This window comes from Enoplosus armatus, chromosome 24, assembly GCF_043641665.1.
Source record: "Enoplosus armatus isolate fEnoArm2 chromosome 24, fEnoArm2.hap1, whole genome shotgun sequence".
Classification (NCBI taxonomy): domain Eukaryota; kingdom Metazoa; phylum Chordata; class Actinopteri; order Centrarchiformes; family Enoplosidae; genus Enoplosus; species Enoplosus armatus.
Genome location: NC_092203.1, coordinates 7054081 through 7115837, shown reverse-complemented (window position 1 = coordinate 7115837; position 61757 = coordinate 7054081). Strand labels below are relative to the sequence as shown.

Sequence of the window (61757 nt, the reverse complement as noted above, 5' to 3'; positions counted from 1 at the left end):
TATTTTTCCAGGGAAGGCTTGAAATAGAGGGCCTGCCTGGGCAGCCAGTAAAACTTATTTGGGCATGCAGTCTGTGAGCCCTGCCAGCAGCATATAGCAAGAGACATAAAACCCCAAAAACCTGAAGTAGACAAACTGTGTTAAGTGTTCATAAAATATCTCTGGCTAGGGAACTTTTGATGGAGAGATTAAGGAAGAGAGGAGAGCGCCTTTTTGAAATGGAGCACTGCTCTGCTTCTAATGTGATTCCTGTGGTTTACTGCAGTCTCACAAATATCCTTAAATGTGAGCTTAGGAAGTCTGTCACTTTCTACCATTTAATATGAGTTCTAAGTGTAACATTTATGCTCTACAGTGGCCTCAGTAATTCCCACAATGGAAAGTGTTAATAGCATGTACACTATTTTAAATTTAAAATCCCATAATGCAATGCTTAACCTTTGCTCCGTTAATAACAGGTGTGTAAATTACAGTTTTGTGATACTACACCTGTCAGCGGTGAAGCAGAATGATGATGATTCACAAGTGTCTGAACCCTCAGTTTACTACTCACCACTGAGAAGGCCACTCAGTGTTAATCATGGAGGGGATAAAATGAATGATTGATTTCTGTTCTAACAAGAGGGAATGCAGCGTGATCTTATTGGAAGTGAAGAGAACGTGTGACATATTATTACTTTTGCACAAAGAGGAACACGATATTTTAAGAGTGAATATGTGGTCAAGAAATTTTGCACATGCAAGGGCTTTTGCTTCCTGGGCTACTTCTTGGGAAAATACTCAAATAAAACAGCACAAAAACAGAAAAAAAAAATCACTGCTGCTGATGATGGAAATGACTATTGTAATTGTAGTAGTAGTTGTGGGAAGACTCATCTTATTCCACAATGACGCCTCAAGGAGTGATATGGACAGTTACACGAGTACTGCACCCACATTTAGGCGTAGTTCTGGGAAAACAAGGTTTACGGATTAGTTTAGTGTTTATACGGATAAATAACACAGTAAGGGGTCGCAGCATCTTTATAAACATACTGACACCTGGTCATGCAGTACTTTCTGAGCGGTATTATCATGTATTCAACATGTACAACGCCGCCATCTTGTGGATACGCTGGCAAACGACGCTGAGGGCGTGACTATGTGTCAGGCGTCATCATTATGCGTCTGTCGCTCCAGTCACCACTACATGTGAAGAAAACATGGAGAGGCAATTAGTTTGACATTTAACTACTGTTTATCTTAATTCACACAACACTGTATGCTACGTTTGTGAGCGAATGTGTAACTTTAAACCACGTTAGGACTCTGTAAGTAGCTAAAAGTGAAGTAGCCTAAAGTCAGGTTAGCTAGCTTTACTCGCGCGGTCACTTTTCGGTTGTTTTACTAGCTTTTAGCCTGCTAACAGCATGGATAACCCGGAGGGAAATGAAATTGAGCTCCACGGAGATGAGGAAATTATTGAAGTCATCGACCTAAACGAGACGGAGCCTGGTCCCGGTGAGTAGAAAACTGTTATCAAGTCAACGTTTACCTTTTGCCTCACCTGTGACAAACAGTGTCGGCTGTGTTTGGTAGCTGTTATTAGACTTCAGTGATTAACTAAACTGAACTTGTTGGGGCGTTTTCCAGCTGAAAGACCCCTATAATCATCACCTTACCTTTCTTCCTTTCTCCCAGATGACTTGGCTGATGACTTGGAGGACGTTGACTTTGAAGACCCTGGAAACGCAGATGATGAAGGCTGGGAGACTGAGGATGAGATGGAAGCTGAGGCGGAGCAAGATGACAGCGAGCTCACCTTCTCCAAACACACAGGTAGCATGTTGCCTTGGGTTTTTGCACTCATTATCAGGGAGATTCAGTCTGTTTAACTTTTAAATAGCTCTTCCCTCCCCTCTGTCCAGGCTCAGTGTTTTGCGTGAGTTTGGATCCTGCGACAAACAGCTTGGCTGTAACAGGAGGAGAGGATGACAAGGCTTATGTTTGGAGGGTGAGCGACGGAGAAGTTCTGTTGGAGTGCACAGGTGAGTGTTCAATGCAGCATGTTTGAATCCTTTTGTTTACTCTTTCCAGTAGTTACACCTACAGACAATTTGTATACAGTTTTCTTGGTGTTAATCTGTAGCTTTTTACATGACACCACAGCTAAAAATGATCTGTGTGACACTGATATAATTCATAAAAAAATAAAAATGCGGAATCTACTAAAGTAATTTTTGTCCTTTTGTCTCCACAGGCCATAAAGACTCTGTGACGTGTGCCGTGTTCAGCCATGACTCCTCCATGGTGGCTTCAGGTGACATGAGCGGCATGATTAAAGTTTGGAAAGTAGAAACCAAAGAGGAGATCTGGTCCTTCGAAGTGGGTGATCTGGAGGTAAGGGCTTCAACACAGAGACTGTGTGTTTAAGAGTCTGAATCAAAAATACTGCGTCAGCCTGAGTGTGTATTTGTGCATCTGTAAGCACTTGTATACAGTCTTTTATTGCGGCTGAAGGAATTTACGAGGAAATAAGAGAGGGTGACTGCTGAAGCTGAGAATTTGTGGTCTTGTGGAGGAAGTGAACGATCAGACATTCTCCCCTTCCTCAACCGCAACTGCTGAGTTGCCCTTTAGCAAGGCACCCAAACCATGATAATTATAACATCTGTTCATTGGTCACTAGTAGGAGGCTGCAGTGGAAATTAGAGGGTAATAATCTGTGTGTAAAGTAGCTGTTAATGTGTGGTTGTCTGCCCTGCTTCCTTCTCAGTGGTTGGAGTGGCATCCCTGCGCTCCGGTGCTGCTGGCGGGAACAGACGACGGCAACGTGTGGATGTGGAAGATCCCTTCAGGAGACTGTAAAACCTTCCAGAGTTCTGCATGCCAGGCCACCAGCGGCAAAGTCCTCCCTGATGGTGAGAGACGGGATAACAAGACACATAGTCATGTTTTTTCTGGTGTAACTCGTCTACCAGAAGCAGAATTTTTTTTGTTTTATTTTTTTACCTTTTTTCCCCACTTATTGATCTCTATTTACATACTCTTGATTAATACAGCCCCAAAACACACGATAAAACAAACCTCAAAAGTCTTGGAGTAAAATATTAAATTATTGTTCTTTCTGTTTTTCTGCAGGTAAACGGGCTGTGGTGGGTTATGAGGATGGAACGGTACGCGTGTGGGATTTGAAGCAGGGAAACGCCGTCCACGTCATTAAAGGTGAGTCTGGCAGCTCTAAGGTGTCGGAACTTGATAGAGAGATCACGCAAGAGAGAAATGCATTTATAGGAAAACTGAGGAGCAACGATGCAGAGATTTTTTATTTTCAAGATAAGAACATGTCAGAGGAAGTGACTCTGCTGCTCCAACCCCAATAGGAAAGTCATTCTGGCATTTATTGTGATGAGTTAAAAGAGGTTAAATGGTTTCTCCCAACATAGCTACAAAGTTGTATTCAAACAGAAGACAACAATAAATAAAAGACTATAACTGTATCAGACATTAATCAAATACAGAGTTACAGCCCAACAGAACAGGCAAAAGCAGGGATTGACAATCTTTGTTTGAGAAGTGTCTGGAAGATCCACATCACTGTTACATTGATGATTTTGTCTCGTTCAACAGGTCAGGATGGACACAAGGGGGCGCTGACCTGTCTGGCGTATAACAAGGACGGCTCTCTGGTGCTGACGGGTTCAGTGGACGGTTGTGCCAAGCTCATCAACACTGCCACAGGCAAGGTGGGTGTCAGAACGACGTAATAAAAGATAGAAAAGAAAGATGTGAAACATTATCCTGTTGTTATTTGTAAGACTTAAGTGTTCTTTATCAGCTTCCAATCTCCGTGTTTTGTGTGTTTATAGGTGGTCGGGTCGTTCTCTGTGGATGCAGGTAAAGCAAAAGGATCAAAAGACGAGGAAGAATCCAACTCTGTCGAATCTGTGGGATTCTGCAACATGTGAGTTGTGAAGCATTGTAAACTTTGGTGGAAGTCACCAGCTACTTGATGTAATTAGACCTCACATGTCGCTGACTGAAGTAGAGATGAAGTAGACCTCAGACTGCAGAATCCAGGAGCCACTATGTAATCATTTTGAAACCATTAAAACAAAACAAGCAAAAACATTTGCTGCTTAGTGGATACAGCTTTTAAAATTGGAGTATTTTCTGCTAATTCCTGCTTCAGATGATTGTAAATTTAATACCTTTGACAAAATATGCAATGTGTAGCCAGGACTTTGGGCCTCAAGCTTCTAATCAGGTTAATTAACATGGCTTTTGTCTGATCTGAATTAGGAGCCTATTTCTTCACTTCAGTCCTGAAGGGCAGGTGTGTGATAAAGAAGATAAGAAAAGTCTTTTTTTTTTTCTAAGTTGAGCATCAGTAAGGCCTTTTCATCACGCTTTGAAGGATTGGAAGGCCATTTAGTGGCTTTATAAGTTGTTTGTCCCAGTAGCTGAGTCCTTAGCTCTAAGTCATCGTGAGAGGGACTGTGGTTTGTTTATTTTGGAGTACCCTATTAAGAACAATTAACCCGTTGTACTACACATATGAACTGAGCTTCATAAGAGAAAGTATGCTTCTACTCAACAGTTCTTCTACTCAAGGTTTCATATGTCTTATCCTTTCCAGCCTGCCTCTCGTAGCTGTGGCGTACCTGGACGGGACTCTGGCCATATACGACCTCTCAGCACAGGTCCTGAGGCACAGGTGCCAACATGAGGTAACAGGCAGCAGAAAGACGGAGACTTTGGGTGTGTTTAGTTTAGTTTAGTTCTACAAGCATACCGCAAAGGATTCTCACTTGTCTCAACTCTATACTGTAACTCCTAGCAGCCACTTCTGGTCTTATTTACACATCCAGCTGTTACAGAGCAACATTATTATTTATTTGGAGCTGTGTTTCTGGTCACCTGATGAATTTAAGTCCAATATTCACTCTCTTAGCTCTGTTTTTGGTCTCCACCAACTCCTGAGGGAAATATGTTGCTCTTTAGCTACTAAATGCTGCGCTATGTTAACCAGCTGTTAGCAAACCAGATACAATGATTAGCTTCCTAACCAGTTTTAAAATTAGTTGTTCACAGCTTGTCACCTAAACTTCCTGTCTGTGTTCCTCCAGGCTGGCATCGTTCACCTGCGTTGGGAAGAGTCTTCTTCTGTGGTGTCCACTTGCTGCTTAGACGGAGCGCTGCGCTTATGGGACGCTCGCTCTGGCAATATGGTGTCTGAGTACCGCGGCCACACTGCAGAGATCCTCAACTTCACCATCAACAGGTGCAGCAAAGCTCTATCTCTCCTTGTAGAGACTGTTATTTCATTATTTCAACTGTCACAGTTTATGGATATATATAGATATATATTGATGTTGAGGCTGTGGTCCATCTCTTCTGCAGGGAAGCGTCGCTTGCAGTAACCGCTTCAGGAGACAACCAGGCGAAAGTCTTCTGCCTTCAAAGACCTGATCGGTAAAGAGAGCAGGAAGAAGAGGAGAGGAAATATTTCAGGAAAAATAGCAGAGACTTTTGATGATCAGACTTGTTGTTCTCTAATACTGGAGAACATGTTTCCCATCTCCTCAGGATTTTAAAATGTGTGGTCTCAGCATCTTATCTGACCTGCTTCAGTAGGATTGTAGTATTTCAGTTGTGCTTCATTGGCAGATGTTTAAGCTAATTCAAGGACATCTAAACTGAGAGGAAAAAAGCAGTTTTCTAAATTCAAAGAGTGATATATTACAATGTCCTTTGCCTTTGACATCCCTTTTAATGTTCTGTCCAAAATGTTTCAGAGATAAAACAAAAGACAAAAACAAGGAATTTTTCTTTGGTCTTGATCATCATTTTTTCCTTAATGTGAGTTTAGTCCTAGTTCACCCCGTGAGGATGTGTGTGTGGTCTTCCAGCTGTTCAGTCAGGAATTATCTCGGCACATTTGTTGCTGTAAACTCAAGTGTAAATACAGAACAATAAATAATCTACTTTCTTCTGGGTAACCATGAATTCCTTTTCAGCCAAGGACTCGAGTCATTTGTGACTAATGTCCACCCCCACCTCTTAAAACAAGACCTCATCTGCATCTCTCATCTGCAAACTGTTTACACTTGCGTCTATTTTGGTCTGTGTATATCAGTTTAGATAAGATGAAGATGAAACTCATACTTGTGGATGAAAGTGGTAATTTTGTGGGTCATAGTGACATGTGGAGGAGGGCTGAGAAAAAGATGCTGTGAAATCTTTGTGAATTTTAAGTGGGCTCTCTCCTTGTTTAGACTATCATGTGATTCAGCTTTAACTCGGATCCATGTTATTTATTTTATCAGATATGAGTAAAGGGAGGAGTTGAGTCAGGACGATTAAGGAAGTAGATCATGCAGAAACCACCACTTAGGTATGATTAATGATAAAAAAACAACAACTGTAAATGTGAAGGTGATGAGTGCTGTCGAAGCGGCTGGCCTTAATTTAGAAAAGCCCAACTACTTAATGTTTTTATCATTTAATAGATCAGTTCATCTTTAGCCCAAGGTGCCTCCAGCTCTAAAATCATCCACAAGTCATTACTCCTGTTGAGTACCACGTATGTCCTCTTGTCTTCTCACTGCAATGACAAATATCTGTTTCCTTTGTTCTGTGAGACCAACTTTAAATAGATTGATCTTAAATAAGACTAATTCTTTCCTGCCACGTGAAACAGAACTGGCACCAAAGCCACCGGTGGGACTTGACCGACAAGAAACATATTTTTAACATGATCATGTTCCTGTCTGTAAGTTTACTCCACTGTAACACATTGATGTGAATGTTTTTCATGGTATTATTGAGTTTCAGTGCTGCACTACACTACAAACAATGATTAACATGGAGCTCCAAAAGTGACAAAAGGCAGTAAAAAATAAAAGCAAAAATGGCTAAAATAAAAAGTTATAAAATGTTTTATTTTGTGAACTGATTGGAAGCTTTATATTTATTTTTTTTCATTTTTTCAATTTATTTTTCCAATAGTATTATTTATGAATGTAATCAGTTATATTTCTGACTTAAAATGTGCTTTAAGCTTTATAGCAGAACAAACTAGACTTCATCAGTGACAGCGAAGCAAATAAAAACACGGAATCCTCATTTTTCCTCATGATAAGGGTCCAATTTGTATGAATGAAGTAAAACATGAACCCAGCAGATCCACTCAGACTATGTGTAACTCTGTCGAGCAATTATGCTTTCTATGAAACAAGTGGATGTTGTTGACTGCAAAATAGAGCAATCAGGACGCTTTACTGCCCTGACTCATAATTCTTACAATCAGGAAACATTAGCTCACCAGCCACTTTGTTGCTTGTTGCTATGTCCGTGCTTTAATACAGGCCAAGCTGCTGGACGTATTTATGTGTGACTGAGTGTTTGCTGACATATGTATCTGTGTGTGTCAAAGTATGAGAGCCTGTTAAATGAAAAGGTCACAACATTATTGCACTTTATGCTTCTGGTGGAAGGTTACGCAAAGAAACGCCTCAGCAATGGCTCACTGCAACTGTCTGGTGTGTAATCCCTTGTATTAGTGGTAATGAAAATCAGGGGTGAGGAGTCAGTGCTTTGATTGGTCACCCAGACCCTGATAAAGACCAGACCAGACCAGACCAGAGAGGAAACTGCCTTTCCTCTGTTGCACTCCTCCCTGCTCCCTTGTCTTCTTTCAAGGCCAAAACCTCTCTTCCTTAAACTCTATTGTTGTACCCGTTTATTCTCGTCATCATCCTCTCCTCTCAGCTGAAAAACATCGGTATCCTGTGCACAAGTGCTTCTTCCTTGTACCTGGATTCTCAGCTCACACAGTCATTATATGTGTCTATGTGTACATGCATAACTCATGCAGACAGGAAGGCAGTAAAACACTTGCATGCACAAACAATGCCTGCAAGAAGTACACTTGCAGGCATTGTAAAAACACTGCTGCTTTAGTGGCTTATGGCCAGAAGATGAAGCACAAAATAAAAGAAAGACGTGCATATTTCCTTATCTGGAGCTGTGTTGGAATGGATTTGGACGCTGAATAATTAGAGTATTATGGATGTCTTCCTATTTTTGAGTTATATGTAAGTTTAAAAAGTCTCCCTTTATCCTCATGTTGCACAAAACTCAACAGTGTTTCAGAAGAATTAACGCAAATAGGGCTCAACTAACGACAGGGGGTAAATAACACCTGTCAAGTGTGGCGTTCAGTGGCAGCAGGATATTTTCCTCATCTGTCACAGCAGTGTGTTTGGCCTCAAAGGTCAGTGTACGTGAAGACAAAGGCTAGGAGTGGCCTAAAGGATTAGCACCTTTACACCTCGACGGGGCCAAAGCCTGATCTATTAAAACGCAGCTCATATTCTCTGAGGGCTCCTGTGCTGACAACAGATGCCCAACAAATTGATGGAGCAGAGGGAGACAGGTGCTGGTGCCAAGGTAAACATGTCTGGAGGAAGAGGAGGCAAGTGATGTTAAAAATACATCACAAAAACTTACTCAGGAAAAAAAAAAACAATAACTGATTAAAAATGTTAATATGTTTTAATGATTTTAAAGTGGCAAAAAATATATGTTTTACTCCACAACTTGTGGCTCACTTTCTGATCTGTTTGGAATAAAACAAAATATATATATAAATAAATCCCACCTATTTGATTTCCAGGAAACCCAGTATCAAGCAAGGAAGAGGTGAAACACGTTTTAGCTAATGTTAGCTTGACTTACAGGCTTTGATCTCCTTTGCCAGCCGAGGTCCGCGGATGACTGAATGTGCCTTTAATTCATCATATTACATTACATTTTTCCACTGTGTATAAAAAAAATCAAGATTATATCATTGATGTACTGTTGAATAGGACCCGGTGTTCCGGGAAAGCCAAGACGCTCCGTCTTCTCCTTTGTAATGTGAAGATGTTGTGGTTTCATGTCCAGCTTGTCCTCCCTGTGCAGTGTCTTTCCAGACACTCCCAGGCTGAGGAACGTTTCTGTTTAAAAACCGTTATCTGACGGGGGCTCGTCCATCTCTACCAGCACCAGGTCTGCTCCAGACTATCAGTGAAGGAGTCCTCCGTGTTTGGCTAACAAAACAGGTCACCACCGGCCCTCCATCCAACGCTGTGTTTAAACATGAGACGTGTGTGACAGCTGTTATGAATTCAGACGTACACACTGTTGTATGTAAACGTTCAGGTCACGAGCAAATATGTCGTAGCATTTGTTTTAACCTACGTGGCAGGGCTGTAGCCTACCTGACACGCTTTACAGAGAGTGTCAGACATACTGACAGAATCAGATTAACTACTGAAGTGACTTTTAACACCAGTGCAGTGTTAAAAATATAAATAAATGCAAAAGATTTACACAGAAGGCGGCTCAAAGTAAATGTATATGTAGAGGAAGTTTTGAAAGTTGAGTGTTTCTAAAACTCAAAGCAGCAATAATATACATTTCCTTGTGTTAAATAAAAATTAATGAATGTGCTTGTGTATATGATTTGTTTTTGACATGTATTTAAACAAACAAACATATTTTGGGAAATATGCTTATTCACTTTCTTGCTGAGAGTTACGCTTTACGTTGAGAGCTTACAACTAGCAGTTAGCTAACGTTAGCTTACGAGTCACTGCGCAGTAATACTCCTAAAACCACAACTTGTTGTTTTTATATGTCTGTTTGTATATGAATTAAACAAACAAGATACAAGTGTTAATTAGTGAGCTGTAGAGGTGTTGGTAGGCGTGTTTGAACTACACACTATCTCTGAACTCATTGCTAAAGAAAGTGGTGTCTGTACAGCTTCTAAATATTTTGAAAAACAATGTTATTTTTCAACTGAAAGAGCTAAAATATGCTAAAAAGTGTTTGTAAACTTCTTGGAGGGACGAGAGACTGTATGCTGCTCAAAGTTCTCCTTCTGGGCTTGTAAATGTGCAACAGAGGAAACGTCGTTTTCACTTCCCTCATTGTCTAACTGAACATTTAGTTGAGGAATAAAAATAAGTATGATACACGTTACAGAAGTAGTTTTGAAGCGTCTGGGGGCCATCATGGAGGGTGTGAAACCAAAGCACATGCCAAGCCTACAGATGCCGGGAATGTTTGCTTATCAGTTTCAGGCTGCAGTGATAACAGCTTTCCCCTGGACAGTGGTGAAAAACATCTGCAAGGGGCTGATGAACGAGAGAGAGTATAAAGAAGAAGAGCAGAAAGTTAGTAGGTCAAGGGTTACTGGACACTGCTGCCTCCTCATCGTCAGCGTGACCAGCGACCACCACTCAGGAAAAGACAGATATACAGTATCACCTCCTCCCTCCTCCTCCTTCAGAGTGCACTTCCCCTTTAAAGTATCTGAGAGGAACAGCCAGAAGAAGCTCCTGCAGTTTGTGGTGGAGGCTGCACCTTGCTGGTGCTTCTGCTCGTGGGTATGACATGCAGGGGAACCGGCTTGAAGTTATCAGGACAGTAATAAGAAGTTGTATTTTATTTGCATTTCCTTTGTCAAAGGATACATGACCGGACTGTTCATCCCAAAAAGGTAAAAGTCTTAAAAGTTTTGTTTGCTTTTGTTTCAAAACGTTCGTATTTTGCAACTGATCATTATGTATTTCTGGTGATATGTTTTAAGCATCAGTTTCAACATTACATGAACTATTGTCACTATTGTGACGCACCATTTCACTGCATAAAGTTGTGGAAAATGGTTTTAAAATACATTTCAGGGAAAAAAACGTACAGATAAATGCAACATAACCAGGAACAAAGCATAAAATTAAGCCCTAAAATTCCATTTAATGTTGAAAAGCCAATTTGTTTCTGTGTATTCACTTTTTAAAGACCCTTAAAGACAGTATTTGCTGAAACTGTAACAGGACTTTGATGCTATAAAATTCCCTTCATTGAGCTTGCCTGTAAATAGTATTTAATGTATGTGGACATTGGAAATACTGGCATGTTACAGTATTTACTTTTAACGTCATTATCATATATAATGTGCATATAAACGAGTGTTGCACAGCTGCAAATAATACTAGTGTTTTATGCTTAACATCTATTATAAAGCTTGATGTAAACAGGGAGATAACCACACATAATAAAGCGTAATCATAAAGCATATAGACATAAAACTATGTGTAATATACTTACTTGTAATATACCTGACCATAAACTGACATTATCTCCAGGACATGTACCACTTTCTAAAATATAACAGACACAAAAGGGGGGTGTAACTCCAGAGTCCCAGCTGATGAATTATTGAATGACTGTGGCCTCGCGTCCATCAACACGTGCTCTTATCTCGGCTGTGGGGAACAAAGGGGTCCAGTTTGTTTCAGTGGTCTGGAGATGACAGACAGGAACACTGCAGGGTATAGTTGTTGTGTTGCAAGTGTTATATGTTTCTATGTTTGTCTTTATTGGCAGTCCATTGGACAAAGGACATTCTATATCATTCTTCTTGGGGCTTTAACAGACAAAACAAGAGGGAAAGGGTTAATTTGTTGGAAAAACAGCGTGCTAACCTCCTCCTCATCCCTCTGGATGCAGTGAGAATAAATCATCATCATCTGGCTCTCCACTTGAGAACAGTCTGAAATCTGGTCAACGTCTTTTCCCTCTTGTGGTTGAACATCATGCTCTTGGCAACATGCTGCCTTTACTCCAAGCAGTTTATTCCCAATGGTAGTTGTTTATAGTTTGTTGTGATGGTAGCTTGAGTTGACTCTTGAACTCTGGAATTAGCTTGATCTTAACTGAATGTTAAACTGTGAGATTGTAGCTTTTATTCAACATAAATTGGCTTTCAAGGGGTTGCAGTTTCTCCTCTCTTTCTGGTTTGGTTTGATTCTGCTATCCATTACTGATAATCCACTCTGCTCCACCGCCTGCTACGTTTTCTATTGAATCTAATTTTTCATCTCAGCTCAATTGCATTTCCTCTGCAAGATTCTCCAAGCCTGTTTATGCTTGTCGAGCAACAACAAACAGCTCTCAGTTCACTTGATATAATACATGTAGCTCTCATGAATGTAGCCCTCCACTCTAACAATGTTTCTCCCTCCCAGGGTCGCTGTACCTTGATGGGAGTGGAGCCACACTGCAAATGGGAGGAAGTCTGCAGATTTCACAGATGATGGACAGCAACGACTCCCATGCTCTGCTCTCTGGGGAGCAGCTAATCTACGCCATCACCATCCCGCTGTCGACCTCCATCATCCTGGCCAACCTCGTCATCATCTTAGGCATCGTCTGGAACCGGCGGCTCCACAACACGCCCAACTACTTCTTCCTCAGCCTGTTAGTGGCAGATTTGTGCACGGGCGTGGCGCTGCCTTTCATACCATTAATGGGCCTGAACCGGGAGCTAACTTTTAGCTCCTGCCTTGTGGCTCACATCTTCCCGAACTTCCTCTTCCTGGCGTTCCTTTTCAACCTGGTAATGGTCCACTATGAGCGCTACATTTGCATCGTCGACCCCCTGCATTACAGCAACCTGTGGATGCATCGCAGTTTCCCTCTGACATTGCTTGTAGTGTGGACGCCACCGCTCCTGTACGCTTCTCTACCTGCTTTTGGGTGGAATAACTGGACAGGGCCAGATTGGAACGACTGTTGTGCAAATAGCCAAAAGACAACGCCACTTTCAAACTGCTCAACAAATGGAACCACCTGCTGCTCGTACAGGCGCGTGTTCCCCAACGCTTTTATCTACTTGGAGGTGTATGGACTCGTCTTACCTGCTATTCTTACCATCGCTGGCATGACTGGCCGTGTTTTATGGATCACCCGAGGCCAGCTGAAGGACATTTGTCGCCTCCATCGTTCAGTGGAGCGGGGAAGTCAGGCGTCAGACCGAGAGCAGAGGCTGAACCTGCGGTACACTCGCTGCGTAGTGGCAGTGTCGCTGACCTTTCTCGCATGCTGGGTTCCCTACCTCATTTACATGCACGTCTGCATAGCGTTCTTGATCAGTGACACCAAGTGGAGCTCCACCACTCACATCGTGCTGTCGTGCACTGGCATTGGAAGCATGGCGGTGGTGCCGCTGGTGCTCGGCCTGGTAAACAGGCAGTATACAGATCCTGCATACAAACTTCTCCAGAAACTCCGAGACAGATGGGGGCGAAGGACGCAGGGATCAGAGGAGGTCGCAGTCTGAGAAAATACTGATGAATACTATTTATGAAGATAATTATGCAGGAAATGATGACCTGACCTGCGTTGGTAATGTTAAAATCAATCCTCCCCATGAGAAATACATCCAGTCCAAATGCTCTTTAAAAGCGTACAGGATGTTGGCGGCTCTGGGAGGCGAATTAGGCTCAGAAAATGCTAACACCAGCATGCTAACATGCTCACATTGACATTGCTAATGATGTTAAGCAAATTCTCACAATGATAACATTATAGAAAGATTAAATTAAACTACCCTTGTATCAGTGTGCATCCTATAAATATCACTCAGAGACGTACAGTTTCTCTTTGTGCTGCCTGCTCACTTTAACCGCTTGTAGATTTTCTACATCTGTCACCCACCTTCCTGCAGTGTTTACTCCTTCTTCCCTCACTAGTGTTTATCTATATACTGGTATGCAAGCTGAGGATGGGATGCATCCACAGTCCGTAATACATCTACAAGACATGAGGAGATTAGGAGACGTGGTGGAAAACATGTTAAAGTTGGAAATGAGTTTCCAGTTTCTGCCATATTTAGATAAACTGTTACAGGAAGATTAAATGTTGTAAAAGCAGGCTTGTGCTTCAGAGAAACATCTGCTGCTTCCAAATACTTGTATTTGAAGACTAAAAGTTTTATTTGCTGTAAAGATCCATTCAAGGGAAATGAGATTTTTATTTGAGGCTTGATTAAACACAGAATATATGTCATGCTATTTGTTTCCCTAATCAAAGTGTGGTTTTACATGTGTACATACAGTATGTGGGTGGAAAAGAGAGTCAGCAAAGGCGAGCTGAAGAGGAAAAGCAGACTTTAATCAAATTAAAGCGCAAACAAGGTCTGACCTGCTGTGGGACATTAGGAGAGATGGGATATCATGGGGTCAGGGTACACTGCCTGTGTGTCTTTTGTCTGTGTTGCCTTGCTAAGCCATGTTCCAGTGTGTTTTCCATATCGGATATATTGTGTTCGCATGTGTCCGGAAGACAGAGGAGAACCGGGAGAGGAGGAGGAGGAGGGAAGACAGGGCGAAACTGTTGGGCTCCTCATGACCGACTGCTATCTTTATCAAGTAGAAAGCCTCTGACCTGTTTCATCCAACAAACACACTGTTCCCGAACTCCGAGAGTGAAATGAGAAGATTAATACCCCTCACATGTCTACTCGTTTAGTATATAACTGGATCCAGCCGCCTGCTAGCTTAGCTTAGCAAAAAGACTGGAAACAGGGGGAAACAGCTAGCCTGGCCATCCCCAAAGGGGACAAATCTGCCTACCAGCACCTCCAAAACGTAATTAACAGGTAGTATCTTGGTTGTTTAATATGTGTAGTGTGAAAATGTCAATTTGCCGTTTTATTTGGGATTATGTGACAAACGATATACATATTGTTAATAAGTACATTTTAAAGGGTACCACTGGACAGAGCCAGGCTAGCTGTCTCCCCCTCTTTCCATTCTTTATGCTAAGCTAAGCTAACCATCTCCTGGCTCCAGCGACATATTAACTGCACAGCCAAAGAGAGTGGTTTTTATTATCTAACTCTTGGCATATTTCCCAAAATGTCAAAATATTTCTTTAAGTAACTATAGTCTTTGTGTGTGTGACAGAGAAAGAGAGCAGACATATAATTGCTGTTGCTTTATTTATTAAATGTATGTCAGTGTGAATACTTGTCACCCTAACAGTAAACTCTGTAATGTCTTCTGATTTCCTTGTGATTACTTACAAAGGGGCAAGAAAGAGAACCATCAAAAAGTAAACAGCTTTTCAGGTTTGTTTTTGTATTCAGAAAATTAAAAGCCATTTCAAGCATGCAGTTGTTACCCAAGATCCATGTTTGCTTCCCCTTATCCCCTTAATCACCTCTTGTGATTCTAGGTAACATTATCTTTGTGTATGTCCTTCCTGATATTAACAGAAACACTCCTTTAACCACCTGCTCGATCCCACAAGTTCCTCATTTTATTGTTCACTAAATTAAGAAACCTTTTTGTTAGATAGGTGGTTTTCCTTTTCACAAAGATGCAATCTTATTCATATTTCGCTCACAAAGGCATGAGAGAAATAGCTGCAAGAAAACTGAAAGAACACACTGATAGCACCAGAAACACCACAAGTCCTTGCAAATGCAAACAAAGATAAGAAAATCTTTTCAAAAACACAGCTTAACATCAACAAAATGTCTCCAATTTCAATCACGGTTTCTTGGAAAAACGTTCAACCTGCCAAGAAGCTATTGTTGGACTCACTCTACCATTTATTGCATTAAAAGTCACTTTCAGGACCATTCGTGAAGCGTTTAATTTAACTTAATTTAGCTTAATCTGAAGTCTTTTAATTCACATTTTGCGGATATACTGTAATGCTGCAGACGCAGGGGTGACAGTGCCAGTCAGTCTTCAGTGTAATGGGAGCTTTCGGACACGACTCGGCCCGCCTCCACCTCCACCCGGATCAGCAGGCGTTTCTTGGAGACAGGGCACTCCGGCGGGATATCGGTGTCTTCCGGGATAAAGGTGGTTGCAGGGATGACGGAGGGTTCTGGGGCTCGTGGCTTCTTTGGCAGGTGTTGCTTCAGTGGCAGGTGAACGTCTGCGTGCAAGTAAGGACTTGGATTGGTTGGTTTGTTTTTAGAAATCTGAGCGAAAGAAAGGTTTGATTTTAGTGCAACACAACACATGAATCAATCATGAGAAAGTGTGAAATGGATGCAGCTTTTTGTTTTTGTTTATTATGGTGTGCATTTTTTTTAAATACTATTTTATATAGTATAATTATATTTAATGTAGGTTTTGTGAACCTCTAAACCTTCTTTGTCTACCTTTCCTACATTTCCCAGAATTCTTTTCAACAACCTCCTGATAGAGAAGACACAGGCTAGTTTCTTTAACAAAAAGTGTACATTAGGAGGCTGGTGTAAAGTAACTAAGTACATTTACCCAAGTACTGTACTTTAGTACATTTCAGAGGGAAATAATGTACCTTTTACTCCACCACATTTATTTGACAAATTTACTTACATATTTAACCCCACAGACAGTGAGGGGTCACAAGCCAAAAGGTTTGGGAACCACCGTTTTAGCTCATTTAAAATGTTCTCCTATCAAGCTATAGCAGTGTATGTTAATATTTTTCCAGTATCAGTGGTAAGCAAGTAAAATACACCTCAAAGCGACCAAATGAACCCAGAAATGCCATGTCAGTACATTCTTTAGGGCTGCTAATTTCAGAAATAGTAACAGGATGACTCTCACCTGCGTGGCGCATGAGGTCGTTCATTCTTCACAGAGATGGAGCAGAGACAGTTGTTAGTGTGAGCATGAATGCATCGTGGTATATTATAACATACAGAGACATGAGGGAATGCACTGAATAGAAGCTCATGCATATTGACGTGCTCTCACCCCCGAATCCCCACTACTCACGTACCTCTGCTCCTCGCCCTCCAGCAGCTTGCGGTAGGTGGCGATCTCGATATCCAGGGCCAGCTTGAGGTTCAGCAGCTCTTGGTGCTCGCGGATCTGTCCAGCCAAGTCCTGCTTGGCCCGCCTCAAGGCCTCCTCCAGCTGGTTGATGTCCTCCCGGGCCCTCTCCAGGTTGTTGTCACCTTCTGTCCTTAAGTCACTGATTTCCTTCTTCAGGGACTCTTCCTAACAAGAAAACAGAGGGAAGAAGAGAAGATCAGAGGCTGGTTGGATGGACAAGGTGTGTGCCGAGGCCTGAACTCTGGGAGTGTTGAATTACCTTCCTTATGAGAGCTTCCAGGTCACCGTTGAGTCTCTGGATGAGGCGCAGCATGTCTGAGATGTCCCTCCTTATATCGCGCACTTCCTGCTCACGCTGTCCTGCACTTAAGACCATGGCATCCATCTACAGATGTGAGAAAACAGCCGAATGTGAATCATTTTTTTCAACAGTATCTGGCCTCACATACTATACATTTCATAATATTTAGTGGTCGTCCCTGGGTATAATCCTCCTTTTCCTCACCTTTTTCTGGTTCCACTGCTCGGCTTCCTCTCTGGAGCGGTTGGCCATGTTGGCATACTGATTCTTGACACCCTTGATGATGTCGTCTATGTCCAGAGACCGTTTACTGCTGTCACGTAAGATCACTGTCTCGTTCTGGACCTGTGACTCCAGCTCCTTGATCTCCTGCAGGGGGCAGACGTGAGTACAACAGAGTAAGTTAGTCTGATGCCTTACAGTCCTTTCCACTATATTTTATGACCTGTTGTCCTGTACAGTGTTTGCTGACCTTTTTTCTCTCACATAACCCCAAAGACCTATCAGCCCCAAATGTGTTTATTTCACTTCATTTTAAAGTGGATGTTGCACTATTGTATAAAAGCAGATATTGTTACAATTGGCCATCACTACCTCATCATAGCCAACCCTGAGGAAGTCCAGTTTTCCCATCAGGTCCTCCAGCTCCAGAGCCAGATCTACTGTATCCATGTGACCTTCATCTGCGTTCTGTTACACACACATTAAACACACATACACATAAGTGTAGAGACGCCCAGGTGGCAGACAGTGAAGAAATTGCTTCCACAATATTGTAATATAGCCACTGTTTAATATCTACAAAATAACAGATTTCAGTTACCTGAATTTTTTCCCAAATGTATTTCAAACTTGGGAAATTAGTGGATTTATGAGTTTTCACTATGTTTCTAAATGTTTGAATAAATAAGCAGCATAAGAAGCTTACAGTACCTTTTTATTGATGATAAACTCATTCTCCAGTTCAGCTTTCTTTTGCAACTCATCCTCATACCTGAAAGCAATAGAAAAATGAATTTGTGTCAATAATGACGTAACTGGCATAGTTTACAGTCCTTGTATACTGTGTTCGCGGCTGTGGAAAACTCTTGTAACACATGTGGGTCTAAACATTGTCCTTGAAGAGAAATCATGAAATCAAATCAACTACGCTGTGACCTGCTGACCTCTCCTTGGTGTCATTCAACTCCTCCTGGTTCTTGAGCAGCTCGTCCTGCAGTTTTTCGTGGTCGTGGAGCAGATTCTCGATCTGCTGCTCCATCTCGCTCTCCAGCAGCTTGACGATGTCGTCGATTTTCCCGTCGTAGTCCTCCTGCCCCTTGAGGATCTTCAGCTTCGTGTCGAGCTTTTTGTTCTCATCCTCCAGGTTTTTCACCTAAGACAGAATAATGTTATACTATAGCTATACTGTAGCTAGATGCCATGTTTTACATATATTATCATCAATCTATCTTGTTTTCACCCATTTTGCTCAAAAAAGCAAAACTGTACATTGAGTCTATGTATATTTCAGGTTATGTTGACAGACTGATGACCTTTCTAGACCTCAGACTTAAAGTTATCTTATCATCCACAAGGTGGCGCCCTACATGTACCTCCACCATTCTGTACATGAAGTGAAGCCTGCAAAAGGAGACACTTTTCATGGCCTCAGGTCACATAATTAGACAGAGGCTGCTGGAGGAAGTCATGTTCCAGGATAGAAACAGCTTTAAGAAACACTATCCTCCACGAAGTCTTTACTTTGAGCTTGTACTGAACATTGATCTGCTTTTAAGACTGATTCTGAAATGTTGCATTGGTTCAAATGAGTGAATGACAAAGTAAAGGGACACAACAAACAAAAGACATGACTAAGAATTTGAAGGACAAAATACACAAACATATTGAATTATATTAAATAATTGGAATATTTCATACTAAAACTAAAATAAGGAAACGTAAAATATATGAACTGTTCTTACACTTTTCTTTATGTTTTGAGTATGTATTCATTTATACATGAATAAATTCATTACTTAATGAATAATTATAATTAATAATAATAATATAATTTACAAACCTTGTCAATCAGCCTGACGAACTTGTCGTTGAGTCCCACCATGTCGTCCTTCTCCCTGGATTTCCCCGACGGGTCGATTTTGTTGTTGGTCGGGTAGCTCTTGGCCGGTCCGGAGCTCCCGGGGGAGTAGGACTGGCTGCTGTAGTCTCTTGCTTTCGACATCCTGCAGCTTGTAACAGCGAGCTGAGATCTGGAGGCTGACCAGGTGAGCGGTGAAGGTACCCGCACACCTCCGGATCACCTGCTTTTAAGGTGGACAAGAACCACCCATCACCTCCCCAAAACTCTGCACGCGTCCAATCAAAAGAGGACAAGTGCAACATCACAGAGAGAAAAATAAAAAAGTCGACATGAAATACTTGAATTTCGACTCTGCACCAGTTGGTCCAAGTCACCTAGAGCCAATGGCTCCACTGGGGGCGGATTCATGCGTAAAAAACAGGTATAAAACCCACCTGAACCCATCACATCCATCAGGTGACTCTGCAGTCTGGATCTCTCTCTGTTATTGTCAGCGCTCTCACATCCAGCAGCCAGCATGCCTTCAAACTCCGCCGCCAGCATGTTTGGAGGAGCAGGGGGAAGAGGCTCCAGGGCGTCCGTGTCGAGCCTGGAGGGGCTGCGTAACGTCCTGCGCAACGAGCCCAAAAGAGACTCCGCTCCCGCCGCTCCTGCAACGCCTGCCGCTTCCGCCGCTCCTGCCGCTGCTGCAGCTCCTGCCGCCCCAGCGGACGACAAGCAGACACTGCGGGGTCTGAACGACCGTCTGTCCGGCTACCTGGGCACCGTGAGGAAGCTGGAGAAGGAAAACGACGATCTGCAGAAGCAGATTGATGAGATTTTGGCCAAGAGGAAAGCGCCCGAGGGACGCGACTGGGATGAGGTTGAGAAACCCCTGGATGAGCTCAAGAAGCAGGTTGGTCTCCAGATTTCTTTATTTAATTATTTGTTGGAATGAAAATATAAGATTAACTCAAATGTATTTGGGGTCTTTGATATTCCACACAGAGCACATTTTTCATGAAATATGAGAAAATGCTTTGAATAAATGTTCCCAAATAATGATCCTAAAATATTTTACATCCTGTCACATAGATCAAAGACATCACCATGGACAACGCCAAGCTGATACTCCAGAATGACAACGCCAATCTGGCTACTGAGGACTTCAAGAACAAGTGAGTTTCATGTAATCTAGATTATAAAAAAGATGACTTTTTTTGAGAAAGATGGGGCTCAGAAAATGGCACAATAATAGTTTAGTACTCGCACACTAACAGCACTGAGAGTCGGTGGTGTTTGTGTGGGTCATTGTTGGGTTCCTCCCCGTGTGTGCAGGCTGGACGATGAGAAAAGGTCACGGAAGGAATTAGAAAAAGACCTGGAGGATCTGAAGAAGACCATTGAGAATTCCAAGCTGAAACGCGAGCAGACACAGAAAGAGATCGATCTGGTGAAGGAGGAGCTCGCTCGCCTCGAGCAGGAACACAAAAAGGTGAGACTGGAAACAAACACACACGACAACATCAACTAACACAAGTGGACTGTGTCAAATCTGAGGCAAACTTGTCGCGGTGGCTCTTGTAGGAGGTGGCTGTCCTGCGTGAGAAGATCAAGGACTCTGAGGTGAAGGTGGAGATCGACTCCCCGAACTCCAACCTGGCCGAGGTTCTCAACAAGATCCGAGGCCAGTACGATAAACTAGCCAAGAAGAACCTGAAGGAGACCGAGGAGTGGTACCAGAACAAGGTACCTCCAGGATCCAAAGTCAGACGTATTGTCCTTTTTTTCTTCTCCTTATCTCACCAGTTCCATCCTGTTTTTCCCCTCTCCAGTTTGACAACATCAAGGTGGTGGAGGCCCAAAACAGTGAGATCTTGAATTCTGAAAAGTCGGAGCTGAAGGATCTGCTCAAGCAGAAACAAACTCTGGAGATTAAGATCCAGAGTCTGCACAGCACGGTAACAGTACACCACGTGTACATTATTGTACATTTAATAGGAAGCTCATTCTTGAGTTTGTAGATGCCTCGTTTTGACATATAAAACATCAACATTGTCCATGTTTTCACATCATCACACTGCAGCTTTTGCAAAACTGACTGACATCAGACATACAGTAGATCCCAGTCAGACCTTAAGCAAAGTCCTAAAACCCTTGAGCAAAAGAACAAAATATTTGGTCTTTTAAGTCCTAAAGTCTTTCCTTTATCATGTCATGTATCAATAACACTGCCCGCAGGGGTGTTATTCTACCTGTCCTCTTCACAGGCATTCCTGACTGCCCTGTCATTACATAGTAAACCGGCTGCTTGAAGCCAGACAAACTCTTTATCTGGCTCACTGTGGTCTGACGAGCCACCTGGATCTGCTCTTGCACAACAAAATAAACTGTGAACATGAAAAAGGTCAAGGCTCCTGAGAAGTCACAGTGATCTGTTATTGTGTTTCTTGAAGGTCTTGTCTCTTTGGTGTGTTATCCAAAGACAAAAATACAACTCCTAAATAAAATCACGTGATGTCGTCCTTTTCAGATCCGCAATCTGGAGGAGGCCCTGAGGAGCAGCAAAGTGGAGTACGGTCAACGCCTGGGCCCCCTCAACCAGGTGATACTTGACCTGGAGGTGGAGCTGAGGGAGGTGAGGTCAGAGGTGGAGCGCCACGTGGAGGTCAACAAGAATCTGCTGTGTGTTAAGATGAAGCTGGAGGCGGAGATCGATAACTACCAGCAACTGATGCACGGCATGTCAGCTGAGAGTGACAGGTGAGGATGGTCAAAGCATTTGTATGATGTCTAATGAAATTGTGTTGTTGTGTACAGACACGTCTCCGCCCAGTAATCTGTAACTCACCTCTGACTAGCATTTTCTCTTGTTTAGTAGAGACGGACTGCTCCTCTGTAGTCCATAAATCTTACCTAATGTAGCTTAAAGTTTGACATTTCGGGAAATACACTTATTCGCTTTCTTGGCGAGAGTATTTCTCAAAATGTCAAATTAGTCCTTTAAATGGTTTAAGGGAATACCATGAACGCACTAAAGCATGGTGTACCTGTTTCCCACTCGGTACGTTAGCATACTTATCCTCCTCTTCCCTGACAGCTTGGAGTTTTCATTAAAGGAGGCGGTGGAAAGCGGTAAGTTCTGGATCCGAAAAAAAAAAACAACTTTAAATGAAATCACAATGGTTCAGCATGTTCCTGCTGTGACCTGATCGTAAAAAAAGTTTATCTCTGCTGCCAAGAAAAACCTGAATCGATTATTGAGATGCTTTCAGTTTGGTCTTACAGTTTAATTGGCTCCATTCCAACAGGAAAAAATGTGACCCTTCTGTAGATTTGAAAGAGCTAGAAAGGTGTAAGCAGTTAAGTTTGATGGCACTCCTCACAGAATAATGTTGTCATGTGGATGCAATATGATTTACACCTTTATATTCTTTCAAAATCAACAGTAGAGTTAATGGTGCTGCGTGCAGAGTTAAACTTGAAATCTAACACTCACACGTCACTTTTTGGAGGAATAGTTTTGGGAAATGCGCTCATTTGCTTTCTTGTCAAGACTTTCTCGTTAGATGAGAAGATGGATACCACTCTCCTGTCTGATCTTGAGTGGTGTCAATCTCATCCAACTCCGTGCCAGAGAGCCAGTAAGCGGGTTTCCCAAAATGTCAAATGATTCCTTTAAAGCTAGCCGTGCCACTAAACTGCACTCGACTGTTGTCGTCACTTTGCACCCTGTAACTGCATGCAATCACACCTGATTTTAACACTACGTGGGGATCATGAGTGTAATGATTATAACAAGCAAATCAATCACAAAAAAGAAAACATAACTTCTTCGTCCAGTGTTTTTTTGGTCACTCTCGCAGAAGCACACACAGATTAAAGGAAGCCTGAAGGACCAAGAGGATGCTAAACATATGTTTATGCTTGAAACCTGTAAGATCTGATCATCTTCTTGTTTGCAGACCAGCAAAAGCCTAAGGATGAGGTGCAGCAGGAAGAAGTGAAAGATGAAGCCCTTGTGAAGCAAGAAAGCGCCCCCTCCAACAAAGCCACTCCCCCCAAAGCCCCCGAAGATGCCACTGCTGAAGCAGATAAACCCCCTGAAATGGAGGCCATCAAAGCCAAGAAGGTTGCTACCGAGAAGCAACAGAGCAACAGCCACACTAAAAAGAAAAAACCCAAGACCAAAAATAAGGATTCTTCCTCTTCTTCTTCCTCCTCCTCCTCCTCCTCGTCTTCTTCTTCTTCCTCCTCCTCCTCCTCCTCTGAGAATGAAGATGAAAAGCCCAAGAATGAGGATGAAGTGGCCAAAGCCTGATCTTTAAAGGCTTTCTTCTTTTCCTGTCTCTCTGCATCAGTATCATATCAAACTGTTTCCTCCTGTTGCTGCCAAACCTGTAAAACTACTGTGAGGTTGTCAAGATGTATTTTCTCAGGTGTCAGAAAATAAATAAATCTGAATTCGAAAGAAAGATGCCCAGCAGTGTTTCATTTACTTTTTGATACATTAATGATGTACACATACTTGTGTTTAGCAGGGAAATCAATACGACTCCTTTCCAACAGATAGTAGGGCTGCGATTATTTTCATTATCAATTAATCAGACAATTATTTTCTCAATTCATCGTTTCAAGTTACTATAATTGAAGACCAGTAAAGACAGAAACATGAATCTCTTACATATACCAGCTACCAACACTCTTAACTATACATTACATTAAATATACATATATGCAGATCAGAGTTGGCCTGTAGATTAATCATGTATTAAGTTCTCCTACTGAGGAGATAATGACTTACAAGTGATAAAATGTTTTTAATATAGTTACCAGCAAACAAATATCTTCTGGATACTGGATGAAATAGCCAAAATGTCAGTCAGGTGGGGAAAACTTTTCCAAAATGCCTTGATTTTAGGCATATTTTAGTTTATTTGAATGGTTTTAAAAGGATATAATTAGCTCAAGGAGGGTAGAAATTTTCAACCAATATAGGATCATGTCATCCTTAAACTGAAGAGTCAAAACACTGGACTTGTACGACAACAGTAAAAGCTAGAAATCTTACAAATATATCGTAATAAAATGTTTTAAGAGCCTTTAAATCAAATTTAGACACACAATTTTTACAAATCAGTTATATAGAATCTCTTTTCTAAGAATCCTTTTTTCTTGAATGTGTAATATTGTTAAGTGAAATAAGAAAAGTAAATTCAATGGAAATATTAAATATAACATAAGCGGTTGTACAAGAGTCAGAAAGTCAGCACACACTGCTACCAGAGAGATGCTTTTTTGTAAGAGTGATTTATTTTATTTTTTTCAAATGACGATGGTACAGACGACATGAAAGCACAGAGGGGGAGGAAGGGGGGGGTTGAAATCATCCAATACATATTGCATGGTGAGGGTCGAGGGGCAAGCAAGAGTACCAAATGGAGTAAAAGATATCGTATCAAAAATTTCAGTTTTTTCATATATATATTTATATAGGACTAATAATTCTCTTTAACTATGCAAAGCAAGGAATGCCCTTTTTCCATTTATCTTGAGCCGTGGCCTTCCCTAAGTAGAGCCAACATTATTATTCATTTTTAAAAAAACAGAGTGGACACGTTTTTTTTTGGGGGGGGGGGGCATTTAGAGGCGTCCTGGAGTCCTGACCGATGTGGCGTTGAGTCTCAGTGTAGCGCGTTTGGGCGTGTCCATGGGGGTTTGGATTTCTCTGGTGGGGGTTGGCCTCAACGGGAGAAGGTCTTTCCACTGAAAAATGAAACAAAAGACATGTTAGACGCCAAACAAAGCTCACAGCTCAAACCCTTCAGGAGGAACTACAGTATGTAGTCTGTACGCTAAGTATTAAGCTACAGCCAGAAGCCCATTAGCTTATCCTAACACAAAGGCTAGCTGACAGGGAGAAACAGCTAGCCTGGCTCTGTTCGAGGGTAACAAAATCTGCCAAAATCCCACTAATCATCACTTTATATGTCGTCTGAAGTCTCGTCATCACCGTGAGGTTGCCAGGCAGAGACTCCAGAGAGTCACTGCTCCCGGCCAAGAAACAGTCGGGCAGTCTATAAACAGTCCTATAAAACCACGATTCTTCATTTTTACACTTTGGTTTTTGTTCCGATTAAACAAACAAGACATAATGTGTGAATTTGGCAGCTTTGGGGTACTATATTTGAGATATGCAATAATGTTCATGTCAAACAAATATGTGATTGACATTTTAAATTCGGATCTATATTCCAGAGAATTTCTTAGATGACAATGTTTTATTTTGTACCCTGTAGCCAAACCCAGGATTCATGAGAAATGTTTCTCCCTCTTTGAAACTCACAAAGATGGCAGCCATGGGGGTTCCCAACTTATTCCTGTGACACATTAACCACAGAACAAAGACTCTCTGTGCTCCGACAGTGTGTATTTCCCAACTATTTCAGAGCTACAATGCTAAAAGAAAACTCTTTGGAGGTTTCAGCAGAAAGGAGATTGTAAAAATTCCTTCCTGACTCACTTCAAACACTACAAAAACAGTGGCCACACACCTCAAAAACACACTGAGATACAGAGCTGCACACTCGCTCACAAAGACAGAAGAAAATAATGCAGAGCTAGTGTATCTCAAAGCTGAATCTGGTTGTATTTTCCTTTCAACTGCAAAAATAATTCATGATTCGTCTTAAATGAAGCCTCACAGCCAGGCTCGTGATTCATGAACTGTGGGTCATCATTTAAGATCTGAACAGTGCAACTGGCAGAGAGGAGGCTTAAAATATTGTGATTAAGGATCTGTACCATAAAATAAAATCTGTTTAATTAAGCTTGAATAAGAAACAGTTGGATATAAATCCTAAAATCTGATTCACAGCATCAAAACACCTCTTTGATCGCAGAATCATGGCAATAAAACTGTCAATTTTAGTCCAAACTTTGCTCCCATCTTGCTCTTCTTACTGACCGAGTGGTGGTTTAGAAACCAGAGGTGAGTGTCGACAAGAGGAGGAGAGCAGAGGCTACTTACGAGATGGTCTTCATCTCCTTCTTCTCGGCGTCGGGTCGAGCGCGATTCAGCACCTTGAGGAAGTCTGACGTCTTGGCCCTCATACGTGTGTGAATGTAGGCCTGCGGAAGAGACAACGCTACGTATGAGGAGATTCTCATCAGGTATTCATAACAATCATAACACTTCATTTAAGTCTTGGAACACAACAATAACACAAAGATGCATTTTATTTCCTGACAAATAAGCCATTTTGCGTCAGGTGCAGTATCTTAAATGCTGCAGCAGAGGCAAGAACAATAGCAAACTGCTGTTTTGACAGTGTATAATCTCCTGTTTCTCAAGCTTAACCCACCCACAACTGTCCATAAATCCATCTGCCGCATCGCCCACGCAGACTCCCTGCCGTCTGATGCAAAAACATCCAACATACAGTTCCATTATCTGCCGTCTGAACACCAGGCACTTACAAAATGACACAATAGCCTAAAACATGCCTCTGAAGGGGAAGTCATCCAAAAAATGCTTTGATTAGGGTGTACACCCAAGACAGGTCCATTTGAGGAGTCATTAGGAGCATGACTCGTTTTGTGTGCGATACGTACACAAACACCCACACACTGCAATAAAACCTGTATGATCACTGAGGGTGGCAGACAAGTCGTCGACAGGTGGGGCAACTGTTTGATCTCATCTATGGCTGGACTTTCTATTATGGAGAAGGTACTGTAAGGCACTAAACCACCCTGGACAACATGTTATTACAGAGGAGGGCTTTATGGCCTGTTTGTCGCCTGTGATTAAAGGAGACTTGTAGTGCGAGTGTGTGACAGGTGCCTCCTTAATATTCATTTAGCTGTGGTGGACCCTCAAACAAAAAATGTATCACGTGAGCCAAGAGCTCAGCCTCTAGCTTTAAAATATTACTACAATTAACAGATTATCTGAACAAACATAATGATAAAAAACAAGCATTTCTTACCAACTCCTGAACCCACTGACAGCCAATAAAAATACTACAATATTTTATCTAAAAGGCCTAATAAGGTGGTTTGCTCCTGTTGTGCAGTTTCTTGGTAGGCTCTATTTGAAAGGTTCTTGAGTCAGAAATCAACTTCTTTAGACATGTGAAACTGTACTTCAGAGCTTCATTAAGAGGTTCCTAAAACATCAATTTTAGGCAACATCTTAAAATCTGTCACAAAGACAAAAGTGCCCTAACCCTACAAAATATTTTTAAAAATCCTTTAAAGGAGCTGCCAGAGTATTTGGTCCTGATACTGGACCCTGATTAAGTTTAACTGACCTTGGAGCACTTTATGTGGTAGTGCAGGTAGTCCCTGAAGGTGTGGATGAGGTTGATGGTGTTGTCTCTGGCATTGGCATTGGTGTGACGTGGGAACAGGACTGAAAACATCCAAACAGTGCATATACATCAGTATCAAGTGATAGTGAAATAAATCGCAGTAGTGTTGCCGCAAAACAGGCTACGAAGTATCAGCCAATGCTTTAACAGGTACTGACCGAAGGTGATGTATCCAATGTTGTCACCGACGGCGGCGTCCGTGTCCTTCAGCTCCAGTGGGGGCTCCCTGTGGCTGAACAGCACCTGGGGGGCTGTGTGGCTGGCTCGCCGACCCTCTTTGAACTCCTACACACAGAACAGGTAAGTGTATAGTAACAGAGTTTTAGAAGTTTTTTTTTTCTTTATTAACCTTAAATGATAGAAAAATACAACATAAGGAGGTACAGTATAGTCAATTACTTAGTTACTACTATATTATCATATTTGTAAAGTTGGAGTCTTAGTTGAGCTAATCCTCCAGGAAAATACTTGGGGATGTTAGCTTAATTAAAAAAAACGTTAGCTTAAAAGCAAAGAAGGAAATCTGGTTTATGTCTAAACAAAACATTAAAAACAAAAGAGAAAAGAAAAATGAGGGATAAATAATTGTTTCCCTCATGTTCTCTGAAGGTTAGCTTGTGAGCTACTTAGTTTATTTAGTTAGCTACATGCTGCTACAGCTAATGTGAATTTAGAAGGTCAGCTAGGCTAAGTAGCTAACTGAAATAAATTAGTATATAAACAAATACACATTTTATCAACCGACGGTGAGAGTGCTACGCTACGTCACATTAGCTACCTTCTGGCCTACATTATTGCTTAGCTGTGTCCCAATTCCATACAACACACTAATGCTACATTCACGCTATGTCAGCCCGACAGGAAGAACTCAGGAGTGTTGACGCATTATTCAAAGATGTTTACGCCCATTGCTAGCCTTGTGGTTACACAATATAAACAACTAACTTAGCTATTTTAAATTGTGAGTGAAATCAGATACAAATTAATGGTGAGTAGCTCCTTTGTACGTAGCTTAATTGACCGAAATAGAGTTAATACTTTATTTAGATGCAACTGCCAGCCATTGTGACACTGGTTTGTTGACACTTCTGTTGTTTTTTTTGCCAAATATCGTACCCGTGAAAAATTCCTGAATTACACACCTGCATGAAGACTTTGCCGATGATGACATCGTCGTCGTCTTTGAACACTGTGCTGAACACCACTGTCACTCTGTCTTTCTTGGCCTCCACATACCTGAGATAACAGGAGACATGTCAGAGGTTTAAGACCTAATAAGGGATTACCACAAAAATGACAGCATAATCCTGAAAGCTTTCAAACTCTTCCCCCACGTACATGGACTCATCGTCTCTGTAGTGGACCACGGCCCTCTGCTCGCCCTCTTTGCCCTCTTCCTGGAACTTGAAGTACTTTTCAAACACAGAGGCGAAGCAGTTCCTCTTGAGCATCCCCGCCTGGTGGACAACCTCGTCTTTATTGGCTGGTAGTGCGTCCAGGTCGTAGAGGAGGGACACGTTGTAGCCTGGGAGTGATGAGGATTACAGATTGTGCAAAATCCACAGCATGAGTAATGGCTCAATTTTAGCCACCCCTTTTAATTTCACAGTTTGACCAATGAGCCACCACAAACTAAGAAATACTGGGAAAAGATGTTGTAAAAATGAGGAACAAAGTTGACAATCAAGATTGTTATGTGGCAGAGTGACACACTAATGTCTAAAGTTCAGAGCAAGGATCTTAAAACTGGTCTGATGTTAGCGGTCAAACAACCTCATGCAATAACTCAAAGGCATCTTTGTGCTATGGTTAGTTATTAGGTCAGTTCTAAAAGGAGATCAGTTACTTTGAGAACTTACCAGCCTCTGTTGAAACCAGGAAATTCCCATAGACCCTCTTGAGCAGCTGAAATTAAAAATATGACCGTTATTTGTACCATACTTCTCTAAATACAGTTTTCAAAAGAAGTAGCTTGACACAGTACAGAAGAACCACGACACAAAGGCAAGAGAAGAAAAAAACAAAGAACGTCAAAGCAAAAAGGTCACAGGAAAAAAAATGTAATTGATACAAGAAAATTTGGCTAATAGGATAAGATCATGTATATTTTAAAAGACCAAGCTCTTAAGGTAGGCCCTGATACTGCCACTTTGATTTCTTTTGATTAAAAAAAACCCCCAGAAGAAAGCTTTGATTTTCAAAACAATTTTCATAGCCTGTGGGAATCCTCCGAGACTAAGCAGGTGGTTTAAGAGAAAAGAAGAAACTAGCAGAAATGTCAGCATCAATAAAAGCAAAGAAAGAAACAAACTCGCTGTGCGACAAAAGACTGGCAGGAAGGAGCAGAAGTGTGTAATTTTGGAGGTTAGAACCACAACATGGGGCCTCCTAATGGATACCTGTCATTGTGGAATGAAGAGAGGGAGACTTAGCAGCGATATGCAAATGTAGCTCAGGTATGACCACCAAAAGGAGAAAAAACAAAAGTGCCCCAGTGCCCCAACAAAGAAAACAAAAGACTGAGTGTAGTATACTATATTCTTCCAAACTTTAATCTTAGCAGCATTTTAGCAAAGACAAATATGTCAAATGAAGAACAGATAAGAATGTGTGAGAATAAACCCTTCAACAAAATAACACACTGCTTTCTTAATAGTCTTTCCACAGGCTGAATATCTGAATGTGACACTGTTGGACCACTAACTTATCCCTGTGCTCTTGAGTTTTAGGGAACAAGGAGGGAAGTCGCTGGACGGCAGCCAAGACATTCATACACAGTGGCTACTGCTCGCAGTCAGCACTTCCTCGCCTGGGGTGAGTCACACAAACTCACTTCCTGTCTCTACCAGAAGCCTCAGCAGCTGCTTTCTTCCTTACATGGCAAGAGAGCTCTTGTGGTGGAGGTGTGTGTGTGTGCAGACAGCAAACATAACCTCATTCAGCTTTTTTTCTTTTTATACTTTATCATCTCAAACTGACACCAAAACCAGACAGAAAGCAACCTTATCAGCATTCTTGCCTGGACGTATTAGTGACCATGTTTTTATTGCTGCAGCAGCGCATGTTTGCAGAGTGACAGCAGGTTTCAACAGCTCACCTGCAATTTGAAAAAGTATAACCTGAAAGCAACTGTTGACCTCCGCATGACTGGTTTGTTTTCAAGGAACAATGCTTCAGAAAACCACAACTGTATCCTGACAAGGATATTTCAGCTCTTAAAATATGATAATTGTGTGTTGTACCTCGTCAGCCCCATGTTCCTGCAGCTCCTTGTAGAACTTCAAGGAGATGCTGACCATCACTTTGGTCTTGTCCCCATTGGGGTTGGAGATGTGGTACAAGACGCCATCGAAATCTGCAGCAGAGATGAACAACATTAAAGCCTGCAGGTGATGAATGAGGGACAGGCTCCTCACCCTTTACTTCTGGCAACTTGACACACTGACACATTTTGTACTAATGTGCCATCTTAATTAGTAACCTCAATTCATGCCGGTACATACGATTATTACAGCCATTTTGACATGTGAGACGTAACACTGTGTGTCATCTAGCAGTGATTACTCAACATGTGCGAAAGGTTAATGGCATAATAGGAAGATAGCTGGTATGATCACAGCAGCAGCAAGCACAGCTAAAAATCAGTAGCACCTCCAGCAATAGCCTTCAAAAAGTCACACTGACTTTTTTTATTTTTTTCAACCAAGCTGTTAAGGAACTGCGGGGTCGGATCTAAACAAGGACATTCAAATGACATACAGTATATAGCAAGCTGTTAGATAAGATAATCCCACCTGCAAACGTCACATCGACGGCCTCTGGTTTGGTTCTGCAAGGAGAAAATTAAATTATGAGCTGCATGAGGCATTAAGAGAATAATGATAAGTCTTTAAGTCCACCAATTCACATAGAATCTACATAATACTGAATGGCTCAGTCTGTGTTAAATTTCTAAAATTTTAGCAAAACTCTCTAGTGCTGATATCGTCAATCAATTAGCTGATCAACAGAAAACTCATGCACAGCAATTGTGAGGATTTGCTGCTTTTCTTTAGAATATCTATTGGTACATTTAAAATACGTAGGTTTTGCACTGTAGGTCAGACACAACAGGCAATTTTAAGGCATCACCTTGGGTTTTAGGAAAGCGTAATGGGCATCTTTATTTTTTACCATTTTCTGACTTTTTATAGACTAATAAATTTGTCAATGAATCGATAAAATAATTAAAATAATTGTTCATGACAGCCCTAGATGTAGCATCGCCAACAAAATATAATGTGAGTGAACAGAATCAATCACTATTTCAATCTCAGCAACTCAGCCTATCACCAAATGACATCATCAATTTACCTTCTGAAAACATAAACTGAAGTCTTTCTGCTCTGATTTCAAACCAGGGCAACTTATGTTTGTTGATATTAATGTTTCTGCCCAAATTCTTATGAACAGCACACCACAACCACGAGTATTCTTTAATGAATATCAGCTTTTCTTAAACCAGCAAAACACTGTAATGGGGATGTACAACAGTAAATGAACACTTTAAAAAGGTGGATGCTGCAGCAGCTTGTCCAAGCTGCATACTCTGCATGCTCCAAGGAGCTGCAGCTGGCTGTTCACAGGGCGCAGACTTGACTCAGCTTGACTACAGGAATGCGGAAATGGAGAGAGGGGCGATGGTTAGCTAACTGGTAGCCGCTAACTGCTTTTATGGAGCCGTGGAGAGCAAATTAATGGTCATCAGTAAGTGGAAACACCAACTTCAATGTCATATAATCAGCCCTATGCAGTTACACCGTGGTTAATGACTGCTGACACCGGATATGAGCAGTTTGTTATCTTGACAGACCTGTTGTGTCAAAAACTGTACTCATTTCGAAATGGGTTTCATTGGCCGTGAATCCTGGTTTAATCGCCTAGTTATTGAGGGTGAAATGTCTTTAATAAAGGGCTAGTCGAGTCATTTCTAGACGTTTGTGGTTTGACACAAGGATATCCAACAGTTAATTAATTTCGAAGAAGCTAGCTAGCCATAAACATCAGCTGTACTGCGTTCGGCTAGCCGCGTTTTATAATATATGCAACCTCGTAAACCGTTTTAAAATGTTTAATTAGTTAATATTTGGCCAGTGGTAGCAAAATAATCTAAAATGCGTTATTATTTTACTTCCATTGACTGTGGGGCAACAGCCAGGGGGGATAAAATTCATTGGGGTTACAAATTCTGGCACTCACTGACCGTGCAGACACACCCCAGCTTTAGGCAAACCAGTCACGGCGGATCAGCAAACATAGCTCATTGTGCAATTTAGCATTTTAGAAAAACAAATACGACTGCCTATCTAACTTGTGCAAAGTTGCAAACGTTTATCAGTTGCATCCGGAATCCCGTCCTTGCTTCATTAAATGTAGCCATCATCTTCCTTAAAACGCTAAAGGAGAAGCTAGCTGACGTTAGCAATGCTAGCCAGGTGTAACAATGATTTCTCACCCGTTGGATGCGCCGTCGAACTTCAACGACAGCGTCTCTTCTATAATGCGGTTATTGATTTCTAACAGGATCATCGCAGCGGACGCCGGTGTCGAGGAAAGGGGGATTGATCGGTGCTATTTGGTGGGATTAACCTCTTTGTGTCAAATTCTGCAAATTTTTCCTCCCTTGACAGACCAAACCGCTTCCGTCGAGGCTCCTTCCGCCTGCCACTTCCGCGTATTTTACTCTCAGGACCCCATAAGATGAGGATGCCCGCAATATTGCCTGTAATAAATTCGTAATGACAATATTGATAATTGAAGCCAATTGGATGGAAAGAAACGTGTCTGTCCTTGACTTAATGGATGACAGAGGTTATCTATTTAATTTAGCATCAAACACAACTTGAACCCCGCAATGTCCAAGTCCACAAATTATACTATACAAAAGAATACTTGTTCCTTCACAAAAACATCATTAATTACTATTAATTATAATTAATCAACCTGCCCCACTCTCATTTGAAGGTATCTTGCTTCTTGAAAAATGTCATAATTATTTAGAACATGCCTTACAGAGAAGCTCTATCCAGGTAGACGAACTCATAACATTATATTTGCACTTTGTTATTGTAATAAGGTTTATAAAAACAGAATCCGATTTACTTATAGTTGAGTTATTTATGTTGTACTTTCATTTCTTATTTTACAATGCTTCCATATGCTTATACTCATACGTTTATATTACTGTTCTTAGATGACAGCTGTTTCATGTTATTGTTCTTTTGTAACATGTTAATATGCAGCAATTGTTTCTTTATGAACCTTGGAGAGAAGAAAAAAAAAGTCTCTGAAGTGTGGGTTGATATTGAATTTCCCGTTCCAGTCACCTCTTCTTGTGAAACCCTACTGAAAGTAAACACATTATAAAAACCCTTTAGGCATATTTTAGATCACTGCACATCACACATCACATCTACGAGGTTGAATTACCAACCGGGCTAAGCTGGGAACAGCGCCAGTGCCCCAGTTTCCCAGGGACCACAAAAGCCCCGTTTGAAAACTGTCACTGTTTTTTTGGTAATTTGATTAACTGCAGATGTTGTCAAATCATTTTCTTTTTAAAATCTCATCTCAGATGTTTTCTACCCTTGTCAGGTGAAGGCAGTTACAGGGAAACAAGACTCATATCAGCATGAGCTCCTTCCAGACTTCAGGTAAGGCATTTGATAAGTACAACAGGCCTCATGATTTTATACATTTAATCTGATTTAGATTAAGGATTCTGTATACGTGCAGTATCTTGCAGGTCACAAAGTTATTAAACACATTTGGATGAGTCGTGTAAAATATTTATTTGGGTGATTTTATGTTCTTTTTTCACATAATAAAATCAAGTGAACAGATCCAGATGTTTTATTCATATCAGATGAAGCAGATCTATGTAACTATGGTCCTCACCTGTCAAACAAAACAGACAACAGGGTCATAAAGTTTCCTTTAACACGAGAAGAATGAGGAGCAGTAAAACTAAACACAGGAGTCAGTGTAATTACAAGGTTTTTAAAAATAATTGTAATGGCTGTCGACACCAACACAATACAGGATGGTTTGACATACGTGACATCAGACAGTCATTTTGAGCTTTTTTGGTTCAGTGACTTGGTGAAAGAGGAAGTTCAAGAAAGTAATGAAAAAACAGCTGTAAAAAAAAAAGGGGAAAAAAAGACATTCAGTCGTATAACAAAAACAGGTAGCTCACTTATGGCACAATGAAACAACTAAACAAGTATTTTTAAGTATAGAAGTTTAGAAGATTAATCAGCAACTATTTTGATAATTGATTCATTGTTTTAGTCATGTTTTTAGGCCATAATCCTAATAATTCTCTGGTACGAGATTCTCCAATGTGTGTATTTGCTTTCCTTTGTTTTAAATAATTATACATTGGATATCTTTGGGTTTTGGACTGTTGGTTGGACAAAACAAGATATTTCAATTATCAATTAATTGTAAAAATAAACAGCAGATTTGTTGACAATGAAAATAGTCATTAGTTTCAGCCCTAATTTTCAGTGTTTCCTATTTTGAGTTGATTTGATTACAGCAATTTTCTGTCACCTACTGAAAATAATTTTTGATAAAATAAATTTAACAATTATTTAAAAATAACAAGTGAGACTTACAAAATGTATATTCATATGATGACCATTGCAGTATCTATTTTGATTGTGACGGTAAATGTTATGATGATGTATTCTTGAGATTTATTTTGCTGTATTTCACTGTGAGGGAGCAAAAAAAAATAAAGTATAGAAAAATAAAATGAAGATAAAATCACATACCCTCTTTTTACCTTCTACATCATTGACATAACATCTTAAACTTGTTTCACTTGTTGTCTTTTGTAACATGGTTTGTTTTTTGTCAGCTTTTTGAAAAGATTGAATTTATTGTTTGTTTATTTGGTTCAGTTTTCTAATCCTTTAGTTCTTATTTTCTGATATTTCTTAATGTCACGCATTGAATGCTTGATAAAGGTTTGTGGAGAGCGTAAACACCAAGGACAATGACAGAAATAAGTCTGATATGTTTTATTTTTGTAAATCTATTGTTATATTCAACTGTGCACATATGACCACATTAGTGTTGTGTGTGTATATTAACAAATTAAACGTTCTTCTGAGAAGCGATTAGGTACTGTGCCAGATTTCCTGCTTGATGTGGCACAAGGAAACAAAGTACCACAGAAGAAGAAGAATAAACGAGTGTTTCTCTTGGCTTCCTCGAAGGGGTCAAGTGGATTCAGGTGTTTTCGTTTAGTTTTGTTGTTTCTGAGCAGAGACAGTTTAAAGGGTCTGTAAATTACAAAACAGCAACAACAACAAAAAACACATCTGAGGTTTGGAGATGAGATTGTGAGATCTGCTGTCACCCCTATTCAGAGGAGGTGAATGGAATTTCATTTATTTTGTTTATGGTGTTTCATTGGAACTACTTTAGATATAGTAGATAATAGTCCCTGATCAAAGCAAAATGTGTGGAGTAACTGGCATGTTACTTGTTACTTGTTTCTGTAAAGACATTTCAGTCACGCGCCTACGTTGTCTATCTTCATATTTTTGGTGAACTAACTTTTTAAACTGCAAGTATATATATTTATATATGTTTTTATTGGTTTTAGAGATTAGATAAAGGGTTGGTACATGATAGACAGGAGAAGACAACACAAGGAGGTTCTTAGCTATATATATATACAGGCGCTCCTTTGATCTCTCTTCAGAATTTCCTTTTAATCTATGAGATTCTGTCTCTACCATCAGATATACCCAATCTTTCAAATCTGGAGCTATTTCTCAGTGCCTCAGAATAATCCTGGAGGCCCATTTTAAAATGTTTGGTATTTGAGATCTGTCCTTTAATAAATACAAATCAAGAATCAAGCGGATTATTATTGAACCAAACCATCCATCTAGGACTTCCATTACTTTGACCCAGGTTGGTCTAAATACATGTAGCATATTCCCATAAGAAATGTAGAAGTGAGATTCAAGTACTTCCACCACTGCTTACACAAATGTTGACTGACACCAGAGAACATATAATACAGTACAAAATACTGTCAATTAATACTGAATACAGTTCATATAGTGAGTACACACACATTGTAGACCCCATTCATCACTTTCATTCTGTGGAGTCTTATTGGAGTATGATAATGTCTAAAGAGGGAAACATATTACACATTTATATCCCAAATTATTATAGAAAACAAAGAGCTAAGAGGACTTCAGGGTGGCGATTGCAAAATAATGTCCCAAAGGAGGTGCCTTGTCAAACAGTGAAACTCATAAAGTGTTATCTTATAGAAAAAAACGTAGATACTGCCACACTAAACTAAATAAACTAAATTCCAAGCGTAGTTGGTCATTTTAAAGAGATTACAACCTTATAATTAGCAGGAATCTCTGGCTTCAGTGTAACCTCAGAAACACCTCTCTTCCGCTGGAACACGATGAAAAAAGCGTTTCCAGAGAATAGGGGTTAGGTTTAGGTTCCCGAGAAGAATCACGTCTGTGCCAAGTTTCACACCATTGTTTACAAGCTTTGCTGAAGGAAATTCAAAGTCCTGCACGTTAGGCAGGTGGAAGTCAGGTGTCGAGGAGTTGGCACAACAAACGAGCCAGTTCCCAACAGTCGGAGGTGATTACAGTTTAGTTGGATGCTGTAACTGTAACGCAATAACCCTCAGGGTATTTAAGTATAGATCTGATGTACTGTATCACTACATTTCACCTTATATAATTCTCTATATCCCAAACGATATTATATTGTGTTATGTTATGATGATATGTATGCATATGTGTATTTATGTATATATTATGATAAACTGTTTATTGCATAATGTACTACATCATATTTATACATTAAGTATAATTACTTGATCATATTATATACTATTGTGGTTATTCTTATTTATCTGTACATATTTATGTCCTTGTGCTGCTGCAACACCTTAGTGCATCAGTAAAGGTTTATCTTATCTTTTCTATTTCCATTTCTGTTCTGTTTTTTCATTAATCCGATTTTTTAAAATAGTGATATTATCTTAGACACATTTTTAGTGTGTTTACAATGGACAATACTTTTAAAAGTATGATATAAGATCAGAACAGGTAAGGTATATATGTTTGTAGAGGAATTGTGTAATTTGAGCAATGAAGCCTGACTATTTGTTAAATTAATCTTCATAGATTATTTCATTTTTTACCCTGAACTCAAACAAAACAGCAAAAACTATAAGAAGACATAAATTATGGAAACAATACAAAAACATTGATATTCACTTCTGCTTTCATTCTTTCTCCTTCCCTTTTTTAGTTCATTTTATTAGTGCTGTTAAGTTTAATGATAGTTACACACAAAGCACTGAAGTATGAAATTGGTCTCCAAGTGTGACAAAACACACACACACACACACACACACACACACACACACACACACATACACACACACTGTTGACCCAAACAGTGTTTGCGAAAGTAACCAGAAACTAAAAACAGGCCATTCTCGTTAGGGGACCTTCACGCTTCCTGATGGAGGCTGGCAACGTGACATTAGTGTCATTTAGAGTCTTTATGTCTCCGTTTACTTACAGATATGTGATAGCTGCAGGGACGACAGCAGTGATGCAACACGCTGTTATGTTGATCTTACTTTAAGATCAATAGGAGGAGTGTGTCAGTGAGGTCCCCTGTCATTACTGACGTGTGGTTATCATCTTTTTCTCTGCATGATCACTGATGTTTGTCACGCAACGCAACAGAGATTTTGACTTGATCAACAAAATCACAGAAATAACAGTCAACTCTCAACTTTTAGCTGGACTGTCCACGTGATAAAAACAAGTTTTTTAAGTAGACACAGTAGTTTTTTCAAGTTGGGAACAAAACAGGGGAATAATACCGGAAGTTTGCAACAGCAAGAGCGAGAACAAAGAATGTCATTTCCAGAAAGTGTTCCAGCTGACACTCTGACCTGCTGATTGGTAAAACACCTTACCACACACCCCTGATTACCCAATGACTTGCAACAGGGTCACATCACATGTTATCTGCATCAGCCTGAATGAGAACTAGTCCTTCCAAAACATCATTTAGGACAAATGGACAATTTTACTGATTACTATAATGATGATGTCTCCTTTTTAGATTGGGAGCTTTATTTTTTCATTAGTTGTAGAGATGAAGGGTGATGAAGTGTTGTTTTATCTGCCCCCTAAAAACAAGTCAATGTCTACTTGCCCACCTGCATACGTCTACCAGGTGAAGAGCAGTTCCATCAAATAACAGTGTCCTGAAAAGGTCAAATGATCCATTAATTTACAAGAAAAAAGATTAGAGGAAAATATGTAACAATCAACATGATTTTGTGTGCCAGAAATATGCTTTCTAAGCTTTTCTTTCTTGTTAACAGTTGAAAAAACAATTAATTCCCAAAACAAGATTTAGTTTAATCTCATTTTACCTGCTTTTATGTTGCTGTTTGGGTGATTTATTTTATTGATATTTATCTCCCATATTTTTGTAATCAGTGTTGATTAATTAAGATGGGAGGGCAGTAATTCCCATGTTTTATGGGTGAATAAATTGAACCTTGAAATGTTATAATTGGATAATCAAATATTCCCATGAGTTTAATTACCTAACTTCTATCTTAAAAAGAAACTACCCGCTCTTATATCTCCTAATAATAAGGATACATATTGTGATTTAATACATCAAATGAATTCTCACCAGGCCCTTTTCACCACAGACACAACACCAGGACCCAGAAACTGAAGCAGCTGAATGGAATTCAGCCATCATTAATTTTATTTCTTGCACCTGTGCTTTTACAAAGTCCTATTGCAGCAGAAACACTTGATGGCGCACGCACGTGCAACAGGAAGGAAACAGGACATTGGGTCAACTCTCCATTTAAAAAATCACATATTGTATCACACTCTTTGGCATGGACTCATTTGGGTGTTGTCGTCTTTGAAAGCTGCAGCCAAGTCAGTGCCGAAGGTGAGTGTCTCAACTAGTTTATTCTCAGAGGTGAAAACTAGAGGGACGGTACATTTAATAAAAGTAATTACATTTGTGTGTATTAAAGACAGACCATGTAACTTTTGAAAAACAAAATAGCCTAATAGTCTTGGTACAAATGAAAAGTTAAATTCATAAACAATGACACAAATTTGGCATCCTCAAACTGTGGGAAATAGCTTGTAATTTTTAAAGCTTGAAAAAGTAATGCCATGCATGCTCTTGTTGTTGTTTCCCCCTTTTTTAAGTGTGTTCTGTTTTCCATCCATAGTCATGTCGTTGATCCTTACCTTTGATGAATTCTGGGGCGTACTGAATGAAACCATCCACACCAATGAAACACTGGTTGTGGATCCAGAGACAATGTCATGTAAAATAAAACTGGGTCCTACAGTAGCTGCGACCCTGTGTTTCACCCTCATAGTCATCTTTTTACTGGCAATACCAGGGAACCTGTTGGTGGGGTGGGTGATCGGCACCAGCAAACAGGCGCTGACTCCATCGGATGTGTACTTGTTTCATCTGACGATAGCGGATGGTCTGATGGCCCTAACCCTCCCATTCTGGGCTGTAGCACTGGTCTACGGATGGATCTTTGGAGACTTCATGTGCAAGTTCCTCAACCTCGTCATCGAGGCAAACTTCTACACCAGCATCCTCTTCCTGGCCTGTATTAGCATCGACCGTTACCTCGTGATTGTGCACGCCAGTGAGAGTCTCAGGAGTCGTCAGAGGATGTGCAGCTGGCTCCTCTGTGCAGCAGTGTGGGCCCTCGGTTGGGCCCTCGCTCTGCCTGCACTTTTCAACGATGTCTCCAAACCAGATTCTGACTCCCAGAGGATGATTTGCAGTGAAAACTTTGACATCGGCAGCGCCTATTCATGGAGGCTTGCCACTCGCGTGTTCCGCCATATTTTTGGCTTCTTTGTCCCTCTTGTCGTCATGATAACCTGCTACAGCATCACAATGGCGAGGCTGCTGCACGCTCGAGCTTTCCAGAAGCACCGGGCCATGAAGGTGATCATAGCCGTGGTGATTGCGTTTCTGCTGTGCTGGACGCCATACCATATAACCATGGTGGTGGACACAGTCCTCAGAGCTGATCTGATGTCGTCTGACTGTGCTGTGAAGAGGTCAGTGGAGATGGCTTTGGTTATAACTAACAGCCTGGCTCTGCTCCACAGCTGCATCAACCCTGTGCTCTATGCCTTCGTGGCAGAGAAGTTCAGGAGAAAAATGATGCTACTCCTTCAAAGGAAAGTCAGCCTGGAGAGGTCGTGGTCAAGGTTCAGCAGGTCAACATCTCAGACCTCAGACTGCAGCGGAGCTGTTATCTGAAACCTCAGTGGACTTTTTTTAATATACAACATACCTCCATATTCACCAAGGCTCCCAAATCCTGCTGTTAAAAAAAGAAAGTCATGACAAGTACAAGATGCTCTAAAAGATGAAAAGTCAGGGGATCACCAAAGTCATTTTAGTTCATCCTTTCATAGCAATCCATTCAATAGTTGTTGAGAAATTTCACTAAAAAATGTCAACCTCATGGTGGCGCTACAGGAAAAATAAGAAGATCACCAGAGTCAGTAGGATTCATCCTCTGGGGATCATGAATGTCTGTAGAAAATTTCATCTTGAAAGGACTTTTATGAAGCATGAAATTATGAAGCAACAAAGATTACTCGTGGTTTCCACTCGTTAAAGCATCATATTATGATATAAAACGTCTGTTAGTCTGAGAGTATTTCAAGACAGTCAGAGTACGAGCTATGAGGTTAAAATGAAAATGATTTATCAAAGTGTATCTCCCTTTTTTGCCTCTATTTTCTCTCATTCTCTACTTCTGATCTGTGTGGAACACTGCTGCCATCTATTGAATTTACTGTTGTCAACATCCACTGTTGAAACATTTCACATTGCAACCGATTTGATCATGTCTACGTTCATTTTTCTCATTAATTCCCATTTTCTTTGCTCAAGAGTGGACCAGCATTATTCATGAACTGGACATGCATTGATGTGGTGACACATAATGTCTGGATATGCTTTTTTAATCTTGGAGTGCATGTATTTTAAATATGCAGTAGGTGCCCCAGGAGGAATTCAACCCTTCACTCTGTTTTCATCATCCAGCTGATGATTCTGTGTTCATTTATATATGCTATACATTTATATGTCGTAAAGTTTGTACAAAGTTCAAATGCTATTCACATTTCAGGTTCTGCCAAGTTAATCAATTAAAAATAAATGGCTTTGCAATTTCCCCTGCACTGACTGATTTAATGTTGTAGACCTGTGATTGGTTAGTATACACCGGCTCCTCCTAACCAATGAAATGTTTAATACTTCATCTGTCATATATGGAAATAATCTTTGAGTTTTTGACTTAACAGTATACCAACATTTGTGACAAACCTGCAAAATCTAACTCAATACATGATGCTGGAAATAGACGACAATCGACACTCATTCGCTTTTTATAATTGAGACAGAGTTCGTTCTTGACCTTGAAAACAGCAGTTTGCAAGGTTTTCAAGGTTAAGAATGCAATTATGTTATACAGCACAATACTGTTATAGAACAGTATGCATTATAATATTATATTACAACATATATTTGCATATTACTTTTCTAAGTATGCCTCTTACGATAATTATTATTGTATCATTTATTTGTATTAGTAGTTAAAACATTATTTGTCCAACAGATGGCGAGCATTTAAGGCAAAAACAACTTGACAAAAATGTGAAATAAAATGTGAACTTTATTAACTCTATAGTCTTTAACTTGCGCCATCTTATTAAATGGGTCTTGCTGAAATAAAATCGAAGAGAAAATATGTTTAATTTAATTTTAAGTGTTTAGTTAAATAAAGTTTTTACAAGCCATGTCGCGTAAATCAGAGCTACAGAACTACACTTCCCAGGAGTCAATGCGACGAGAGAACAGTGGGTTTGCTAATCCTGTTTCAGATGGAGCGCACGAGGTAAGTGACGTTAACTCAATTTTTGTGTACCCAAAAATTATGAACAAGTAAATGGTGCTTTATTGAATGGAAAGCCAGCTTGTTGTTGTGTAAACGGTCCGTAGTATGTAATTCAGTTGTGTCAACAAAAGCTACAGAGTTTCTATACTTCAGTTAGCGTTATTTTCTGTTAGCCAGTTTGCTAGCTAACGGTAACTTCGCACCTGTATCATAAATTGTGCGATAGCGTGACAAACAACACAACCACAGCTGGGGTTAGCACGTTGGCAGCTAACGTAACGTCCGCTGAGTGTTACGCTGGCATGCTTACACACACACACACACACACACAGACACACACACACACACACACACACACACTGATACCTAATGAATGGCTTGTGTAACTTGTTTGCATTGCCCCTCAAAATCTTGACACGTAACATGTAATTTAGTCCTCTGGAGCACACTGTATGTTTATTGGCCTGCTTTTCATTTTTATAGCAAACGTAGGAAGATTACATTGGTTATTCAAGATTGAAAATGTGACTGAAAACATAATTGGGTACTCCTGATGTGTCCCAGCATGTCCATGTCCATGTGTTTATCCAGCATAACTTTACAGCTGAAATTAGTCATTTTTTAAAGATTTATTTTGAAAATGTGCTTGTTTTCATACTCTTACATGATTGTAACCTTAATATTGTTGAGTTTTGGACTGTTGGTCAGATTAAACAATTTATTTGAAGACACCAGCTTGGCCTCTGGAAACTCGTGATGGCCATTTTTCACTATTTTTGTCATATTTTATGCACCAAACCATCGATTTATTAGGGAAATAACCTGCAGATTTATCAATGATGATAACAAGTGTTAATTGTAGTGTTATAGTCTGCCACAGTTTTGCTTCTAAAGTAGAAAACACAGCTGTGCTCTTATGTCATGTAGTGCCTGCACAGTGTCAAAATAGTCTGACTAACTGACAATGTTGTTATCTTTTCAGGTTAACAATGACACCAGACCCAGCTGCTGGATAGCTTGCTGTCGGGAAATGTCACAGAGTAGAATGGAGCAAAGGTCAACATTTTCTTTTACATGCAAGGGACAGCATGTAGCATTTTAACTATCATCACCCTGCTAAATGGTTCATTTTCACCATTTCAGTATTCTCTGACATGGAGAGGCAGAAGAGCTGAGAGGAAACCACAGTTTGATGGACGTTTTCAACCCAACACTTGGGTTTTTAACACTTGCAGCATCCTTCCACATCAAAACAAATCCTCACATGGTGATTTGACGCAGCAATAACGAAGTTACACTCCTCATCACAGAGTGGTGCTTAAACCAGCTGACACAATGGTGGCAGATGACACAGCAGGAGGTGGGGACAGATCAGATGGGGAGAAAGACATGGACCTGAAGGTGCCTGCATCTGAAGACGGCAGAGGGCATGAAGACGGAGACGCAGAGGTGGCTGTCACCCCCTCTGAGGTCCCGTCTCCCTCTGAAGGTCCCCCAGAGGAAGCCGCGGAGCCCAGAAAGTGGAAGTGGGCAGTGACATTCTTGTGTCTCTACGGGTTTATGGCATCAATAAAGCCCGGGGAGCCCTTCATTACACCGTATCTGCTCAGCGCTGAGAAGAACTTCACCAGGGAACAGGTTAGCTGCGTCCTCAGACCTTCATTTGTCTTTGTGTGAAGAAAAAGAGCACCTGAGTAACCACATTTGAAAGTCTCATGAATTAATGACAGAAGACTTTCCAGTCGTAGTCCTTGTACATTTACTGCAGAGTTGCACTCCCGGCTCATATACAGGAGACTTAAAAGTTAACCTGTAAGGCTCCTTCTGAAGTATTTCTCCATGCAGATAGGTACTCATTACACAGTAGAATAAATGAGTGCCCTGTGGGGAGTTTGCTGATCTGTCTTACTGTGGTCAAAGTTCACATTCCTCCAAAGTGGGTCAGTGTATTAGGTTTGTGAGGATTTACAATCTAGGAATGGCTAGTTGATGGTGATTTGTAGACCAGGATCACTATTAGCTAGATATGTTTTCTTTTTTTTATTTGACCATGATCTTAAATCAAACATCAATTTCCTGCCAAAGTGCCTTTCAGAGAGGAAAACATTTGAAATATTTCCGGCATTTGTTTGTCAAACTAGCTTGGACAGGGTGTGGAGAAACACACCAGCTGAGCCACCTCTTGCAAACAGATTTGTTGTGTTGAACACACGTCACCTTAATATCTGTTGATGTCTGAAGCAGAGTCACTGCCATATCCCATAGATTCCTGTATTTACCAGATTCCTGGGAATTAGCAGCCCTTGACTTAACTGATCCGTCATCATCTGTTTTTTACCACAACTGCAATTGCATGTGTAGCCCAGCATTGTCGTGGATCTAAAGCTGGTCTTACTGCCAGAAAGAGTTTTACTGGTTTTCACTATGGTGAAATCAAATAGACAATTTAAAAGATGACCTTACATACTTGAGTAGATACTGTGATAATGCAACAATGGACGTTATAGTATATGATTGTTTGGAGATAAGACATATTTCCTGATCACGCCACCAAATTGATCATATTTACAATCATCAACACCGAAAGTCATCTACCAGAAGAATGTTGTCTCTGCAAGTCTAGGACTAATCATTAATTAATACATAAATTATACTTATGAGGTCAGTTGAGCCTCTTCCTTAAGATTCCCCTATATTTTTACATTAAGTACGTTGCCCACAGTGTTTTGACTCTGGTTATGTTTATGGTCTAAATAAATATATTGATATTAGGTTATGGCTTCTATGCAAAATGATATATAAAACTATATAGTCCCTTGAAAGTCGATAAACTGTAATATTGAATTATGGTCCAGCCCTAGTTGGGACGCTAAGTGTCCTAATTTGATCTTGATCCTGTCATTTCCAGGTGACCAATGAGATCACTCCTGTGCTGACGTACTCCTACATGGTCGTGCTGGTTCCAGCCTTCCTGCTGACGGATCTCCTGCGCTACAAGCCGGTCCTGATCATCCAGGGCGTCAGCCAGGTGGTCATCTGGCTCATTCTGCTCCTGGGCGCCACCCTCCTCGAGATGCAGTTCATGGAGTTCTTCTACGGCATCACCATGGCCTGCCGCGTGGCCTACTCCTCATACATCTTCTCCCTGGTCAGCCCAGTCCTTTACCAGCGCGTGGCCGGATACTCACGCTCCTCGGTCCTCTTGGGGGTGTTCACCAGCTCGGTGCTGGGCCAGCTGTGCATGTCCCTGGGCAACATCAGCTTCTACACCCTCAACGCTATATCCTTGGGCTTCGTCAGCTTTGGTCTGCTGCTCTCGCTGTGCCTGCCCTGGCCGAAACGCTCCCTGTTTTTCAACCGGACGCAGAATCGGGAGCAAAGGGAAGTGGCAGCAGTAGCCACCAAGTCAGAACTGGACGAAATGAACCCGAAAGATAGCGGGTCGTCCCCGGCAGCCCCCCCGTGCTCTGCATCACGCTGGAGGGATTTTGTCTTGGTGCAGATGCTGCTTGAGGTGAGAAACGTGGTGAAGAGGCCCAACCTGAGGCTCTGGTCCCTGTGGTGGGTGTTCAACTCCACAGGGTACTACCTGGTGCTGTTCTACGTTCACATCCTGTGGAACAAAGTCTACCCGGCCACTGAGAGCAAGAACGTTTACAACGGCGGAGTGGAGGCAGCTTCTACCCTGCTGAGTGAGACATTTCTGGAGCTACAAATCTTAGTTTTTAAACTGGATTTTTGAAATCTTATCTCTGTTTTATGCTCAGGGCTGATAGAGCAGTTGGGTTTCAGTTTTACAGTCCTCCATGTTTTTATTCACATAGGCACGCGACTACAGCTTGCCGTCTAAATTTAGACGCAAATAATGGGGACAACTCCTCTGTGCCCAACAAAATATCAAAAGCCCTTCAGCAGGAGGAAGTGCTTTCCTGCACAAGGTTGCTCTGAAAACTCTCAAATAATTCTTAATCTAGGATTCTGTGTTATGTGTTTGTTTCCTCAAAACAAATCCAGGAAAACAGCACAAATAGTCTGTCCGTCCATTTACCACTGGAGTGCTGCCTTTTTCATGAATTAGTTTTAATGGAAACAAACACATTGCTGTCCTGAGGCAGTTGTATACAGTGCTCAGAACACTAAATAGATGTTTAGTTGTGAAGAACGAAAGCTGCACTTCTGTCACCTGTAGTTAGGAGGCTGAGTCATTGATCTCCCACCTTTTATTTATCACCCTTTAAACAGCTGTAAAGCTCAAAGGTTTGTTTAAATGTTCTGGACGTCATGTCAATCTGACAAAGTCATGTAGAAAATCAAAATCTGATTGTAGGTAAATGATAACAGACAATTACTCAGCAGTTAGTAATGTATTGATACACATTGACTTGTGTCTCCTAAAAGTAGGATTGTTTTTACATTATCATTAAGTAAATGAAAACAAGATTGTCCACCCAAGATAAAAAGATGAAAGAATATAGCACATTGATGACCTCTGTACAGACCACTTGTTGAGTTTTCTAACAATGTGTATTTTCTCATCAGGTGCGATAACGTCCTTCGCGGCAGGCTTTGTGCAAATTCGGTGGAACATCTGGTCTGAGCTGGTCATCGGGGTCATCACAGCAGTGCAGGCAGGTCTGCTGCTCCTCATGGGCACCACAGACAACATCTGGGTCTGCTACATGGCCTACGTCCTCTTCAGAGGCTTCTACCAGTTTCTGGTGCCTATTGCCACGTGAGTTCCAACTAGAACATATTATTTACTGTCTAAATATGAAACTACAAAACCTGCTGCTCAAGACGCACCGATATTCCTAATCCTGAGTTGAAACTGTGGTGCAGTTTCCAGATAGCCTCGTCACTCACCAAGGAGCTCTGCGCCTTAGTGTTTGGCATCAACACCTTTTTGGGGACCATCCTGAAGACCATCATAATCCTGATATTTTCTGACAAGAGAGGCCTGGGGTTGGATGTGCACTCTCAGGTAAAACACTCATTTCATATCTTAGAAGATGACGGCAACTTCAGCTTAATGCACAGACTCGTTCTCAGAGTGCTTGACATGATGAGGAGGAAAATACGAAGTGAAATGGAAGTTGAAGAGACCTCTTTTACAGCAGACTTTCTGACTGGGGAGAAAGGAAAAAGTTCAACAATGCAAACATCTATCATGTAGTATGATGCATCTTGAATTCACTGTCTGTACAGCAGGAGAGCCTTGTGTCTAATGAATGTAAAAGCGGTTTGAACAACGTTTAACATGTTTTTCATTTGCACAATAGAAACTGAGAAACGACTGTTAAAGCACTCAGTTTATGTGTAGGGATTTGCATGTAGGCGGTGGGTTTTTTCTGCTTCAGAAGTGTTATTATCACCTCCATGATTTAGAACAACTTAGTGAATAACTGACCTGATCTGATTTTTTTTTCTTACAGTTCCTGGTGTACTTCATTTACTTCACCATCCTTACCGTCATCTACTTGGTCTGTGCCGCGGTGGTCGTCATCCGTCACTATAGAAACCAGCACACGGCAGGAGGCGGGACCAACGAACAGGCTCCACCCACAGAGCTCAGTCCTGTGGCTGCAAGTTCAGAGGCAGAACCTTTGTCTAACGGCAAAAGTGCCAAAGTGTAATGACAACAAACACGTCTCGCCTTAAACTGTTTGTCCAGCGGTTTCTGAAGCTCTTCAGACTCTGCGGGATCAATCATTTTAACCCTCTGATGTTGTTGGAGTGGTTTGTTCAGTGTTAGCCGCTGAGCCTTAATCATAGAAGTGCCTCGTCTGCTAGCTAAAGCTCCTGCACTACCCTCACCAGACAGACTGCAGGCACCTTGTGTCTGACGTCTCGGGGTAGTTTTTGTTTTAGTATTTGTTTATTGATGATCAGATGTGATTTGCTGTAAAGTACATTTATTGTATTGAGAACAAAGCACTAAGTGGTACTATGCTTTCAAATTGTGGCAAATCACCTTCCACACAGAGAGAGGGACCATTAATGTAATGTGACCATTATTTCTTACATTGACACTCCTATTTTACCTAATGTTAGTTACATGATTACATGTTAATTAATCATATCAGTATACTTACTTTTTAGACATAATCACATCACATTGTGATAAAATCACATTAGGAAGTATTTCTTCTCCCCCAGCCTCACTATCAGTTTGTTTTACGCTATGAACTGCAGATTTTATGCAGTATGTCATACAATATGATTTTATTGTTGCTGTTAAAGCTGCTGTTTGTGATGCAGCAGTATCAGAGTATTTGAAATGATCCTTATTTGATGCACTGAAACAACCTGCAGACTGTGTTGTTTTAGAGAAATCATGTTTATAGACATCTTTACGCAATTAGTCTAAATACTCATTGCTGAATTTGGTTATGAGAAATGTTTTGTGATTTTCAGCAGTATTGTGGGTGAAGATGGTTGGAAAACAAAGTTCCACTCGATAGTCTTGCTGCTCATTCACTGCCTGGCTGGTGACATTGCTGACTGACATTTTCGGCAAACAACCAACCACCAAGAAGGGCTCCAGCTCCTGAAGCCTGCTGCAGGAAGATCTTGTCTCGGTCCGCAGGGAACATAGGAACACCGTATTACTTGATGCCACAGGAACTACAGCGCAGACATTTAGTAGGTTTCATAAATGTCCATTTGTTTACACTTATAAAGCAGGTGTGGCCCTCTCTTACAATAGATGCAACAGTAGTTTTGAGTTGGATGGTACTTACATTCAGAATGTATACATTTTGTTTTTTATTTTGATTGAAATAATTGCAGAGAAATAACTGTGAACCTGTCTGAATGCTGTAAAAAGGTAAACACTGACTTTAATCAGATGTAAATTTTTTATTCACAAATAAATTACATTTGGTGGATAAAAAGCTCCTTGACCCCTTGTCACAGTTATATACCTCTATTATTGTTGTGATGTTCCCATCTGAGATTGTTTGATTTGAAACGTTTTAGAGGAAAAGTCATCCAGTATTTTACAATAAGAAATGGTGCATTTCTCAATGAGCGCATTATATATGTATATATATTATTATGAAATACATTTCATATACCTTTTCCCTCATACTGAATTGTGTTGATAAATTGTTGATTTGAAGGATTTTTGCAGCTGAAATCCTGAAAGATTTAGATTTTATGATTTCAGTATTATATGTAAAATAGTAATACTGTGTTTGAGGTACTAGATTCATAGACATGGGTTTGTAGATGTGAGGTGTTTGGTTAGCTGCAGTTGCTGCTCACAGCGTGAAAACCAGAAGCCCTTTGATTCTTATTTGTTTTTCAGCATTTCTAAGCAGGAGGTCAGTTCTTTTTAATCTGGACTGTTTCTGCAGCTGAACACAGTGATGTGATGAACCCCCTCTGGGATCAATGTAGTTCTAGATTGACAACATGCACAAGACCTGGTTTCTGGTTCCTCCTCCTCCTGTCAAACACTGTGTTTAACTGTGTGTGAACAGATCTAATATTTGAGGAAGAAAAGGAAACGAGCAGTCAAAGTGAGAGTTGTATGTAGGATCTGTTTGCTGTTGGACAGTCAGCAGTCTTGCCCTTTAGCCCTGACGTCCTTTGTGTAAGCACTGACTCAGCATCTCGCCCAGATGTTCCTTCATTCAGCGTTGAGCGCTGACTTCGTATAAATGTGGATGTTTGGTTTCTAAATGTGATAGTTATGACAGTTATTACACAAACCAGATGTCATAAACAAACCAATAAAGAAAGCTTTTGCAATACATTGCGGCATATATCCGAATACATTTCTATATATCACCAGAAAGACGTTCCTCTGGCTGCAGCTGCTCTTTCCTATATGCAGTTTGGTCTAACCTTGAGTACGCGACCTGTTGTCACTGACTGAAACGTGTCGACTTGCTGCCCTCAAGTGGTTCAACTCTGTACTTCTTGTATTTATTTTCACCAATAACAGAAACAGAATGTATTCTTTTATTTTACTGTTGAAAAACTAAGATTAAGACGTGTGTATGGGTCAGAAGAGACACAAAAGGGTTCATTACAGGGTTGATGTTCTTAGTTGGTTTTATTAAATATAACCAATATAAAAACACTAATCTACTTTGTTTATATCCTCAAACACTGCAACAAACCACAAGAAACGCTAAGCTGGTAGCAGGTTGTGAATAAGCCAACTCATTGCTTTGCTTGTTAAAAACAGTTAGTATAAAACAAAGGGTGATCTGATCTTTAAAAGTGGGAGGAACCAAAAGCCAAATGTATTTCAAACTTTAAGGAAAAACACTAATTGGAAAGAAATCCATTCATCCATTTTAAACACACATTTATTGCATGCACACACAATGTGACTTTCAAGGTAAATGCAAGATACACAAAAACTGAAACAATCAAAGGTGAAGATTGACTTTGTTCGACTTGTTTGCACACATACTTGCCACAAACACACACACACACACACACACACACACACACACACAGTAGCTGTTGCTAAGGGCTCGGCAGTGAAGTCCTGTACAAAGCCTTGCTTGTTGGTTGAGCTGGCGGCCCAAACCAGACAATGGCGTCCCTTTTCCCCCCCTCTGCTATTAGTCCACTTCCTCCCTGCGCAGGCCAAGCTCTTCTCCAACACTGGATCCACACCAGACCTGCCTCAAATCACAAGCCATCCTCAGGCGGTGGTGTTTAATGAGCTGGAAGTACCAGTTAGTGTCAGGTATGCTGTCAGTCACAGGAAAGGGCTCTTTGCAGGGTTTCCTGGTATTGTCTACACTTCGCCCTAATTGCCTCTGTGGAAAATCTAGAAACAAACCTCAGGAAGATCTGAGATCTGCTTCACGTATCAAAGCTTTTCTCTTTGTGCTTTAATTACATTCTGGGCAATTATTTATATTCTATTTTTTCTAATGTATTTAATTCTAAATAACTTAATATTTCCCTTCTCAGTGTCTTTTGAATATTAAAATGTTTAATACATGTGATTAAAAGTAGGTCCCAGCAGGTAATAGCTGCTGTTTAAACCAATGTATTCTGTTTAAAACGAGCAGCAGCACTCCAGTCTTAAAAACGTCTTTTTTCAATTCATCGGACATAGATTTAATGTATTTACATTGTAGAGTAAAAGAGGAGCATATATATACATTTTTTGAAAGTACTTTTAGCATCATTTCCCCCTCCCTTTTTGCTTTATTATCAATTTTAGCTTGGAAACATTGGCGCTGACACTGCTATTAAGGGATTTTAAGGGAACATTTTTGTAGTGTAACACTACTGGACTGATCCCTCACTCTGACATTTAGTGCTCAGTAAAATGCCACTCTGGATCTTCTTGGATTGTCTTGTTTCACAACTGACAGGTCCAGACTTTCTTGCGTTCCTTGGCCGTTTATGTCATTGGTGTTTCCTCTGCCAAATAACAAAAGCCAAGAAGAAGAGTCACACGCTGCTACAATGGTTACACACCTACAAGGACAGCCATGAATGTAATGAAATACTGTACCGTCTGTTTGTTCCTTCTCCTGATGAGCAGTGGTGCCATTAGATTCAGCAGCATCTCTTGCTGTATTAATGATATAAACGCATGGATGTCGACGTTTTCATCATAACAAAAAGTTGGAATAAAACACAGAAAAGAGGCTGCGGCTGAAACTTACGTGGCCTCTCGTGCTTCCTCCAGAAGTCTGTTGTGGTGCCCAACAGAAAACAGAGAACAGAAGAAGTCTGTTGTTATATCTGCTGTTATTTGTAAGGTGTAAATATGAATAATGGTTTAAGTGGTTTTAGTTACTGACCTGTTTCCCATGGCATGGATGCTGCGAAATATAACAGCAGAGAATATGAAAAGCTGTCATTCACATTCACGCAGTAATATCCGACATTAGCAGAGGAGCAAAACACTGAATCCTCTCTTTTTAAGTGTTTGTCTCCGTCTGCCACCAACATCTGTGATGTATTTTAGGACGTGGAGCTCTTTGGCAGCTCTAGAGGGAAACCCTTGCTGGATGAATCTGACTGTAAAACACTTAGCAACTATTTTTTAAAAAAAGGATTTCCTTCATATATCAAATGTTCACTCCCTTTTCTTAGAATTTTTGAAAGACTTCTTACCTTTTTGGAAGAACCACTCTCCTGGAGGAGATCAACAGAATGATTCAAATATCATACAACACTCATCATTATCAGATATAATATTACTAAATACAAGTCATACTCAAACAAATATGAATTATGTGAAACGTCTGCTGGATTATTAATTGCCAAAAAGTGATCAAATGCAAATGTGTCATGATTTCTCACCTGCTTTAAGTCTATGAACGGCAACCAGCAGCAGCAGAGCAGCCAGCAGAGAGATGAAGACTATGACTCCTGTGGAAACCTTCCCCTTCCCTCCTGCTTCTGGACTCTCAGGTACTGTAAGATGACAGCAGCAGCAATGAGTGGGCCTGACGGTGTATTACACATCAGAGGATGTTCGAGGAGACAGTTCCTCTTGTGTTAAATCTTAGAGAGATTTGGTTGCAGTAACTCACTTGTGATGAAAGGGTTGGGGATGGGTAGGCTGCTCTCCTGACTGACTGGATTCTCCAGCTCACAGCTGAACTCATTCAAAGTTAAACTGTCCTCCTAGGAGCAGAGCGTCACCAAACATTTATACACGTGTTCTTTAAACTGCCCTTGCCTTCAGCATGTTCAGATTTGCCTCAACAACTTTGCTCTGGTTTCCCACTGATAGTATACAACACCTTTGTAATGCGTTGCTCCTTAGATGAACCCGTCAACTCTCCTGGGTTCCACCTGTAGGTGAACGGTTCAGCGCCTGTGGTGTTTGCATCACAGGTCAAAATACAGCTAGTCTTGTCATCGTCACAGGATATAATAACAGTGGGTGTAGGGACGGGAGCTGTTGTGATTGGAGAAAAAAAATGGAAATAAAAACACAACTACCACACTGCTGACTTGATAAACCTTACAAATGTGTGTGTCCTTCATCCACTTACAGATGACGATGAGACGAGTTGGACTGCCGACCTTGGTGTTGATTTCTGGCGTGTACACTTGACTGTCATCTCGAGTCAGTCCCTTGATCGTCATATCTCCACTTGAAATGTCCAGGCTGCCACGTGCTGTGAACAAACACCAACGTGGACACGTGTTAGCAACTCAACACAAGTCTTGAACTCACAAATAATTAAAAATGTCACCACTGTAGCATTTGGCATTAATCTATCAAAAAACCTTTGAATGGAGCTCATATTTGATCCCATAGTCACCAACGAGCTGAGCTAAATTCTACTCAGCATACCTTTGAACTGACGATTAAGATCAATATCTGTTCCATCCCACTCGGCGGCGATGTTGGGACCATCTCTCCACATGATGTTGGTGATGGTGCCAGGCACAGAGACAGCACCTGGTTTGAGGACAACTTCATCGCCCACCTTCTTGTAGATTGTAACCACTGCAAGGACAAAAAGAAGCTCAGTGTGCCGTTTTTCATGTCTAAACATCCTTTAAATGGGCTTTTTATTCACTGGACTCTGGTTGAATTATGGCTATTGAAGATTAAGCTGTAGCTTGTAGTGCTGTTAGAATGTATTGCACTATACAGAGAGGTGTTTCTGTAATTTAGTCTACCCTTGTTGATATAGAGGGGGTGGACAAAATAACGGAGACCCCAGTCAGTAATGCATTACAATCAAACAGCAGCACAAGCTGCAGCCTCATGATCATGAAGTTAAATCAACATGTTTAAAACCAAACTGAACACTTCATTCATGAAGGGAGGATTTACTGCATGGCTGTTGTATTGGACTACATTCGTTTTGGATAAAAATATAATATACAGTGCTTAACAAATTTATTAGACCACCTGTCATAAAAATTAGAAAACACAAATATTTTAGAAATCTGTCAAAAACTTGTTTCAGACTAAAAAATGTATTGCTATTTATTAGGCAAATAACAAACTGGAACAACTAAATAGTCCTTATTCACATAAATTAACCACAAATCTTGATATTTTGTATGACCTCCTTTGGCCCTGATAACAGTTTGCATTCCTGCAACCACAAAACAAATGTTTCTGTTCAGGAATGCAAGTAAATAACTGTCATTTGGCATCTCAATCAAAACATAATAACGTGCTTTACTATTTTTTTCTGCTTTTTTTGTAAAACAGTAAATTTGGGAATTCATGGATAACAACAATGATTATATTTTAGCATTAAAGATATCCTTGGCTTGCACATACTGGTGGATTAACATTACAGACACATCAAATATTTTGGTAATCAGCAACACTGTTCATTTAGGGCAGCGGTGGCACACAGCTCTGACTGGGTGGAGGTCTAATACATTTGTTAAGCGCTGTATTACGTCCCCTTCTGTACACTGGGTGGGGCCATGGACACGATACAATAATACGACACAGCCTGCAAACATGCGCCCGTCTCATCTACAGAAAAATACTTTTTCAACGTACAAAAACAAGTCAGCTCTCAGTAAACGTGGAGCATCAAACTTACCGGAGTCTGCGGACACAACAGCCAGCAGAACACACAGCCAGCCGGCCCGTATCACCATGGATGTCGGAGACGGCCACATCCCACACTTCGTCGGTTAAACTGCACTAAACACGGGGAAATCCAAAGCTCCTCTGTTCTGAACCCAGAGAAACATGTCAAATAACGTTATTTAGACGCTGAAATCATCACAGGCGAAGTGAGCAAACTCATAACACTTTCAGCCTTCAGTGATGGGGGGCGAAGCCGCAGTTGGAGGCGAAGCCGCAGTTGGAGGCAGCTGAAAGTGAAAGTTTGAGAGTAAAGAAAGTGACGTCAACGGGCGCGCAGTGTCTCCGCCTCCATCCATACGTCATTATATTTACATTTACTTTCAATTGTTCGGGACTCGCCATAGATGTCACTCTTACTAACCAAATTACTGTGGATATATATGTTTATATATATATATATATAACAATAATGACGAAGAAGCAGTATTCCGCCTCCCAGTGTCCAGAGGCTGCTGCAGACACCTAGTTAACATCAGTGTAATGCACAGACCCCAGCTTGACCTGGCTTTATCATTTCAGGCCCTAATATAGCCCAGCTCCTGCAGATACTCGCTTTTTTTGTCCTAAACCTGTGTTATAACTTCAGAAGTCATCTTCAAAAAGTCTCCCTGCAGAGAGTTTAAGGATGAGGATGCGTTCTTTTTAAAACATGTTTATTTCTATTTAAGCCAAACTTATACAACAACACAGGAAACATACATCCAGTGACAAGAACAGAGCAAAACTCTTTGTTATAAAACAGTCATGTTGTTGGATCATTCATCATGCAACTCCTCCTGGTTGAGGGGGGACAGAGACTCCAGCTGCAGCCACAAACCTCCCTCCGCACGCAGGACGAGTTGGGGCAGACGGCGAACTCCCCCAGAGCAGGCCCCGAGTTCGGGGTTCACCCCCAGGGTCAGATGAAACCTGAGCAGGGTCAACGCCAAGACGACTCGAAGCTCTGCCAGGGCGAATTTCTGACCAATACAGTTCCTGTGAACACAAACAGGTTCTTGTCTTTACCAGCACATTCCTCATTGTGTCACAACTTATTTACCTTAAACGTGAAGCTGGAGCAATGAAGGCGCAGTACCTGGGGCCTGAGGAAAAGGGGATGAAGGCATGAGAAGCCCGCCCATCTGTGTTTGTAGGGTCAAAACGCAGAGGACGAAACTCCTAAAACAGAGTAAACCACACAGTTCAAACATGTTGTGCCAAATTAAAAAAGAAAACAAAGATCTTTCTTTGACATGTCTTACATGTGGGTCTGTCCAGACAGCAGGGTGGTGATGTGTACCATAAATACTGACCAAACAGATGGCACCTTGGGAAGAATAACAGAAAGAAGCCGTCACTGCTCCACCCTCTAAACATTATCACAACCTGTCCAACTAGCTGATCAAGCGTTTCACTTCCTTGTTGCGGCTGGCAAATGGAGTTCTGTGTGTGGGCTAAAGTGTGTTGCTGACAGGCAAGAATATGGTAAAAATAACAGAGACACAACTTTTTAAACCAAAACAACCAAGAGTCTGGCCCTCTCACCCTGTGGAACTGTGCAGTCCCCGGGCAGGGCCATGTCCTGGGTGTACTTCCTTGTCACAGCCTGCACAGGAGAGTGGAGTCTGAGAGACTCTCTGATGCACATGGTGGTGAAGGGAAGGTTGGACAGATCCTCCCTTTAGAAAAAAGCATGGTCACGTTTAAATATTCTGAATTTCTGACTTATTTTAACAGACGTTCAACGGTACTTAATACTGCAGGGTTTGAGAGTGTGTATGGACAAGTTTTCCACCTCTTTTTACTGAGAAATTCATTATCAAAAGTCCAGTGATTCAGGTTGTGTGTGTGTTTTCCCACCACTCTATTTCGTGTTCATCTCGTCCTTGCATCAGGTCCATCACTTCCTGCCTGCACGTCTCCTGATAGTGGTCGTGGCGTGCTAAATTATACAGCGTCCAGCAAATCGCACTGGCTGTTGTGTCATGACCTGTGGTAAAAAGTAGGAGGGTTTCATTTTGATTAAAGTGTCAACGCAGTCTTATAGGATGTCAAATCGTGATTTTATTACTATTTTTGAGTCGTGTGAACATTTAAGGCTAAAGGAACAAACAGTAAACTGCAGTTTAAAGCGAGTATAACTCTCACCTGCGAACATGAAGGTGTTGGCCTCAGCCTGTATCTCCTCATCTGTTAGACCTTGTCCGTCCTCGTCCTGCAACACACACGGAAGCAATTTAAACCATCCCTCCTCCTCACTTTGGGTCTCCGTCCATCTCTATTTCTCATTCATCCACTATCTCTTATTTCTTCTTCTGTCCTACCCTTGTCAGCAGTATGATGTCCACAAAATCTTTCTTTCTCTGTGGTGCTCTGGTGAAATCTGTTTCTGTCTGGTTGATCAGGGCGCGGCGCTTCTGAACCACTTCCCTGGTAAACCTGCAAACACCATACAATCACCACAATACCAAAATATACATTTTACTGCACAAGTTGTTACAATAGAACATGATACTTAACTGTAGGATATTTTAAGATACAACGTGATACTGCACAGCGTAATACTCTGATACATGTAACACGTAGCGTTACTATTTGATTATGATAGGATACCATTTATCTTTCTGTATGATACAGTACAATGTAATGCAGTAAAATGAGATACTTTACAAGAATGTTACAATACAAGTGATAGGTCAATATGCAAAGGTGGTGACCCAGTAGTTATGATTGGACAGAAAACTAGAATTGCATAAGAGATATTACAGCATCTGTTTTGCTGTAACAAATATGTCATCAGAGTTGAAGCTTCCTGTTTGATTTGTGTTACACTGTCACATAAACACCTGTGCTGTACCTGTGTACAATGCTTAAGGCCTTTTTGAATCGTTTTCCCTGCTCTGTTTTCCAGTAAATCCAGTCCCAGTGGTGTAAAACCTTTTGCCGGCGGTCTATGATCAGGTCACTCAGCTCCACGATGGCTGACACGTACTCACAGGTAGACCTGCAGAGAGAGCATGTTCAAGTACAACAGCAGGTATAATATATTTGTAGGAAATGGTCAAGTGGGTGTCCTCACTCCTGACAGTTGCTGTTGTAGCTAAAGGCACATTTCAGCAAACTGTCCAGCGTCATCAGGGTGATATGGTCAAACATCTCTATGTTAGTCCTGCCTTCTGCCACCAGGCGGCGCCACTTCTCCTGAAAGACAGAAGATACAGGAGAGAGATACAGGAGAGAGACACAGGAGAGAGATATAGGAGAGAGATACAGGAGAGATACAGAAGAGAGATACAGGAGAGAGATACAGGAGAGAGACACAGGAGAGAGATACAGGAGAGAGATATAGGAGAGAGATACAGGAGATACAGGAGAGAGATACAGGAGAGAGATACAGGAGAGAGACACAGGAGAGAGACACAGGAGAGAGATACAGGAGAGAGATACAGGAGAGAGATACAGGAGAGAGATACAGAAGAGAGATACAGGAGAGAGATACAGGAGAGAGATACAGGAGAGAGATACAGGAGAGAGATACAGAAGAGAGATACAGGAGAGAGATACAGGAGAGAGATACAGGAGAGAGACACAGGACAGGTGTCAGCTTTGGATTTCTGTGAAGAAACAAATCAGGTTTTTCTTCTGATTGTCAGAAAACTATTGTACCATTGTCGCTTTGTATAAAAAATAAATGTAATGAAACAGTGTTTATAATAGCAGATCACATGACATTTTAACTAGCTGTACTGCATGTTCAAACTTAGCTTGGAAAAGCTGGTTGTAAATATATGTGCCTTTACAAATAAGTAAAAAACCTGAAATTAAAATTCTACTCGAGCATTTAAAATGCCACTTGTGGTTTCTGTGTGTTTGACCATGTTTATCACGCTGTATATCTTTATTCTTGTGCATAGCAGTGTGCTTGCGTGTGCATGTGCTGCTGTGTGTCTTACATGCATCGTGTTGGTTGAGGTGTTAAACTTGGCAACGTAGTTCTTCAGAATATCGAAATGAAAAGCTGGAGTCAGCAGCCGCCTCTTGCGAGCCCACTCCTCCCCGTTGCTCAGCAACAGACTTTGTCCTGGGTAGTAAGGGTTAGGGTTAGGTCTATATTGAATACCCATAAACAAAAGACTGATTCCCACAGACTTTGAATTACTCAACTGCTTTGTCATAACAACATGAGCTACTTGACTCACCAAGCCATGGACGCAGATGGCCGTAGATGAGCTCGTCTTTCACTGTAATGCTGGCTGGATGGAGGAAAGGAGTGAGGACGTAATGGAAGTAGAAAGAGAACAATAAGCATTAAATGAAGCTTAGGGAAATGTGCTTTTGATAGCTCCAGTAACATTTCCACTGATGTGAAAAAGCTAATTTGTTTACAGTAATTATGCCGAAACATCACATTTAATTTGACTGTTTGGTGTCTTCCTACCAGGTGCCATTAGCAGAGGTTTGACATAGTCAGGATGGAAGAGTCTGACCAGGTGATAGAAAGGGCCGATGAACCAGCTGCAAGAGTGTGTGTACGTCTTCACCAAGTCATCCACCTGCTGGAGACCTTCTTCTGTGCTCTGCATCTGAGGCACAAATAAACTTCGCAATATACAGTGTACCTTGAGTTTAACTGAAAAAAAAGATGAATGCAGTCCTATAGAGGTGGGTTGACTTTATCTTTTAAGTCAAAGGCTGAGTAAAGTGAGTTTTGGTTGGTTTAACCTCCACTGCTTTGCTGAACTCTCATGCAGCATTTTAAAGGAAATTTCTCACAAAGAGGATATCTTGTAATAATTTTGCAACGTTGAACACATCCTGCATCAAGCTGCCGTTAGATTTCCTTGTTTCAACATTTACCAAGCATTACAACAAGGAAACCCTGGCAACATTTCAAGGTAACAAATGAGGTGAATATCATTAGAGAACTGACAACAAGGCTATATATATATAGTTAGTGTGTGTGTGTCCTACCTGGCCCAGGTGGCCCATAAGCCAGGAGTTTGCATGTGGCTTGCTGAAGCAGGACAGCCTGTGTGTGTACCAGGCGTGTCGCACCAGCAGCCTCGCAGTCCAGACTGCAACCACAGATCCCAGTCCTGTACCGACCACAACCAGGACCTGACAGAGGCCCGTCCAGCTGAGGACCAGGGACAGGACACCCTGGAGGAGAGACATCCTGAGGCAGAAAGAGAGAGTTGTCCAGGTTGCTTAACACAATGAGACGTTGTTAATGTTGAAACAAACCAAACTGTTCCGCCCATTATTGCGATATAGTTTAACAGAAACAACTGCGGGAACCATTATGGGAGTCACCACTCCCTTTGACTGTTAAAGTGACCAGTCATTTTCACGTGACTGTGTATTATCTTGATGGAGAGAAGATCAAATCAGGTCAAATAAAGTTGTTTAAAAACCCTCTAGAAGCTATAATTTCTCTTTTTTTATTGTAAAATGTGTTAGTAATTTAGCTTATTCTAAAAGGACAATACCCATTGATCAACATACTTTTTTTTTAATGTGCTGGACTACGACCATTTTCCTGATGCAAATAATTGCAAAGTCAGTGTTTATATAGTTATTGTTTTATCTAGCAACTTGTATATATCACGTTTAACTTTTGTCAAAGTCAGATATTTTCATTTCCCTCCAAAGAACTTAAATGAGCGACTTTTCTAAAATTGAGAGTTGGGTTTTACGAGGAGCTCCTGAAGGCCCCACTGATTGACACCGGATGCACCTGAGCTGACAAACGGGTTCCGACTAAAAACAGGAGTGTCACCAAAATGAGATTGGAAATGGTTGTTTGACTTCTGCAGGTAGCCGGAAATGAAAAGCAGGCGACACTGTGCGTGTTTCCACTTGTAATGTTTCTACCTGTCAGTTTCAGGTGAGTTTTTTTAGACTATTGTGTCCCAACGGTCTGGGGAAAATGGCGACCTAGCTAGTTAATTTAGCTAATTAGCTTAATTGCAATTAGCCAGTGGTAGTTTCCGTTTCCATCTTTTGCCAGTTTCCACCATGCTGGCCCCCATGTTTACCCTTTGAATTCAATGAATAGGGTTGCAAAAAATATAGTTTTAATTTGCCTATTAATTAAGTATTTTTCGATTAGTTGTCAAAATGCCAGTGAATTGTGGGAAAGCGTGGAAGAAATTTGTTATTTCATCTGACCAACACCCGAAAATATTCATGTTGTAATGCTATAAAATAGTAAAAAAGCAGCAGTCTAATGTTTGTCTTTTTGATTCATAAACAGGGTTTGAAAATGATTTTCAATTATTTTTTCCCCACCGATTATTCGACTATTTTAAGCCTAGGAAATGATTTACTGTATGTATTTGCTTCTTTGGACTGGTAGTCATCAATATATAGGCCTTATTTATTCTTTGGTATATTTATGCTTCAAGTCAGCTGTTAAAAACTATAATATCTATTTATAATGACTATCTGCACTGACACCAGAGAAACTCTGGGATATTTTAATTTAATTTGATTTAATCACATTTTTGTATCGTTGAAAATTGATCTTTTTTTTTTTTCTTAAACTAGCAGGTTTTAGCAGCAGGAAGTACTCAATCTAGTAATTTATAATGGTTTCACAATCTTTAAAAGTGATCTGGCTGGAGGTTTAACTTTGTACTGACATAATGGAAAACGATGATCGCCATGCCAAGTTTCTCACAGCACTTATGGCAGGTACAGTAGGAGGTCCAGGACCTCTGGAGGTTGTTAAAGTACCTGAGCTGTGAAATGGATGTTTGA

At 40.9% G+C, this 61757-nt stretch overlaps 8 protein-coding genes and 1 pseudogene across 9 annotated transcripts; 5 read left to right on the top strand and 4 right to left on the bottom strand.

Moving 5' to 3' along the window:
* Window positions 1-1201: 1201 nt before the first annotated feature.
* aamp (angio-associated, migratory cell protein) lies at window positions 1202-5971 on the top strand. Its single transcript, XM_070930660.1, has 11 exons — window positions 1202-1500; window positions 1681-1818; window positions 1908-2027; window positions 2240-2379; window positions 2756-2900; window positions 3121-3204; window positions 3610-3725; window positions 3849-3943; window positions 4619-4709; window positions 5109-5263; window positions 5383-5971. The coding sequence occupies exons 1-11, from the start codon at window positions 1410-1412 to the stop codon at window positions 5456-5458; spliced, it is 1251 nt and encodes a 416-aa protein (XP_070786761.1). The 5' UTR covers window positions 1202-1409; the 3' UTR covers window positions 5459-5971.
* A 6126-nt stretch (window positions 5972-12097) lies between these two features.
* LOC139306927 (G-protein coupled bile acid receptor 1-like) lies at window positions 12098-13153 on the top strand. Its single transcript, XM_070930892.1, has one exon. The coding sequence runs from the start codon at window positions 12098-12100 to the stop codon at window positions 13151-13153; it is 1056 nt and encodes a 351-aa protein (XP_070786993.1).
* A 2486-nt stretch (window positions 13154-15639) lies between these two features.
* Window positions 15640-19192, bottom strand: LOC139306788 (intermediate filament protein ON3-like). Its single transcript, XM_070930742.1, has 9 exons — window positions 19022-19192; window positions 18126-18334; window positions 17893-17953; window positions 17554-17649; window positions 17164-17328; window positions 16918-17043; window positions 16603-16823; window positions 16428-16453; window positions 15640-15811 (listed from the first exon to the last, which is right to left on the bottom strand). Exons 1-9 carry the CDS (start codon window positions 19181-19183, stop codon window positions 15804-15806), a joined length of 1074 nt encoding a protein of 357 aa, XP_070786843.1. The 5' UTR covers window positions 19184-19192; the 3' UTR covers window positions 15640-15803.
* Window positions 19193-19559: 367 nt separating this feature from the next.
* LOC139306809 (keratin, type I cytoskeletal 18) lies at window positions 19560-23488 on the top strand. 2 transcript variants are annotated; one of them, XM_070930761.1, is made up of 8 exons: window positions 19560-19937; window positions 20117-20199; window positions 20360-20516; window positions 20609-20770; window positions 20857-20982; window positions 21555-21784; window positions 22122-22156; window positions 22987-23488. In XM_070930761.1, the coding sequence occupies exons 1-8, from the start codon at window positions 19560-19562 to the stop codon at window positions 23340-23342; spliced, it is 1527 nt and encodes a 508-aa protein (XP_070786862.1). In that variant the 3' UTR covers window positions 23343-23488. The 2 variants fall into 2 exon arrangements, with proteins under 2 accessions (XP_070786862.1, XP_070786863.1); XM_070930762.1 differs by lacking the exon at window positions 22122-22156 and having other exon boundaries at window positions 22987-23126.
* Window positions 23489-24319: 831 nt separating this feature from the next.
* arpc2 (actin related protein 2/3 complex, subunit 2) lies at window positions 24320-33091 on the bottom strand. The gene is made up of 10 exons (XM_070930512.1): window positions 32891-33091; window positions 31191-31225; window positions 30639-30751; window positions 29256-29301; window positions 28735-28921; window positions 28539-28632; window positions 27555-27681; window positions 27337-27437; window positions 26052-26152; window positions 24320-24787 (listed from the first exon to the last, which is right to left on the bottom strand). The coding sequence occupies exons 1-10, from the start codon at window positions 32962-32964 to the stop codon at window positions 24766-24768; spliced, it is 900 nt and encodes a 299-aa protein (XP_070786613.1). The 5' UTR covers window positions 32965-33091; the 3' UTR covers window positions 24320-24765.
* Window positions 33092-39370: 6279 nt separating this feature from the next.
* On the top strand, window positions 39371-40823 carry LOC139306732 (C-X-C chemokine receptor type 1-like; annotated as a pseudogene).
* A 2960-nt stretch (window positions 40824-43783) lies between these two features.
* Window positions 43784-48081, top strand: slc19a1 (solute carrier family 19 member 1). Its single transcript, XM_070930956.1, has 5 exons — window positions 43784-44086; window positions 45357-46140; window positions 46988-47180; window positions 47288-47429; window positions 47881-48081. Exons 1-5 carry the CDS (start codon window positions 43784-43786, stop codon window positions 48079-48081), a joined length of 1623 nt encoding a protein of 540 aa, XP_070787057.1.
* A 2670-nt stretch (window positions 48082-50751) lies between these two features.
* Window positions 50752-55226, bottom strand: LOC139306734 (T-lymphocyte surface antigen Ly-9-like). Its single transcript, XM_070930687.1, has 11 exons — window positions 54967-55226; window positions 53745-53900; window positions 53440-53565; window positions 53185-53342; window positions 52972-53065; window positions 52739-52852; window positions 52550-52570; window positions 52234-52254; window positions 52096-52122; window positions 51942-52001; window positions 50752-51847 (listed from the first exon to the last, which is right to left on the bottom strand). The coding sequence occupies exons 1-11, from the start codon at window positions 55043-55045 to the stop codon at window positions 51828-51830; spliced, it is 876 nt and encodes a 291-aa protein (XP_070786788.1). The 5' UTR covers window positions 55046-55226; the 3' UTR covers window positions 50752-51827.
* Window positions 55227-55662: 436 nt separating this feature from the next.
* On the bottom strand, window positions 55663-60170 carry cyp4f3 (cytochrome P450, family 4, subfamily F, polypeptide 3). The gene is made up of 13 exons (XM_070930540.1): window positions 59967-60170; window positions 59434-59578; window positions 59195-59248; window positions 58949-59076; window positions 58075-58196; window positions 57853-57999; window positions 57320-57434; window positions 57144-57210; window positions 56856-56985; window positions 56541-56674; window positions 56258-56322; window positions 56092-56174; window positions 55663-55991 (listed from the first exon to the last, which is right to left on the bottom strand). The coding sequence occupies exons 1-13, from the start codon at window positions 60168-60170 to the stop codon at window positions 55772-55774; spliced, it is 1614 nt and encodes a 537-aa protein (XP_070786641.1). The 3' UTR covers window positions 55663-55771.
* Between the last annotated feature and the right edge of the window lie 1587 nt (window positions 60171-61757).

Excerpts from the sequence above, each read along its gene's own strand:
- aamp (XM_070930660.1), top strand. The coding sequence starts at position 1,410 with ATGGATAACCCGGAGGGAAATGAAATTGAGCTCCACGGAGATGAGGAA. Across the intron at positions 1,819-1,907 it reads CACCTTCTCCAAACACACAG|GCTCAGTGTTTTGCGTGAGT; the intron begins GTAGCATGTTGC and ends CCCTCTGTCCAG. Across the intron at positions 3,944-4,618 it reads TCTGTGGGATTCTGCAACAT|CCTGCCTCTCGTAGCTGTGG; the intron begins GTGAGTTGTGAA and ends TATCCTTTCCAG.
- LOC139306927 (XM_070930892.1), top strand. The coding sequence starts at position 12,098 with ATGGGAGGAAGTCTGCAGATTTCACAGATGATGGACAGCAACGACTCC.
- LOC139306788 (XM_070930742.1), bottom strand. The coding sequence starts at position 19,183 with ATGTCGAAAGCAAGAGACTACAGCAGCCAGTCCTACTCCCCCGGGAGC. Across the intron at positions 17,954-18,125 it reads TTGAATGACACCAAGGAGAG|GTATGAGGATGAGTTGCAAA; the intron begins GTCAGCAGGTCA and ends TATTGCTTTCAG. Across the intron at positions 17,650-17,892 it reads AGTTTATCATCAATAAAAAG|AACGCAGATGAAGGTCACAT; the intron begins GTACTGTAAGCT and ends TGTGTGTAACAG.
- LOC139306809 (XM_070930761.1), top strand. The coding sequence starts at position 19,560 with ATGCCTTCAAACTCCGCCGCCAGCATGTTTGGAGGAGCAGGGGGAAGA. Across the intron at positions 20,771-20,856 it reads AGGAGTGGTACCAGAACAAG|TTTGACAACATCAAGGTGGT; the intron begins GTACCTCCAGGA and ends TCCCCTCTCCAG. Across the intron at positions 22,157-22,986 it reads AAAGGAGGCGGTGGAAAGCG|ACCAGCAAAAGCCTAAGGAT; the intron begins GTAAGTTCTGGA and ends TCTTGTTTGCAG.
- arpc2 (XM_070930512.1), bottom strand. The coding sequence starts at position 32,964 with ATGATCCTGTTAGAAATCAATAACCGCATTATAGAAGAGACGCTGTCG. Across the intron at positions 27,438-27,554 it reads CATTGGATACATCACCTTCG|TCCTGTTCCCACGTCACACC; the intron begins GTCAGTACCTGT and ends GGATGTTTTCAG. Across the intron at positions 26,153-27,336 it reads ACCACATAAAGTGCTCCAAG|GCCTACATTCACACACGTAT; the intron begins GTCAGTTAAACT and ends TCTCTTCCGCAG.
- slc19a1 (XM_070930956.1), top strand. The coding sequence starts at position 43,784 with ATGGTGGCAGATGACACAGCAGGAGGTGGGGACAGATCAGATGGGGAG. Across the intron at positions 44,087-45,356 it reads AGAACTTCACCAGGGAACAG|GTGACCAATGAGATCACTCC; the intron begins GTTAGCTGCGTC and ends TGTCATTTCCAG. Across the intron at positions 46,141-46,987 it reads GGCAGCTTCTACCCTGCTGA|GTGCGATAACGTCCTTCGCG; the intron begins GTGAGACATTTC and ends TTTTCTCATCAG.
- LOC139306734 (XM_070930687.1), bottom strand. The coding sequence starts at position 55,045 with ATGTGGCCGTCTCCGACATCCATGGTGATACGGGCCGGCTGGCTGTGT. Across the intron at positions 52,123-52,233 it reads ATCCATGCCATGGGAAACAG|ACTTCTGGAGGAAGCACGAG; the intron begins GTCAGTAACTAA and ends GCACCACAACAG. Across the intron at positions 51,848-51,941 it reads GGAGAAGGAACAAACAGACG|AGGAAACACCAATGACATAA; the intron begins GTACAGTATTTC and ends GTTATTTGGCAG.
- cyp4f3 (XM_070930540.1), bottom strand. The coding sequence starts at position 60,170 with ATGTCTCTCCTCCAGGGTGTCCTGTCCCTGGTCCTCAGCTGGACGGGC. Across the intron at positions 59,077-59,194 it reads CCATCTGCGTCCATGGCTTG|GACAAAGTCTGTTGCTGAGC; the intron begins GTGAGTCAAGTA and ends CTTACTACCCAG. Across the intron at positions 56,175-56,257 it reads CTGTCTGGACAGACCCACAT|GAGTTTCGTCCTCTGCGTTT; the intron begins GTAAGACATGTC and ends ACTCTGTTTTAG.